Source organism: Bufo gargarizans, chromosome 4 (assembly GCF_014858855.1).
Source record: "Bufo gargarizans isolate SCDJY-AF-19 chromosome 4, ASM1485885v1, whole genome shotgun sequence".
In the NCBI taxonomy this organism is placed as follows: domain Eukaryota; kingdom Metazoa; phylum Chordata; class Amphibia; order Anura; family Bufonidae; genus Bufo; species Bufo gargarizans.
The window spans coordinates 337,331,165-337,403,253 of NC_058083.1; the positions used below are offsets into that span (position 1 = coordinate 337,331,165).

General features: G+C 42.9%; 1 protein-coding gene across 1 annotated transcript; it reads left to right on the forward strand.

The window, feature by feature from the left end:
- Positions 1-32,865: 32,865 nt before the first annotated feature.
- Positions 32,866-35,022, forward strand: LOC122935417 (tigger transposable element-derived protein 1-like). Its single transcript, XM_044291186.1, has 2 exons — positions 32,866-32,938; positions 33,236-35,022. Exons 1-2 carry the CDS (start codon positions 32,866-32,868, stop codon positions 35,020-35,022), a joined length of 1,860 nt encoding a protein of 619 aa, XP_044147121.1.
- The last annotated feature ends 37,067 nt before the right edge of the window (positions 35,023-72,089 follow it).

Sequence of the window (72,089 nt, forward strand, 5' to 3'; positions counted from 1 at the left end):
TATACCTGCGGTATCGCAGCAGAACCATACACAACTGCTTCACAATACAAATGCACTATAATATACTTTATATGTTAGAAAGTATATTTTAGGTATATCACACCCCTCAATCAGTTTTTTGGGGGGCAACAGGTCTATCACACTAGTTTCAATTAGTGATTCCAATAGCATTTGTCCCTCTATATAGCTGCAGTATCGATGCAGACCATACACAACTGCTGCACAATACAAATGCACTCTAATATACTTTCTATGTTAGAAAGTATAAGTATATCACACCCCTCAGTATATCACACCTATCGATAGCACACCTATACCAGTCCTTAAAAGGACTTTTGTGGCCCTATTAGCTAGCGTATGGTGTCCCTAACAGTGTGTCCCTGCTCCACAAAGCAACCTCTCTCTACACTGGCAAAACACAGAATGTAAAATGGCTGCCAGATCGGGTTCTGTTATAGGGTGGGGGTGTGTCCATGTGCTGAATCGTCTCACTTGGCTGTCCTGTCCCACCTGATGGATGTGTCATGGGTCAAAGTTCGGCACAATGCAAAAGAATATGGTGCATGCTAAACGTCCACTGGGCGAACCGCAAGGCCATTTCTAGCAGCTGACCCTGGGCATTGTTGCCCTAGTGGGCATAAATTCTGCATTGGAGCCCAGTAGCTTCAAGTTACGTCTCTGCCTATAGACCAGCTTCTAATGTGTAATTTCTGCTGTCTGGTTGTAAGATAACTTGCTGCAGAAGGAACTTGCTTTGCTTTGTCTACAATAGGACACAAATTTCAAACACCTTTTGGCTAAATCCCACCTGATTTATCAATGACATTGTAAGGAGGTAACAAGCACGGAAGTATGTTTAGGTTTATTCTTATTTATCTATGGTTAGTGTGACAGACTTGTAGCAAAATCTGAAAATCTACTTTATAGCTGAACTTTACACTCTTTCAGTGGACAACTAGGCAGTGCAGTGTATAGGCTACCAGACAGCTGGACGTTGTCTAACCGGGTAGGTAATAACTTAATAATGATTAATGTGTTAAGCATATGCCTATGCAAAACGCAATCTGGTCAGTTTTTTTGAATAACAAAACCAGTCAGAAAGCTCAGTAGATGCAGAAGACCGATTTCCTCAAATAATGAAATCATATGAAAATAACCATAAGAAAATGATAATGTCAAATGAGATTGAAAATATTAGGTTTTATGAATTGCTAAATGTTTAAAGTATAACTGTCCTTTTTGGTTTAATTTTGATACAGTGTATGGATGTTAAACCTTTTTGTAATGTACCTAATTAGGGGAATATGTTTCTTTCTACTGGAAAACAGGGTGTAAAGAATGTTCTCAGTGAAGCTCTAAAAGCTTTGCTAAGGACAATCTGTCTTCAGTCTACTGAAGATGCCAGTGTGTAACATACAGAGGCTTCCAGGCTGCCTCTTGTCACTACCCCAGTCCCTGACTATGTGCACTATCACTGTCCATCACCCTGCCTACAGGCATCTTTTTTGCTCAGTAAAATGCTGAAGATAGACTGTCCTTGGTAATGCTCAGTTACAGCTTTTATAGAAGACTCTTTAACCCCCTTCCCGACCAGCGCTGTAATAGTACGGCACTAGCCGGGTCTTTAAAGATGGCGCCAGCTCCTGAGCGGAGCAGGTGCCATAGCTGCCAGTAGCCTGCTGTATCTTATAGCAGACACCTGTGGCTAAGGTCCACAACCGGCAGGAAGGCCAATCACGCACATTTAACCCCCCAGATGCCGTGGTCAATCCTGACCATGGCATCTGAACGCATGAAACACCAGTAGTGCGCGCTTCTGGTGATGCTCCGGCTCCCCCGTGTGGCGATCAGAGAACCCGGAGCTTGTGTGCAGCAGCCCTGTCTTTTTGAATGACAGGAGGCTGTTGCAAAGTATTTCCTATGGAGCCCTTGTCTGTAATAGGGCCCCATAGGAAACTAGCAATTTTCTCATAGACTCCAATGCTAGTGCATTGGGGTCTATGAGAATAGCAATCTAATGAATGCTTGTTATAGTTCACTATCGGAACTATTAAAAAATAGTGCAAAAAAATAAAGTTTTAAAAAAAACCATAAAAATTCAAATCACCCTCCGTTTCCCAAAATAAAAATTTAAGAATTAAAATAAAAATACACATCAAGGAAGGAAGCTGGATTTTGTTTCTATTTTTGGTATATATCCTGCGCTTGGTTCCCAGCGCTTTCTGTGCTTTCTTTGTCATTATAGCCAGGTGAGCGCAGCTATTCCTTTTTTGTTTATTAACCACTTCAGCCCCGCTAGGTGAAACCCCCTTCATGACCAGAGCACTTTTTACACTTCGGCACTACACTCCTTTCACCGTTTATTGCTCGGTCATGCAACTTACCATACAAATGAATTTTACCTCCTTTTCTTCTCACTAATAGAGCTTTCATTTGGTGGTATTTCATTGCTGCTGGCATTTTTGCAAAAAAATGCCATTTTTCACTTTCAGCTGTAAAATTTTGCAAAAAAAACGACATCCATATATACATTTTTTGCCAAATTTATTGTTCTACATGTCTTTGATTAAAAAAAATGTTTGGGCAAAAAAAAAAATGGTTTGGGAAAAAGTTATAGCATTTACAAACTATGGTACAAAAATGTGAATTTCCGCTTTTTGAAACAGCTCTGACTTTCTGAGCACCTGTCATGATTCCTGAGGTTCTACAATGCCCAAACAGTAGAAAACCCCCACAAATGACCCCATTTCGGAAAGTAGACACCCTAAGGTATTCGCTGATGGGCATAGTGAGTTTATAGAACTTTTTATTTTTTGTCACAAGTTAGCGGAAAATGATGATGATTTTATTTTTTTTATTTTTTCTTACAAAGTCTCATATTCCACTAACTTGCGACAAAAAATAAAAAATTCTAGGAACTCACCATGCCCCTCACAGAATACCTTGGGGTGTCTTCTTTCCAAAATGGGGTCACTTGTGGCGTAGTTATACTGCCCTGGCAATTTAGGGGCCCAAATGTGTGAGAAGAACTTTGCAATCAAAATGTGTAAAAAATGACCGGTGAAATCCAAAAGGTGCACTTTGGAATATGTGCCCCTTTGCCCACCTTGGCAGCAAAAAAGTGTGACACATCTGGTATCGCCGTACTCAGGAGAAGTTGGGGAATGTGTTTTGGGGTGTCATTTTACATATACCCATGCTGGGTGAGAAAAATATCTTGGTCAAATGCCAACTTTGTATAAAAAAATGGGAAAAGTTGTCTTTTGCCAAGATATTTCTCTCACCCAGCATGGGTATATGTAAAATGACACCCCAAAACACATTCCCCAACTTCTCCTGAGTACGGCGATACCAGATGTGTCACACTTTTTTGCTGCCAAGGTGGGCAAAGGGGCACATATTCCAAAGTGCACCTTTCAGATTTTGCAGGCCATTTTTTACACATTTTGATTGCAAGGTACTTCTCACACATTTGGGCCCCTAAATTGCCAGGGCAGTATAACTACGCCACAAGTGACCCCATTTTGGAAAGAAGACACCCCAAGGTATTCCGTGAGGGGCATGGCGAGTTCCTAGAATTTTTTATTTTTTGTCACAAGTTAGCGGAAAATGATGATTTTTTTTTCTTCTCTTTTTTCCTTACAAAGTCTCATATTCCACTAACTTGCGACAAAAAATAAAAAATTCTAGGAACTCGCCATGCCCCTCACGGAATACCTTGGGGTGTCTTCTTTCCAAAATGGGGTCACTTGTGGTGTAGTTATACTGCCCTGGCAATTTAGGGGCCCATATGTGTGAGAAGTACTTTGCAATCAAAATCTGTAAAAAATGACCGGTGAAATCCGAAAGGTGCACTTTGGAATATGTGCCCCTTTGCCCACCTTGGCATCAAAAAAGTGTCACACATCTGGTATCGCCGTACTCAGGAGAAGTTGGGGAATGTGTTTTGGGGTGTCATTTTACATATACCCATGCTGGGTGAGAGAAATATCTTGGAAAAAGACAACTTTTCTCATTTTTTTATACAAAGTTGGCATTTGACCAAGATATTTTTCTCACCCAGCATGGGTATATGTAAAATGACACCCCGAAACACATTCCCCAACTTCTCCTGAGTACGGCGATACCAGATGTGTCGCACTTTTTTGCTGCCAAGGTGGGCAAAGGGGCACATATTCCAAAGTGCACCTTTCGGATTTTGCAGGCCATTTTTTACACATTTTGATTGCAAGGTACTTCTCACACATATGGGCCCCTAAATTGCCAGGGCAGTATAACTACGCCACAAGTGACCCCATTTTGGAAAGAAGACACCCCAAGGTATTCCGTGAGGGGCACTGCGAGTTCCTAGAATTTTATTTTTTTTGTCACAAGTTAGCGGAAAATGATGATTTTTTTTTTTTTCTCTTTTTTCCTTACAAAGTCTCATATTCCACTAACTTGCGACAAAAAATAAAAAATTCTAGGAACTCGCCATGCCCCTCACGGTATACCTTGGGGTGTCTTCTTTCCAAAATGGGGTCACTTGTGGGGTAGTTATACTGCCCTGGCAATTTAGGGGCCCAAATGTGTGAGAAGTACTTTGCAATCAAAATGTGTAAAAAATGGCCTGCGAAATCCGAAAGGTGCACTTTGGAATATGTGCCCCTTTGCCCACCTTGTCTGCAAAAAAGTGTCACACATCTGGTATCGCCGTACTCAGGAGAAGTTGGGGAATGTGTTTTGGGGTGTCATTTTACATATACCCATGTTGGGTGAGAGAAATATCCTGGCAAAAGACAACTTTTCCAATTTTTTTATACAAAGTTGGCATTTGATCAAGATGTTTATCTCACCCAGCATGGGTATATGTAAAATGACACCCCAAAACACATTGCCCAACTTCTCCTGAGTACGGCGATACCAGATGTGTGACACTTTTTTGCAGCCTAGATGCGCAAAGGGGCCCAAATTCCTTTTAGGAGGGCATTTTTAGACATTTGGATCCCAGACTTCTTCTCATGCTTTAGGGCCCCTAAAAAGCCAGGGCAGTATAAATACCCCACATGTGACCCCACTTTGGAAAGAAGACACCCCAAGGTATCCAATGAGGGGCCTGGCAAGTTCATAGAATTTTTTTTTTTTTGCATAAGTTAGCGGAAATTGATTTTTTTTTTTTTTTTCTCACAAAGTCTCACTTTCCGCTAACTTAGGACAAAAATTTAAATCTTTCATGGACTCAATATGCCCCTCAGCAAATACCTTGGGGTGTCTTCTTTCCAAAATGGGGTCAGTTGTGGGGTGTTTGTACTGCCCTGGCATTTGAGAGTCTCCGCAATCATTACATGTATGGCCAGCATTAGGAGTTTCTGCTATTCTCCTTATTTTGAGCATACAGGTAATGAGATTTTTTTTTCCGTTCAGCCTCTGGGCTGAAAGAAAAAAATTAACGGCACAGATTTCTTCATTCGCATCGATCAATGTGGATGAAAAAATCTCTGCCAAAAAAAAAAAATGGAGGGGAAAGGCGTCTGCCAGGACATAGGAGCTCCGCCCTACATCCATACCCACTTAGCTCGTATGCCCTGGCAAACCAGATTTCTCCATTCACATCAATCGATGTGGATGAATAAATCATTGCCGGGATTTTTTTTTATTTTTTTTTATATATATATACAAAGTGTTTGCCAAAGCATAGGAACGCCGCCTCCTCCTCAGCTCGTATGCCTTGGCAAACGTATCTGTCACTGCAGAGGAGAAAATCCCGTCTTGCAGCGCCGCATACACCGACTTGCGTGTAATCTGACAGCAGCGCAATGCTTCTGTCAGAATGCACATCGGTGCTGCAGCTGGTCGATCGGTTGGTCCACCTGGAAGGAAAAAAAAATGAAAAAAAAATGAAAAAACCAGGCCGCAACGCAATAATTTTATTAACTTTGCAACAGAACATATAAACTTTAACTTTTTTAACTGAACATTAACGTGTTTGCTTACTGGTGTGTTTTATTTTTATTTTTATTTTTTTTACCTTTATAGAACAAACCTCTCCTTCCCCATGGATCAATGTGCAAAGCGCAAATCGCCCAAAGATGTGGCGAAGTGCGTTATGCACTTTGTCCCATGTGAGTGAATGGGCCCTAATAGCCCTGTGTGCCTGTCCTGGTGAGATGATCCCTATGCTAATAGTGTACCTGTGAGTGGTACTTCCGGAAACACTCTCCAAAGCATAGGGCAGGGTGGTCCGGACAGTCAGGACAGAAATAGCGGGTGTCACGCCTTATTCCACTCCTGCTACAGACACGACATCTTTTTCGGGGTGACTGTTGGGTTGAGGTACCAGGAACGACATTGGGGAAATGTCGCTCGTGTAGACGGCTAACTACACTGGTGGTTGGGGCCACGGAACCTCCTGGATACAGGAGGTTCTCGATGATCTCTTCCTGAAATTTGAGGAAGGATCCAGTTCTCCCAGCCTTACTGTAGAGAACAAAACTATTGTACAGAGCCAATTGAATTAAATATACAGACACCTTCTTATACCAGCGTCTGGTGCGTCGGGAAACTAAATACGGAGACAACATCTGGTCATTGAAGTCCACCCCTCCCATGTGGAGGTTATAGTCGTGGACTGAGAGGGGCTTTTCAATGACACGGGTTGCTCGCTCAATTTGTATTGTCGTGTCTGCGTGAATGGAGGAGAGCATGTAAACGTCACGCTTGTCTCTCCATTTCACCGCGAGCAGTTCTTCATTACACAGTGCGGCCCTCTGCCCCCTTGCAAGACGGGTGGTAACGAGCCGTTGGGGGAAGCCCGCGCGACTAGTTCGCGCGGTACCACAGGCGCCAATCCGTTCTAGAAACAAATGCCTAAAGAGGGCCACACTTGTGTAGAAATTGTCCACATAAAGATGGTACCCCTTGCCGAATAAGGGTGACACCAAGTCCCAAACTGTCTTCCCACTGCTCCCCAGGTAGTCAGGGCAACCGACCGGCTCCAGGGTCTGATCTTTTCCCTCATAGACACGAAATTTGTGGGTATAGCCTGTGTCCCTTTCACAGAGCTTATACAATTTGACCCCATACCGGGCGCGCTTGCTTGGGATGTATTGTTTGAAGCCAAGGCGCCCGGTAAAATGTATCAGGGACTCGTCTATGCAGATGTTTTGCTCTGGGGTATAAATATCTGCAAATTTCTGGTTGAAATGGTCTATGAGGGGCCGAATTTTGTGGAGCCGGTCAAAAGCAGGGTGGCCCCTGGGACGGGAGGCGGTGTTGTCACTAAAGTGCAGGAACCGCAGAATGGCCTCAAAACGTGCCCTGGACATGGCAGCAGAGAACATGGGCATGTGATGAATCGGGTTCGTGGACCAATATGACCGCAATTCATGCTTTTTTGTCAGGCCCATGTTGAGGAGGAGGCCCAGAAAAGTTTTAAGTTCGGAAACTTGGACTGGTTTCCACCGGAAAGGCTGGGCATAAAAGCTTCCCGGGTTAGCGGTGATAAATTGTGTGGCATACCTGTTTGTTTCGGCCACAACTATGTCTAAAAGCTCCGCAGTCAAGAACAGCTCAAAAAATCCCAGGGCCGAACCGATCTGAGCTGTCTCAACCCGAACTCCAGACTGGGCAGTGAAAGGGAAAACTACAGGTGCGGCTGAAGTTGGGGACTGCCAATCAGGGTTTGCCAGCACCTCTGGGATTCTAGGGGCTCTACGGGCACGTCTTTGCGGTGGCTGCGACGGGGTCACTACTGCACGTGCCACCGTACCAGCTTCAACTGCCCTTCTGGTGCTTGCTACTTCACCAGGTTGTACGGCAGTGCTGGTACTAGGTCCAGGGAGGGCTGGGCTGCTGGTGTATGCCTCACCACGTAATCCGACAGCACCAGCCCCACTCTGCTGCTCTTGAAGCGGATCCTGCGCAACCTGCGGTCTAGCGACACGGGGCCGGGTACGCCTGGTGGTATCAGGGACCTCAGCCTCCTCGTCCGAACTTTGGGTCAGAGAGCCACTGCTTTCTACAGGTTCGTATTCTGACCCGCTGGATTCATCAGATGAGGGTTCCCACTCCTCATCCGACTGGGTCAGAAGCCTGTAGGCCTCTTCAGAAGAATACCCCCTGTTAGACATGTGGGCAACTAAATTTAGGGGTATTCCCTGAGACTACCCAAGAAAAAAAAAGCAAGCCTGTCTTACAAAGGGGAGGCTAGCGAAGTACCGGAGGCCGCTGCGGTTGATAAAAATATCAACTGATTTTTTTATCGCCGCAGTGCGTGTAAAGTGAATGTGCAGTGATCCAAAAAAAAATTTTTTTTGTCACTGCGGTGGGGTGGGTGTGGGCGACCGATCAGGCCTGATCGGGCAAACACTGCGTTTTGGGTGGAGGGCGAACTAAAGTGACACTAGTACTATTATAGATCTGACCGTGATCAGTTTTGATCACTTCCAGATACTATAAAAGTACAAATGCTGATTAGCGATACGCTAATCAGCGAATAACGGACTGCGGTGCGGTGGGCTGGGCGCTAACTGATCGCTAACTACCTAACCAAGGGACCTAAACTATACCTAAAACCTAATGGTCAATAACAGTGGAAAAAAAAAAGTGACAGTTTGCACTGATCACTTTTTTATTTTCACTTGTGATTGACAGGGGTGATCAAAGGGGTGATCAAAGGGTTAATTGGGGTTCAGGGGGGTGATCAGGGGCTAAAGTGTAGTGTTTGGTGTACTCACTGTGAAGCCTGCTCCTCTGCTGGATCCAACCGACGAAAAGAACCAGCAGAGGAGCAGGCAGCCATATATCAGATCATATTTACTAATATGATCTGATATCTGGCACTTTGATTGGATTTTTTAAAAATCAGCAACCTGCCAGCCACGATCATTGGCTGGCAGGTTGCTGACGAAATACTGCTGTGCGAAATGCCGGCGCGAACTGCGCATGCGCGCGCGCATATTCGCGTCATCTCGCGTCTCGCGAGATGACGCATATATGCGTGACTGTGCGCAGCGCTGCCACCTCCGGACCGCACATCTGCGTTAGGCGGTCCGGAGGTGGTTAAAGGGATACTACCATTACATTTTTATCACTTAGCCTATACAGTCAGGTCCATAAATATTGGGACATCAACATAATTCTAACATGTTTGGCTCTATACACCACCACAATGGATTTTAAATGAAACTAACAAGATGTGCTTTAACTGCAGACTGTCAGCTTTAATTTGAGGTTATTTACATCCAAATCAGGTGAACGGTGTAGGAATTACAACAGTTTGCATATGTGCCTCCAACTTTTTATGGGACCAAAAGTAATGGGACAGAATCATAATCATAAATCAAACTTTCACTTTTTAATACTTAGTTGCAAATCCTTTGCAGTCAATTACAACCTGAAGTCTGGAATGCATAGACATCACCAGATGCTGGGTTTCATCCCTGGTGATGCTCTGCCAGGCCTCAACTGCAACTGTCTTCAGTTCCTGCTTGTTCTTGGGGTATTTTCCCTTCAGTTTTGTCTTCAGCAAGTAAAATGCATGCTCAATAAGATTCAGGTCAGGTGATTGACTTGGCCATTGCATAACATTCCACTTCTTTCCCTTAAAAAACTCTTTGGTTGCTTTTGCAGTATGCTTTGGGTCATTTTCCTTCTGCATTGCGAAGCACCGTCCAATGAGTTCTGAAGCATTTGGCTGAATATGAGCAGATAATATTTCCTGAAACACTTTAGAATTCATCCTGCTGCTTTTGTCAGCAGTCACATCATCAATAAATACAAGAGAACCAGTTCCATTGGCAGCCCTACATGCCCACGCCATGACACTACCACCACAATGCTACACTGATGAAGTCGTATGCTTAGGATCATGAGCGGTTCCTTTCTTTCTCCATACTCTTCTCTTCCCATCACTCTGGAACAAGTTGATCTTGGTCTCATCTGTCTATAGGATGTTGTTCCAGAACTGTGAAGGTTTTTTTAGATGTAGTTTGGCAAACTCTAATCTTGCCTTCCTGTTTTTGAGGCTCACCAATGGTTTACGTCTTGTAGTGAACCCTCTGTATTTACTCTGGTGAAGTCTTCTCTTGATTGTTGACTTTGACACACATACACCTACCTCCTGGAAAGTGTTCTTGATCTGGCCAACTGTTGTGAAGGGTGTTTTCTTTACCAGGGATATAATTCTTCGGTCATCCATCACAGTTGTTTTCTCTGGTCTTTTGGTGTTGCTGAGCTCACAACTGGGCCAACAACTACATCAGCGTATGGGTCGTTGATCCAGGAAGTTATTCTGATTGCCTGATTGGAGTCGGGAAGCAATTTTTTTCCCCTTAAGTGGGGAAAACTTGCAGGATGACAGGCCAAACTGGATGGACAGATATCTTTTTTCGGCCTTATGTACTATGTTACTATGTTACTAACAGAAAACATCTTTCCCTTTCTAGGTATACTGACTGCTACAAAAGGATAATATGTAGTATTTAACTTTAAATGGCATAATACTGCTGAAATTAATAGGAAAAGCAGCCAAAATTATTTTTAAAATGTTGAACTAAAAAAAATATCCCTTTATCCCTTTAAACTTGGGGAGGGTTATCTAGTAAAGTTTCACTTAAATATCTGCTTTATTTTGCAGGAGGCATTTTTTGTTTCCTATATAATATGCAGATAAATAAGACAAGCATCAATAAAATAGATAATGCTATCAACATAGCTTAAAACTGAACACAAGCAATTTGTCATATATGCACTGATAAGTACCAATCTATTTATCATAGCAAACTAACAAGTTTACTGGCGCTCTTACTTAAAAATGTTGTGAGTATGCTGCAAGCAAGGTCAGTGCCTCAATGACAAATTCAAGAAGTAAAAGAAGAATTACTGTCTGACTGCACCTAAGTACCAACGACTAGAAGCCGAGTTCTAACATGTCTGCTGTCCTCTAAGTTATAATTAGTATCTATATGTGACACCATCCAGCCTACCTTTCCTAGAGGAGAGTACGCGATATGGATGTGTAGTGGTGAATACTTGATAGTTGTGCCGATCTTCCAGCACAGGGGAAGCGGTCAGGCTGTGAAGTTGGAAACGTGCCCTGGTCGGCAGCACGTTTCCTATTCAAAAAAGCTTGCACTCCAAATCGGAGCGCACAGGAGGTCCACAACAGCTCCTGTAGCTGTAAGCTAGCGTGACGTCACCAGCGCTCCGATTTGAAGTGCAAGCTTTTCTGAAAAGTAAACGTGCTGCGGCCAGGGCACATTTTCCAATTACACAGCCTGACTGCATCCCCCGGACTGGAGGATCGGGACAACTATTAAGTATTCACCACTACACATCAGCATCGCGGACTGTCCTCTACAAGTACATTGTGTCACATATAGATACTAATTATAACTTAGAGGACAGCAGACGTTGTAGACCCCGTTTCTAGTCACTGGTACTTAGGTGCAGTCAGAGAGTAAGTGCAAGAATTAAATATATATATCTATAAATATATATATATATATATATATATATATATAGCGAAAAATGGGCAGCACTCCGGTCTTGTGGTGAAATATTGGTGATGTTTATTCACACCCAAAAGCAATGCATTTCAGCTCTAATAATGGAGCCTTTGTCAAGCTAGTGAACACAGTGCTCTCAACATATTTAAATAGGTGAATCTCATCAGAATAATATGATTGCTCATTAGGAATACATTTGACAAATATAAATATAAAACATGAATATAAAAACTATTACAGTGCGTCTATGCATGTGAATCACCATAGTGTCTACATAGTGTACACATAGGTATTACATACATAATTAATGCTAATTGTCACATAAAGTGCAGCTGTGCCAAAAATATAAATCAATTACAGAAATTAAAAGAGGGACAAACCCACGCTATGTAATCCCATGGTGCGATCCGATATTGGCGTCCCCTGGCATGTACTGTGCAGGCACCAGTATACGTCAGCGAGGCGTGAGAGCAGGCAACATCCCGCGCATGCGCATAGAATACATATTTCGCGTCAGAAAAATAGTGCAGGGGAGGAGGAGATTGTGGATAGGCTCAACACTATGGGCAAAAAATGTATTGAGAGAGGGTACCCCAAGAAATTAGTAGAACAACACACGGTGAAGGCTATACAACAGTCCAGGAAAACCCTATTAGATAAAGAGTCAAACACGACAAGGGACATTAAACGCATTCCCTTCATTACACGGTTCTCAACCCTGAGTGACAAAATCGGTGAAGGGACACTGGACCATTTTGGGCAGCAACTTCAAACGTATTCCCGAATTTGCCAATCCCCCAATGATGTCGTATAGACGCACACGTAATATCAAAGACCAGCTTGTGCGGGCAGACATCGGTACTAGTAAAGTCTCATTTCATTCAGCACGTATTTTGGTGCATCCAGAAAAGGTTGCTTCCCCTGCCACGGATGTGTGAATTGCCCGCTTATGTTAAGGGGGGCTTCTTTCACGCATCCTCAGACAGGAGAAGAGTACATGATTAAACACCACATGACCTGTGACTCCTCCTATGTAGTGTGCTTCCTGGAATGTCCCTGTCGTCTCTTCTATGTGGGGGAGACTACATCGGACGTTAAAACAAGATTAAATCACCACAGATACACCATTAGGAAAAAGAAACTACCAGTGTCCAAACACTTTACAGAAGCTGGACACACTGAGAAGGACCTGCGCTTCAGGGTCATTGACCAGGTCGCCATGCCATGACGGGGTGGTGACAGGTCGTTGACACTGAAGCAGCAGGAACTATACTGGATTTTTCAATTACAACCTTTGAAACCCCGTGGACTTAATGTTGACTTTAGAGTGACATAGTCATGTACTGGTGGGATTCTTGACACTTCTCTGAGAGTGTGTAAGCTAAGATTGTACTCTCCATTCATTCTTTTTTTTCTCCTTTATTTCAGATTACCTTGATGGAGATTATTGTCTTAATCGAGAGCACATCGCCCGACATGAAATCTGTATGCGATCTATATATATGTTTTTTTGTGTTTACAATTTTTATCTTGTAGATTTCTCCTTATATCCATATCCATGATGGAATATGATCAGGGGATCCGAGAAAACATGTCTATTAATGTTTAGTTTAAGAACGCTGCGTTGTTTATAAATGGGGCAGAGGGGGCTATGGAGGTGTTGGGTGGGAGAGCAGAGGACACTTGTTCCGCACAGGCCGTTGCATTCAGAGATGGTTGCAGGGGCCAGTGTGTAACACCCGCATCCACACTGTCCCCATTAATAATCATGGGAAGCGGGGGTGCAGTGACTGAGACTAGGGCTTTGATTGGCCTGAGTTTCTGGTCACAATGGAGATCAAGCATTGGATTTACCCACTGTGCTGGTATCTCTATAGGCATTACCCGTTTTTCATGTGATTACTGTTCCTTCTATACCACGTATCAGCACGGTTACCATGGTCACGTTGTGACAACATTGGTTCCCGATCTCCTGGTCATGCGCAGTGGCTCACTGCCACTGAAATAGATATACCTACTACGGGCACACGGTGTGTGTGTGCGGGATATGGGGAGAATTTGCAAGTTTTGGAAGCATCCCGGCATTGGCGTAGTATGTATTCTATGCGCATGCGCGGGATGTTGCGGGCTCTCGCGCCCCGCTGACGTATACTGGCGCCTGCGCAGTACATGCCAGGGGACGCCAATATCGGATCGCAGCATAGGATTTCATAGCGTGGGTTTGTCCCTCTTTTAATTTCTGTAATTGATTTATATTTTTGGCACAGCTACACCTTATGTGACAATTAGCATTAATTATGTATGTAATACCAATGTGGACTTGTGATTTATAGCTTCCCTGCATATATGTACACTATGTAGACACTATGGTGATTCACATGCATAGATGCACTGTAATAGTTTTTATAATCATGTTTTATATTCATATTTGTCAAATGTATTCCTAATGAGCAATCATGTTATTCTGATGAGATTCACCTATTTAAATATGTTGAGAGCACTGTGTTCACTAGCTTGACAAAGGCTCCATTGAGAGAGCTGAAATGCTGCATTGCTTTTGGGTGTGAATAAGCATCACCAGTATTTCACCACAAGACCGGAGTGCTGCCCATATTTCACTATCTCTACTACATTGCTCCTTGTCCAGGAACGTTTGGGATTTGCACCTGGCATACCTACAGAGTGCTGCTGATCATCTTTTTCTTATATACATTTATATATATATATATATATATATATATACACAGTACAGACCAAAAGTTTGGACACACCTTCTCATTCAATGAGTTTTCTTTATTTTCATGACTATGAAAATTGTAGATTCACACTGAAGGCATCAAAACTATGAATTGACACATGTGGAATTATATACATAACAAACAAGTGTGAAACAACTGAAAATATGTCATATTCTAGGTTCTTCAAAGTAGCCACCTTTTGCTTTGATTACTGCTTTGCACACTCTTGGCATTCTCTTGATGAGCTTCAAGAGGTAGTCACCTGAAATGGTTTTCACTTCACAGGTGTGCCCTGTCAGGTTTAATAAGTGGGATTTCTTTCCTTATAAATGGGGTTGGGACCATCAGTTGCGTTGTGGAGAAGTCAGGTGGATACACAGCTGATAGTCCTACTGAATAGACTGTTAGAATGTGTATTATGGCAAGAAAAAAGCAGCTAAGTAAATAAAAACGAGTGGACATCATTACTTTAAGAAATGAAGGTCAATCAGTCAGCCGAAAAATTGGGAAAACTTTGAAAGTAAGGGCTATTTGACCATGAAGGAGAGTGATGGGGTGCTGCGCCAGATGACCTGGCCTCCACAGTCACCAGACCTGAACCCAATCGAGATGGTTTGGGGTGAGCTGGACCACAGAGTGAAGGCAAAAGGGCCAACAAGTGCTAAGCATCTCTGGGAACTCCTTCAAGACTGTTGGAAGACCATTTCAGGTGACTACCTCTTGAAGCTCATCAAGAGAATGCCAAGAGTGTGCAAAGCAGTAATCAAAGCAAAAGGTGGCTACTTTGAAGAACCTAGAATATGACAAATTTTCAGTTGTTTCACACTTATTTGTTATGTATATAATTCCACATGTGTTAATTCATAGTTTTGATGCCTTCATAGTCATGAAAATAAAGAAAGGTGTGTCCAAACTTTTGGTCTGTGCTATATATATATATATATATATATATATATACACACACACACACCTTAAAAGTTAGAGTACCTAAATAATATTTTTTCTGATGGATATTATTCATAATCATAGCCTATACAAATATGAAAAATGTTACAACTAGAAAGAGCCAAATATGATATAAATCTGTATATTCAAAATTTAGCAGTTGTTTATGTGTACCAGGTTTTCTGGTCATTTCCCTTCAGAAATTATTAAGCCAGTACTCAGATACAAAAAAGAAAATCTACCAGTCCATAATACTTAAGATTATTTTTATGGTTGCTGGTACTCGGAAAAAGCTATGCTCTAAAAATATTACATTTTAATTTATTCCTTAATCCCGGTATGTGAAAAACACTGGTAAGAGACTGAGGTTTTTCTCAACGGTTGTACACTGTTGTACAGAGCTGTAATTCAGTTTGTCCTGTTATAGCCTTAGCAATACATGTGAGAACAGTTGGCCTGAAAAAATCTCTTTATGCAGCCTTTTCAGCCACAAAGAATTGACCTTTTGTAAAACAAATTCCTATGGATAAAAAAGGACAGTTGGTACTTGTGCAAATGCCTTGAAACAAACAGAACTGTTCTTTGGATTAAAAAGCCAAATGATATTGGAATAAATAAGTACATTGAAGACATGGGACTAAATTCTCTCTGCTTCTAAAATTAAACATTTTCTGAAGGTCCATCCCCAGCTATCCAATACATATGAGCATCTAGTTTTAATTGTATTGCAAACCTTGCTTTTATTATTGTGCAAACTGGATATACAATCAATAAAGTAAAAAAAAATAGATATTAATGATAAGTGACCATCTCTGTAGTCAGTTCTAAATAGGGTTTTCTTCTGCTGGAGATCTGGTACCCTGGTTGGCCAGTCCAACCCTAGTAGAACATACTGCAAAAGTTGGAATGCAATGTAATTTTTTGTGGTGTGGTAAATATGAATAGTATTACAAACTATAGTTGACAGTTCTTGTTGTCTAGTTAAAATTTAAAAACATAATAACATACATATTCATACAGTATGCACATATATCTCACTTCCACGTCACACTACATCAATATTTATAATTCATGGTGGCAATGCATTTTGCATAGGCATCACATGCCTGCGGACCGTTCACCACATTAATAAATTTAAACAGTACTTAATCAAATTAAGTTCTTTTTATTATTATTTTCATCCCTGGAAATCCATCACTGCCTTGCCAAGGGGGGCAGTTACCTGGGAAGCTTAACCCTGACACTGTTTTATATTTATATTAGTCCTAAGAGTAGATTTGAACATTATTATTATTTATTATTAAAGCGCCATTCATTCCATTGCGCTGTACATATGATAAGGGATGCACATACATAATACAGACAATTGCACTAATCATAAACAAAATGAGTTACAAACTGGTAAAGAAGGAGAGAGGGCCCTGCCCGTGAGGGCTTACAATCTACATGGTATGGGAGAAGGACACAACATGCGATCCTTTGCTTACAAAATGGACTGAACTACTTATGTAGTGCAGGGTATTAGGACTGCCTGACAGTAATCTATTGATAATTAGGTTCCAGCAGGGTCTAGTAGGATGTCATAAACACCTTTGGAGTTTGATTTGGAAATCCCAGAATATAACTATCTGCTGGCACTATACATAACACCATCCACCTCGAAAGGGATTTGTGGAGAAGCAAATAGTACTGTGTAATTGCTAGCAGTGATATACAAACACACTGATCTTCAAAACCATGAGGTAAAAAGTAGGAGAGATGTCTACTATATTCCAGAGCACAGACTGGGCATCAGCATCTCTTCAGCAAGATTTAATATTCCACCAGAGAATTAAGACGTAACACAAAACAGAAAGCAGCAGTGGAAATAGCAGTGACATCCTAATATCACACTTGTATGTCTGGTCTGATAACAAGCTTGCCAAGCTTGGACAACAAATCCCAGCACAATGATAAGATCCAATAAAATGTCCACTTTATTGTCCAAAGTTAAAAAGGTTTCAGTATGAATCACGGCATGAGTGGCAGATAGCTACTAGGCATGCTATGATTAATGCTGGAATCTTTTTAACTTTGAACAATTAAGTGGACATATTTTATTGTATCCAAGGAAAATACTTTTAAAGTGTAAGTGAGCTGGACTTTTCATTGCATTTCGGATAACAAGCTATATTATTGAAAAACCAAAGCTTCCAACAGCATCACCACCCACACTTAAAATTTTGACCGTTAAATTATGAAACATTATGTATTTTATCAACTTTTCAAGCCAAGTAATCATAACAGATATATAAATCATAGTGTTGTAATACCAACCACTAATTGGGGACATTTCAACAACCATCATCTATTTTTGTAGTAAAATCTGCAAGTGCCCTGCAATGTGTGCAGCCTCCTGGATTGATACGGTACTTAATGGATAATATCATAGTGCTATTTAATAATGATTGTAATTTTTCTGTAGAAATTTTTATTTTATTTTTAGCATACTTACATGAATTATGTTTTTTTATGCACTGTATGTTTTTATATGATAGGTTTACCCTTTATTTGTATACTAAATATCTATATTGATTCCAATTTGTGTGAAATATTGTGGAGTCTAAAGTGCCAAATGGTATCTATATGATGCCACATTTCACAATTTTTATATCTGGAGTTGCCATAGTAACTATCAGCACCTCACAGAGGGGGCCTCCTCCTTCTGTCTAACAACTTGCATGCATCAATTGCTATTAACTTTGGCATCCAACTCTGATCTCGGCTGTGGCAGGAAGAGCCTGCCTGTATTTTATGATTGAATATTGTTGCCAATGGAACAAGCACATCTGCTGTACCTGCATCATTCATGTGGCGTAACCAGTGGTGTGCCAAGGGGGTGGGGGGCTTTCCGCCCTGGGTCCTAGCTGTCAGGGGGAAGCCGAATACAATGAGCGTTTCCATCAATACAAATGGAAGCACTCATTGCTAGAGTTCTGGGGAGCTGGCGGTTCTTTGACTTACTGACCGCTCGGCACCACACGCTCCTTCCCTCCTCCAGGCCAGCACACTGAATAGTATGGCAGGGAGTCATCTGCTTCCTACTTCACCATTCAGCTCTGGAGGCACTGATTGCACTGCCCACCTGTGTAGGAGGAGCCCGGAAATCTGCCTGTGCACTTTCCACACAGAGCTGCAGCGCAATCTAATCATCAGGAACCAGACAAGATGAGTAGTTACAGAGTTTTTTTTATTTTATTAACACTGAGGGGCATAAAAAGGGCACTACTACTGTGAAGGGGGCATAAAGAAGGCGTTACTACTGTGAAGGGAGCACAGAGAATGCATTACTATTGTGAAGGGGGCACAGAGAGGGCATTACTACTGTGAAGGAGGCACAGAGAGGGCATTACTACTGTGAAGGAGGCACAGAGAGGGCATTACTATTGTAAAGGGGGCACAAAGAGGGCATTATTACTGTGAAGGGGCATAGCAGCTTTCTATGGGGACACAGAGAGGGAATATCTTCTGTGAGAAGTGGCACAGTGATGATATAACTACTCTGAAGGGGGCACGGATAGGGCATAACTACCGTGAGGAGGGCACAAAGAGGGCATAACTAATCTGAGGGGGGTACAATTAGGTCATAACTACTCTGAGAGTGGGCACAATGAGGGCATAACTACTGTGAGGGGGGGAACAATGAGGGCATTACTACTGTGAAGAGGGCACAGTGACAGCATAGCTACTCTGAATGGGGTGAAGAGGGGGCATAAATACTGTGAATGAGGGCACAATGAGGGCATAAATTCTGTGAAGGAGCACTAAAAGAGCATAACCACTATGAGGTGGTGTGCACAATGAGGGAATAACTACTGTGAGAAGGGCACAATGAGGGCATAATTACTGTGAAGGGAGCACAATGTAAGGATAACTACTATGTTAGGGGCACAATGTGGCCATAACTTTTGTGAAGGGGCATAGAGAGGGCATTAAGACTGTGAGGGGCACAATGAGGGCATAACTTCTATGAAAGGGCACAGAGAGGGCATAACTACTGTGAAGCTGGCACAATGAGGGCATAACTACTGTGAGGTGGCACAATGAGGGCATAACTACTGTGAAGGGGCTCAGAGAGGGAATAACTACTGTGAAGGGGCACAATGAGGGCATAACTACTATGAGGGGGGCACAGAGAGGGCATAACTACTGTGAAGGGGGCACTAAGAGCATAACAACTGTCAGGCGGGCACAATGAGGGCCCAACTACTTTGAAGGGAGTACAGTGAAGGGATAACTACTGTAAAGGAAGCACAATGTGGCCATAACTATTGTGAAGGGGCACAGAAAGGGCATTACTACTGTGAGGGGGCACAATGAGGGCATAACTACTGTGGAAAGGCACAGAGAGGGCATACATACTGTGAAGGGGGCATAATGAGGGAATAACTACCATGAGTGGGCACAATAAGTGCATAACTACTGTGAAGGGGCACAGAGAGGGCATAACTACTGTGAGGGGCACAATGAGGGCATTACTACTGTGAAGAGGGCATGGCGATAGCATAACTACTCTGAATGGGGCATAGAGAGGGCATAACTATAGTAAAGGGGGCACTAAGAGCATAACTATTGTGAGGGGGACACAATGAGGGCATAACTACTTTGAAAGGAGCACAGTGAAGGGATAACCACTGTGAATGGGCACAATGTGGCCATAACTATTGTGAAGGGGCACAAAGAGGGTATTACTACTGTGAAGGGGCACAATAAGGGCATAACTACTGTGAAAGGGTACAGAGAGGGCATAAATACTGTGAATGAGCACAATGAGGGCATAACTACTGTGAGGGGCATAATGAGGGCATAACTACTGGGAGGGGGCACAGAGAGGGCATTACTACTGTGAAAAGGGCACAATGACAGCATAACTACTCTGAATGGGGCACAGAGAGGGCATAACTACTTTGAAGGGAGCACAGTGAATGGATAACTACCATGAAGAGGGCATAATGTTGCCATAGCTATTGTGAAGGGGCAAAGAGAGGGCATAACTACTGTGAGGGGGCACAATAAGGGCATAACTACTGTAAAAGGGCACTGTCACAGATGGTGTTGCAGAAAGCTGGAACATATAAATAAACATCCGACTGGCTTGATACCAAACTAAGGAGCATATGGGTGAGCCCTATAAAACCCCTAGAGCTCTCCCTGACTGCTATGCCCATGCAAAGATCTTTATGGTAGACAAATGCATGTCCTCGTACCTTATACTATGTGACACCTGAAAACCCTACAATAGTGAGGGGACACAACCACCGACTCCCTGCACTTAATATGGATGGAGTCAGGGTCACCTACAATCAAGCCAGCAAGAAAACATAAATAAAGGAAACAGACTTATCTGAGGAATCAGGGGAAGCAGAATATAAAGGGAGACAATCAGTGCAAATAGGAGACAGCTGAGAGAAGGAAAGGAGATAGAAAGTGAAACCAAAACAAAGAACATCATACAACAGGTAGAGAAGAACGTCTGAAAGATCTTCTCACAGAGCTGGCGGTGACAGGCACAGAGAGGGAATAACTACTGTGAAGGAGGCACAATGAAAGGATAACTACTGTGAGGGGGCACAATAAGGGCATAACTACTGTAAAAGGGCACAGAGAGGGCATAACTACTGTGAAGGGGGCACCATGAAAGGATAACTACTGTGAGGGGGCACAGTGTGTGCATAACTACTGTGAAGGAGCTCAATAAGGACATACTTTCCAATGAGGGGCAAAGTGTGGGCAAAACTACCATAAGGGGGCACAATGTGGGCATAACTACTATGAGGGGGCACAGTGTGGGCATAACTACTGTGAGCGGACACAGTGTGGACTTTACTACTGTAAGGGGGCACAATGTTTTAAAGTATGGGGGTGTGCCAGAGAAAGGACCCTCCCCGTGTATAAATACCTTAGGCACGCCACTGGGCGTAACTGTATGTCGAGGTGCAGGAAGTTAACCCTCACCTCAATGTACCGTGGTGAGGGAAGGGGTTACTGGTAGTGGCAGTTTAGGTATTTTCTACACAAAATCATGGGTACCTCATGACAATGCTTCTAAAGCACTGTTCACATCATGTTTCATCATGTTGGTGGTATACAGTACAGACCAAAAGTTTTGAAAACACCTTCTCATTCAAAGAGTTTTTTTTATTTAAATGACTATGAAGGCATCAAAACTATGAATTAACACATGTGGAATTGTATACATAACAAACAAGTGTGAAACAACTTAACATATGTCATATTCTAGGTTCTTCAAAGTAGCCACCTTTTGCTTTGATTACTGCTTTGCACACTCTTGGCATTCTCTTGATGAGCTTCAAGAGGTAGTCACCTGAAATGGTCTTCCAACAGTCTTGAAGGAGTTCCCAGAGATACTTAGCACTTGTTGGCCCTTTTGCCTTCACTCTGCGGTCCAGCTCACCCCAAACCATCTCGATTGGGTTCAGGTCCAGTGACTGTGGAGGCCAGGTCATCTGGCGCAGCACCCCTTCACTCTTCTTCATGGTCAAATAGCCCTTACTTTCAAAGTTTTCCCAATTTTTCAGTTGACTGACTGACCTTCATTTCTTAAAGTAATGATGGCCACTCGTTTTTCTTCACTTAGCTGCTTTTTTCTTGCCATAATACAAATTCTAAGAGTCTATTCAGTAGGACTTTCAGCTGTGTATCCACCTGACTTCTTCTCAATGCAACTGATGGTCCCAACCCCATTTATAAGGCAAGAAATCCCACTTATTAAACCTGACAGGGCACACCTGTGAAGTGAAAACCATTTCAGGTGACTACCTCTTGAAGCTCATCAAGAGAATGCCAAGAGTGTGCAAAGTAGTAATCAAAGCAAAAGGTGGCTACTTTGAAGAACCTAGAATATGACATATTTTCAGTTGTTTCACACTTGTTTGTTATGTATATAATTCCACATGTGTTAATTCATAGTTTTGATGCCTTCAGTGTGAATCTACAATTTTCATAGTCATGAAAATAAAGAAAACTCTTTGAATGATAAGGTGTGTCCAAACTTTTGGTCTGTACTCTATGTTGAGAGTAATTCCCAAAATATACCTCCAACAGTAATCTTGGAGGTGTGCCAGCATGTAGGGCACTGCTGGAGCGGAATACATTAGTTGTAAACCATTATGGGATTGTTTTTTTTTTTACTGGATGGATCTTTAACAAGTAAAATGAATGATCATTAACAATTATTGTGACAAAACCAACCTCGCCACTGGGTTTTGGAGGGGGCTGTTTGCCAGCCTCTTGCCTCAGGATTATGGCCCATACTAACTTTAAAGGAGAAGACAGACCGGCCGCACAGCTTAAATCTGTCTTTGGAATTGTATTTTATGTTATTATGCGTTCGGTTAAATTGTATGTTATGTGAGGGTACCCAGATAGCTAATATTATTGTATTTGTGTATTCTGAGTGCCATTCACCTAATGATATGCACTCAGACTTGAGCTATCTGGGGATATGTTAAATGTCTGTGTTTGCTGTGGGGGTGTGACATTGTGTGTTTGGGTGGTGATTCCTGTCCTGTTGTCTCCACATGTGTATTGGCGATTTCCCTTTGTCCTGAGAGATAATTGGATTGCTCCTCGGGTGTCGCCAGGGCAGAGAGGAGGAAACCATGATGCATTGTGGGGATGTGTTGTGTCTGTGTATCCTGAATTGCTGCATATCTGTCCTGTGTCACAGTCTCTCTTCTGGTCCCCTAAGGGGCGTGGCGCCAGATGGGGACCTGCATAAATAAGGGCGAGTAGCCCTCAATAAAGGGTTCCTGTTTTATCCTTCATCATGTTGAGACTGGTGTTTGGATAACTGATCAAAACTGGGGGAATTATCAAATATAAATTGTGTGTTCCCGTGGCATTGTTAAGGATCTAAATAAAATGTTACGCAAATACCAATATAATTACCATATAACAGTAGATAAAAGTTCTACACAGGTGGTCTCTAGATCAAATACGTGAATATAGTACAGTTAAAGGGGTCATCCAACCCCTGAAATGTTCCCGCATATGCCTGGGCCCCTCACATATATTGTACTTACCTGGCTCTCCGGCACCCACGTCGCTTCTGACGTCTGCACGGCTGACACTGCATCTCCCTGTCGCACAGATGAAAACCTATAGCAGGCTGTAACAGGAACGAGCCTCCCTAGTGTCACCCACGATGGCCAAAGGGTTTGGATAACCCCTTTAAATGCAGTGACTCTCAGGTGACATCTTCTCCAATTAGAGTCAGACCTCTATGACAACTTCTCCTAATAATTGCAGAGTTTGCTGTAAAACATCTTTGGCCTGTCAATTCTGTAGCTTACCCCATGCTCTATTGCTTCACAAAACCCCAAATCTTTTGCCATTCTGCTAAGTCCTCATGCACACGACTGTTGTTCTGGTCCGCATCCGAGCTGCAGTTTTTGCAGCTCAGATGCAGACCCATTTACTTCAATGGGGCTGCAAAAGATGCGGACAGCATTCCGTGTGCTGTCCACATCCGTTGCTCCATTCCGTGGCCCCGCGAAAAAAATATAACATGTCCTATTCTTGTCCGTACTGCGGACAAGAATAGGCATGTCTACAATGGGCCGCCTGTTCCGTTCCGCAAATTGCAGAAGGCACACGGGCGGCTTCAGTGTTTCGCGGATTCACAATTTGCAGACCGCAAAAAACGGAACGGTTGTGTGCATGAGGCCTAAACTAAGAATACAGTTACAGTACTGCTACCCCGGCCATTACTGGACTTAGAGTACTGCCTAATGCTCCCAAATACTATACTATTAAAATAATAGCATCTGTGCACATAGATACAGTAGAAAACAGGGCCAGAACTAGAAAATGCTGGGCCCCATAGCAAACTTTTAGAGCCCATATTAATTCAGACCCCAGATGTGACCCCTAAATGAATCACTTCTTAGAATAGACAAACACTAAAATTAGCCTAGAAATCAGAGCAAACCCCTGGATTAACTAAAACACAAGATCATTAAATAAATTCCAGGCTCATGAAAAAGCCAGACTCAGTCTGGCAGTGTATGACTATTTTCTGGTGCACACTGCCAACATTAACATTAGCAACTTTACGTTAGCAGGTAAGTGACAGACTGCTGATTTCACTGTATCTGACACTACTTTATGCTGCACTCTGTGTAAGAAACTATGCAGATTGTGTGATACTGCACCACACAGAGAGATAGCAGTGGTGATAACTGGTGATGAGCGGCAGGGGCAATATTAAATTTTTTGATATTTCACTAATATTTTGTAGAATATTCATCATATATTCGAGAATTCAGGATTATATTCTTGAATGCGAAAATTAGCAATGTAATATTCGCGTAATGCACGCAAAATACAGGCATGGGTCACTTATGCTACATTTTTCAAGATGGTATAAGTTTCCTGAGACTGGAGAAAATGGTTGGCACGGCAGAAAATGAGAATAGCTTTATATGCAGATAGAGTGCTCCAATATATTTGCGCTCGCGAATTTTCGGCAATTATAGAGCAATCTAACCTACACTGACTATCTCCACCTAACTATCTGAATTATATATATAAGTTAACTGTCTAATGTAATACAACAAAGCACAGAGCACAGCAATGACACTGCTGTCTCTTTCATAACCGCAATAAACTTTAGAAAATAGCTGCTGGGGAGGTTCTTATATAGCAAGGGGTAGGCAACGTTCCTATTGGTTGCTAGAGATGTTTCTAAGCTGTGACAAATCCATCTCATTAGCCCACAAGCTACAAGAAGGGAGGGATGATCACCGAATGTGTACTGTGTTTAAAAAAAACTAACAAACAAAAAACAAATATTCGTCATTACGAATATATAGCACTATATTCTAAATATTCGCGAATTCTTGAAGTGCCGATATTCACGATAAAAATTCGTAATACGAATATTTGCGCTCAACAATAGTGATAACTGCATCATCCCCTGGTGCTGGCTGTTGTGATCTGCACGACGGGAGATGCAGTGGCGGAATGCATGCATTGGGGACCAAGTATGTTCTGTATGAGGGACCCGGGCATTTCGTGGGAGTCTACAGGATGGGATAACCACTTTAACCACCTCAGCTCCCCTAGCTTAAACCCCCGTAATGACCAGACCACTTTTTACAATTTTGCACTTTACTACTTTCACGGTTTATTGCTCGGTCAAACAACTTACCACCCAAATGAATTTTACCTCCTTTTCTTCTCACTAATAGAGCTTTCATTTGGTGGTATTTCATTGCTGCTAACACTTTTACATTTTTTGTTATTAATCGAAATTTAACGAATTTTTTGCCCAAAAATGACATTTCACTTTCAGTTGTAAAATTTTTCCAATAAAACTACATTTCTATATAAATTTTTCTCTAAATTTATTGTTCTACATCTCTTTGATAAAAAAAATTCAATAAGTGTATATTTATTGGTTTGTGCAAAAGTTATAGCGTTTACAAACTATGGTACAAAAATGAATTTCCGCATTTTGAAGCAGCTCTGACTTTCTGAGCACCTGTCATGTTTCCTCAGGTTCTACAATGCCCAAACAGTAGAAACACCCCACAAATGACCCCATTTCGGAAAGTAGACACCCTAAGGTATTCGCTGATGGGCATAGTGAGTTTTTATTTTTTATCACAAGTTAGCGGAAAATGATGATTATTATTTTTTTTTTTCCCTTACAAAATTTTTTTATACAAAGTTTTATAAAAAGACACCCCAAAAAACATTGCCCAACTTCTCCTGAGTACGGCGATACCACATGTGTGACACTTTTTTGCAGCCTAGGTGGGCAAAGGGGCCCAAATTCCTTTTAGGAGGGCATTCTTAGACATTTGGATTCCAGACTTCTTCTCATGCTTTAGGGCCCATAAAATGCCAGGGCAGTATAAATACCTCACATGTGACCCCATTTTGGAAAGAAGACACCCCAAGGTATTCCATGAGGGGCATGGCGAGTTCATAGAAGATTTTTTTTTTTTGGGCACAAGTTAGCAGAAATTGTTTTTTTTTGTTTTTTCTCACAAAATCTCCCTTTCCACTAACTTGGGACAAAAAGTTCAATCTTTCATGGACTCACTATGCCCCTCAGCGAATACCTTGGGGTGTCTTCTTTCCAAAATGGGGTCATTTGTGGGGTGTTTGTACTGCCCTGGCATTTGAGGGTCTCCGCAATCATTACATGTATGGCCAGCATTAGGAGTTTCTGTTAATCTCCTTATATTGAGCATACGGGTAATGAGATTGTTTTTTTCCGTTCAGCCTCTGGGCTGAAAGAAAATATGACTGGCACAGATTTCTTCATTCGCATCGATCAATGTGCATGAAAAAATCTCTGCCAAAAAAAAAAAGGACAGGAAAGGCGTCTGCCAGGACATAGGAGCTCCGCCCAACATCCAAACCCACTCAGCTCGTATGCCCTGGCAAACCCGATTTCTCCATTCACATCAATCGATGTGGATGAATAAATCATTGCCAGGATTTTTTTTTTTTTTATTGAAATACAAAGTGTTTGCCAAAGCATATGAACACCGCCCCTCAGCTCATAAGCCTCGGCAAACATATCTTTTTTACTGCAGAGGAGAAATCTCGTCTTGCAGCGCCGCATACACCGACTTTTGTGTAATCTGACAGCAGCGCAATGCTTCTGTCAGAATGCACATCAGTGCTGCAGCTGGTTAATCGGTTGGTCCAACTAGAAGGTAAAAAAAAAAAAAAACAGGCCGCAACGCAATAAATTTATTAACATTAACTTTATAATAAGATTTGAACAGAACATTAACTTTTATAAACTTTATTGAACTTTTGGAACAGAACATTAACTTTTTTGCATACCGGTGATTTTTATTTAGATTTTTTTACCTTTATAGGACAAACCTCTCTTTCCCCATGGGACAATGTGCAAAGCGCAAATCACCCAGAGATGTGGCGAAGGACATTATGCGCTTTGTCCCAGGTGAAAGGAGAGGTTTGCAGCAGCTGTGAGTGAAATGGCCCTAAGAGCCCTGTGTGCCTGTCCTGTGTGATGCAATCCCTATGCTACCTGTGTGTGGTACTTCCAGAAACACTCCCCTAAGCATAGGGCAGGGTGGTCAGGGCAGTCAGGACAGAAATAGCGGGTGTCATGCCTTATTCCACTCCTGCTACAGACACAACATTTTTTTAGGGGTGGCGGTTGGTTTAAGGTACCAGCAACGGCATTCTGGAAATTTTGCTCGCGTAGAGGGCTCACTACACTGGTGGTTGGGGCCACGGAACCTCCTGGATACAGGAGGTTCTCGATGATCTCTTCCTGAAATTTGAGGAAGGATCTTGTTCTCCCAGCCTTACTGTAGAGAACAAAACTATTATACAGAGCCAATTGAATTAAATATACAGACACCTTCTTATACCAGCATCTGGTTCTGTGGGAAAGTATATAGGGAGCCAACATCTGGTCATTAAAGTCCACCCCTCCCATGAGAAAATTATAGTCGTGGACCAAGAGGGGCTTTTCCATGACTCCAGTTGCTCGTTCAATTTGAATTGTCGTGTCTGCGTCAATTTGACCCCATACCGGGCGCGCTTGCTTGGGATGTATTGTTTGAAGCCAAGGCGCCCGGTAAAATGTATAAGGGACTCGCCTATGCAGATGTTTTGCTCAGGGGTATACAAATCTGCAAATTTGGTGTTAAAGTGGTCTATGAGGGGCCGACTTTTGTGGAGCCGGGTGGCCTCTGGGATGAGAGTTGCTGTTGTCACTAAAGTGCAGGAAACGCAGTATGGTCTAAAATCGTGTCCTGGACATGGCAGCAGAGAAACATGGGCATGTGATGAATTGGGTTCGTGGACCAATATGACCGCAATTCATGCTTTTTTGTTAGGCCCATGTTGAGGAGAAGGCCCAGAAAAGTTTTAAATTCGGAAACTTGGACGTGTTTCCACCAGAAAGACTGGGCATAAAAGCTTCCCGGGTTGGCGGCTTTAAATTGAGTGGCATACCAGTTTGTTTCTGCCACGACTAAGTCCAAGAGCTCCGCAGTCAAGAACAGCTCAAAAAAAACCAGTGCCGATCCGATCTGAGCTGTCTCAACCCGAACGCCAGACTGGGTGGTGAAAGGAGGAACTACTGGTGTGGCTGAAGTTGGGGGCTGCCAATCAGGGTTTGCCAGCACCTCAGGGACTCTAGGGGCTTTACGGGCCTGTCTGTGCAGTGGCTGCGACGGAGGAACTAATGCACGTGCCACCGTACCAGCTTCAACTGCCCTTCTGGTGCTCGCCACTTCACCATGTTGTACGGCAGTGCTGGTACTAGGTCCAGGATGGGCTGCGCTGCTGGTGTATGCCTCACCATGTAATCTGACAGCGCCAGCCCCACTCTGTTGCCCTTGAAGCGAATCCTGCGCAACCTGTGGTCTAGCAACACGGGGCCGGGTACGCCTGGTGGTATCAGGGACCTCAACCTCCTCATCCGAACTTTGGGTAAGACTGCCACTGCTTTCTACAGGTTTGTATTCTGACCCGCTGGATTCGTCAGATGAGGGTTCCCATTCCTCATCCGACTGGGTCAGAAGCCTGTAGGCTTTTCAGAAGAATACCCCTTACTTGCCATTTGGTCAACTAAATTTAGGGGGTATACCCTGAAACTACCCAAGAAAAAAGGAAACCTGTCTTACAAATGGGAGGCTAGCGAAGTAACGGAAGACTCTGCGATTGATAAAAAATATCAAAACTGATTTTTTTTTATCGCCGCAGCGCTTGTAAAGTGATTGTGCAGTGATCAAAAAATAATAATTTTTTGTCACTGCAGTGGGGCGGGCGTGGGTGAACGCACGTGTGGGCGACCAATCAGGCCTGATCGGGCAAACACTGCATTTTGGGTGAAGGGTGAACTAAGGTGACACTAATACTATTATAGATCTGACTGTGATCAGTTCTGATCACTTACAGATACTATAAAAGTACCAATGCTGATTAGCGATACGCTAATCAGCGAATCAGTGACTGAGGTGCGGTGGGCTGGGTGCTAACTGACGCTAACTACCTAACAAGGGGGCCTAAACTATCCTAAAACCTAACAGTCAATACTACTGAAAAAAAAAGTGACAGTTTACAGTGATCACTTTTTTCCCTTTCACTAGTGATTGACAGGGGTGATCAAGGGGTTAATTAGGGTGATGGGGGGTGATCTGGGGCTAAATGTGTGGTGTTTGTGTACTCACTGTGATGTGTGCTCCTCTGCTGGGACCAACCGACAAAAAGGACCAGCAGAGGAGCACAGAAGCCATTTAACACCTTATATTTATAAATATAATGTGTTATATGGCTTCTGATTCGATTTTTTAAAAGTCACCAACCTGCCAGCAATGATCATTGGCTGGCAGGCTGGTGACGAAATACTCCTGTAACGATTCTCGGCCCGCACTGCGCATGTGCGGGCCGGCTCTGCCCGAAATCTCGCGTCTCGCGAGAGGACGCGCTGGCGCATCCAGGAGGAATAACAGGGCCGCCGCCAGGACGCAATCCTGTGTGCGGCGATTAAGTACCGTAATACCTGTGTGTGACTTTCTTTCTGGCCTCTGTGGGGATTCGCTCTGGTAGTTAGGACTAGCGGATGCAGTATAGAGGCAAAGTACAGTTTTTCAGTGTTTATTCACACATTGGTGTATAAGAAAATGCAGATAAGCTGTATCACAAGACGCAGCTGGCTTGGCGTTTGTTCACACACAAGGAAAGTCCATATAATCAATAAAAGTCACCTTTTCTCCCGGGTGTTAATTCACACCCTGTTAGCAGTTTAGCCTCATCAAGTCCATAGGCGGCCTGTTCGCCTTTTAGAGGGGCCTGGCTCAAACCTCAAATTCCAGCACAGCCCTCAGTTCACAGCACACAGACTCCTGAGCTCCACTGTCAGAGGGAGGTAAATCCACACACCTGGCAGTGCTGGCTGGTTTTTATGCCTGGCAAAACCCGGCCTGGAACATGGGGAGTAGTTACCCACCCAGCACTTTGACTACTCCCAGTAAGAGCTGACCCGGATCAGCTATGACAGCCATGCTAACTCTCAATGCGTCAATTAGCAATAGCTGCTGCTGACACATAAAATACCGGCTTTTACTTCACCAAGGCCAGGAACCTTGTGACACATACCTTCCATCCACGATGATTCCAGGTGCCTATTTACACCTCCTAAAGTGGGGAGGCCCGTATACTATACTATTTAGGGCATACAAGATTCTTTCTGTAAGGTTGTGCCTGTGGCTCCCTGTTTTTTTCTACCATCTTAGTGAGAGTAGAAAAAAACTCTGACAAACTCTTTCATAATCACTTCTTGGAGTTTGTCAGAATTAGTGGGTTTTTCTTTGTCCATCCGCCTCTTGAGGATTGACCACAAGTTCTCAATGGGATTAAGATCTGGGGAGTTTCCAGGCCATGGACCCAAAATGTCAACGTTTTGGTCCCCGAGCCACTTAGTTATCACATTTGCCTTATGGCACGGTGCTCCATCGTGCTGGAAAATGCATTGTTCTTCACCAAACTGTTGTTGGATTGTTGGAAGAAGTTGCTGTTGGAGTGTGTTTTGGTACCATTCTTTATTCATGGCTGTGTTTTGGGGCAAAATTGTGAGTGAGCCCACGCCCTTGGATGAGAAGCAACCCCACACATGAATGGTCTCAGGATGCTTTACTGTTGGCATGACACAGGACTGATGGTAGCGCTCACCTCTTCTTCTCCGGGCAAGCCTTTTTCCTGATGCCCCAAATAATCGGAAAGAGGCTTCATCGGAGAATATGACTTTGCCCCAGTCCTCAGCAGTTCATTCACCATATTTTCTGCAGGAGATCAATCTGTCCCTGATGTTTTTTTTGGAGAGAAGTGGCTTCTTTGCTGCCCTTCTTGACACCAGGCCATCTTCCAAAAGTCTTCGCCTCACTGTGCGTGCAGATGCGCTCACACCTGCCTGCTGCCATTCCTGAGCAAGCTCTGCACTGGTGGCACTCCGATCCCACAGCTGAATCCTCTTTAGGAGACGATCCTGGCACTTGCTGGACTTTCTTGGACGCCCTGAAGCTTTCTTAACAATAATTGAACCTCTTTCCTTGAAGTTCTTGATGATCCTATAAATTGTTGATCGAGGTGCAATCTTAGTAGCCACAATATCCTTGCCTGTGAAGCCATTTTTATGCAACGCAATGATGGCTGCATGCATTTCTTTGCAGGTTACCATGGTTAACAATGGAAGAACAATGATTTCAAGCATCACCCTCCTTTTAACAGGTCAAGTCTGCCATTTTAACCCAATCAGCCTGACATAATGATCTCCAGCCATGGGCTCGTCAACATTCTTACCTGAGTTAACAAGACAATTACTGAAATGATCTCAGCAGGTCATTTAATGACAGCAATGAAATGCAGTGGAAAGTTTTTTGGGGGATTAAGTTAATTTTCATGGCAAAGCAGGACTATGCAATTCATCTGATCACTGTTCATAACATTCTGGAGTATATGTAAATTGCTATTATAAAAACTTAAGCAGCAACTTTTCCAATTTCCAATATTTATGTAATTCTCAAAACTTTTGGCCACGACTGTATACTTGTTACCACTAATGGTCAGGGACTTGAGCAAAGTATTTTACCTATGGATCGCCATAGTGTAGACTTTTATGCCCTTTACCAATATGGCTATGGAATGTAACTGATTTGGCATGAGCAACCAGACCTAGCGCTGTTCACTACAAACTACGGATTAACGCCAAATTTTGTCATCCTGCTCTTACTATCCTGGGATTGCTTGATTAGTGTCATGACATCTCCGTTCAGTCAAATGATTTAGGGGCTCTTGGACTACTAGAGATTCTAGTTCATGCGCTGTATTCTGTACAGGATGCTGCATATGATCTCACTATGATTAAAGGGGCCCAGGCATATGGGGTGGCATTTCCGGGATTGGATAACCCCTTTAATATGAAGTACAACATAGTGATGAGTTCCTTTAGAACAGCTGTAAACCTAAATTATGTTCTATACTTATAATGAAATTGTAATTAAAGAGGCTCTGTCACCCGGATCAAGCCTATTAAACCAGGCATACTCACAGGTAGGGCTCATCATGCTGATTAAAACAATAGCTGTCTTTTGTCTGCATGATAAACAGCTACAGCGATATCAGCGTTTTTGTTCATATGCAAAAGGAGAATTTCGAGTACCAAGATGTGGGGCTGAATCCTTTTAGCACTGCTCTGTAACCATCCCTGTTCTCTGCACAGTCCCCCTCCCCTTGATTGACAGGGCTAGACATGCTGAGGGCAGAGCTGTGTCCTAGCATGTACAAATCATTAACACTATGTACTATAGCTTCACCACATTGAGATCTGCTCAGAAAGCTAATATACATATTACAGTGATACCTCGGTTCACGAACGCTTCTGTTCGCGAACAACTCGGTTCACGAACAGAAAAGTTCATAAAAATATGCTCCAGTTCACGAACTCCGCCTCGGTTCACGAACAGGAGCCGCGGCCATTTTAATGCATGTCACATGGTCGTGACTTCCTGTAGGAAGACCGTGGAGAGAAGAAGAGACACAGAAAGAAGTACTGTGAGTACTCTGCAAACATTTTAAGTGCTTTTTGGTGTGCTTTTTAGCACATACAGTACTGTACAGTTCACTGGACACCCAATATGGCTCCCAAGAAGCATAGTGGAAAAAAGAAAGTGCGGAGCAGCAATGAAGGTGACAAGAACAGAAATGCAGGTGACAATGTGCAAAGTGGAAATGCAAGTGACAATGTGCAAAGTGGAAATGCAGGTGACAATGTGCAAAGTGGAAATGCAGGTGACAATGTGCAAAGTGGAAATGCAGGTGACAATGTGCAAAGTGGAAATGCAGGTGACAATGTGCAAAGTGGAAATGCAGGTGACAATGTGCAAAGTGGAAATGCAGGTGACAATGTGCAAAGTGGAAATGCAAGTGACAATGTGCAAAGTGGAAATGCAGGTGACAATGTGCAAAGTGGAAATGCAGGTGACAATGTGCAAAGTGGAAATGCAGGTGACAAGAATGTGCAGTGCAAGCATGGTGGCAAAAAGAAAGTGCAGAGCAGTAGTAAAGGTGACAGCAAGGTTGTGAAGAAAATAACCATTGAGCTGAAGAAGGAAATTATAGAAAAGCATGACCGTGGTATTCGTGTGACTGATCTGGCCTCGGAGTACAAGATGGCAAAGTCAACAATCTCGACTATTCTGAAAAACAAAGCCGCCATCAAAGGAGCTGATGTTGCAAAAGGAGTGACAATGTTAACCAAGCAGAGGACGCAAGTTCTGGAAGAGGTGGAAAAACTTTTGTTGGTGTGGTTGAATGAGAAACAGCTGGCAGGTGATAGCGTTAGTGAAGCTATGATCTGTGAGAAAGCCAGGAAATTGCACAGTGATTTACTGCAAAGAAGCCCCTCTACAAGTGCAGCAAGTGACGAATTTAAAGCCAGTAGGGGGTGGTTTGAAAAATTCCGCAGGAGAAGTGGCATCCACAGTGTGATTAGACATGGTGAGGCTTCCAGTTCTGACAAGGCCGCAGCAGAAGCCTACAAGTTAGACTTTGCGGAATTCATGAAGACAGAAGGATACGTCCCTCAACAAGTGTTCAACTGTGATGAAACAGGGCTCTTCTGGAAAAAAATGCCGAACAGAACCTATATCACGCAGGAGGAAAAGGCACTACCAGGGCACAAGCCCATGAAGGACAGATTGACCCTTTTGCTGTGTGCCAACGCAAGTGCCGATCTAAAAATTAAACCACTACTGGTGTACCATTCTCAGACCCCTCGTGCATTTAGGGAACAAAATGTGAACAAGGCCAGACTGCCCGTCATGTGGAGAGCCAATGCCAAAGCTTGGGTCACAAGGCAATTGTTTATGGAATGGCTGCACGAGGTGTTTGCACCCACCGTCAGAAAATATCTTTCTGATAACCAGCTGCCTGAAAGGTGCCTTCTTCTGATGGACAATGCCCCGGCACACCCTCCAGCCTTGGTGGATGATATGGATGCAGAGTATGACTTCATCAAGGTAAAGTTCCTCCCCCCCAACACAACACCACTTCTGCAGCCCATGGACCAGCAAGTCATCTGCAACTTCAAGAAGCTGTACACAAAGGCGCTCTTCACTAGGTGTTTTAATGTCACTGAAGAGACGTCCTTGACTTTGAAAGAATTCTGGAAGAAACATTTCAATGTTGTCCACTGCATTAACCTCATTGACAAAGCCTGGGAAGAGGTCACTCCCCGAACCCTAAATTCAGCCTGGAGGAAACTGTGGCCAGAATGTGTCGCTGAACGTGAACATGACTTTGACGGGTCTGATGCAGAGGTAGTGCAGGTAATTGTGTCCATGGGCAAGAGTATGGGTCTGGACGTTGATGGTGCTGATGTGGAAGAGCTTGTTGAGGAACATAGGGAGGAGCTGACCACGGAAGAACTTTCTGAACTCCACGGTGAGCAGCAGAGGGCACTTCTTGAGGAGCATTCCACTGAGGAAGAAGAAGAAAGGGAGGAGGTTAGCAGTGATGCCATAAAATCCATTATGCAAAAATGGAATGAGTGCCATGATTTTTTTGAAAAGCACCACCCCAACATAACTGTCGTGAACAGAGTGCTAAATCTCATGAATGATAATGTGGTCTCTCATTTTCGGAGGGTTATGCAGCGCAGGAAGAGACAAGTGACATTGGACAGATTTTTCAGACAAACTGAGCCTGCAGCTAGGAGACAAAGGAGAGAGGAAACCCCTGAAGGAGATCCCCCTGATGTCCTTATGGAGGGGGACTCTCCCTCCAAACAATAACTGCCTCCTACCTGCCTTCCTCCATGCCAGAAGTCATCTCAAGCAAGGTTAGTGTCCTCTCTTTATACATTACTATACTGTACTAATGTGTATTGTAATTTGTTTCATATTTTTGTGCTTCAAAAAACCCCCAAAAAAGGTCAGCACGGATTAACCGGATTTACATTGAACCCTATGGGAAAATGTGCCTCGGTTCGCGACCAATTCGGTTCGCGACCAGAGTCAGTTCATGAATTAAGTTTGTGAACCGAGGTATCACTGTACTTAGAGATGAGCGAATTTCTAAAAAGTTTGATTCGGACGGTTTTTCAAAACAATTTTGTTCGATCTGAATTTATTTGTGGTGAATCGCATAAAAAAAATGGTTATTTCCTGCCTGCAGGGAGCCTAGAAAGTGGTGTAGAACACTGTGCCTTGCAGCAACACGCATAGGGAGTCTGCTGTGGTAGAGAAACAATGCTGTGAGTCAGTATGACATGCAGATGACAGGCGTCTCTCTTAGAATCACTGCACACTTCACTTATTTGGGCAGTTACGGGGCCAAAACTGACCAAATAACTTAAGTGTGAACTCAGCCCTACACGTCAATGTTAGCGTCAAGAAGAAGCGCACTCCTTTTACACTGTCGGGCGCTTATTCCACATAAATGTCTACAGAACCTGTTCTATTAAACACATAGAAGTAGAGCCCCTCTGACAGAGTGGAGAGGGTGTGAGCAGTAAGTTTGTGTTGACGTCACTGATTATTTTGCCCCTCCTCTGATCCGTCAGAACAATAACCCCCAAAAAATGGATCCTGTCTGTGGAGCATCCGCCTTCACTCGGTCAGCAATTAGTATTGCTAAAACCCCCCCAAAAAAACAGGAGTGGATCCAAAACAGAGATGACATATGAATGGAATATTTGCATGTCTCCTGTGTTTTGTACCCTCTCCTGCATTTGGCTACCAAATAGGGACCATGTCATGCAGGCCTTACAGCTGTTACATAGACAGGATCTGTTGTGCGTCTAATTTTTCCGTCCTTCTGACAGATCAGAAGGGTCAAATAAATAATTATGCCAGCCAGGCCGAAAGGCAAAATAGTGGCCCAGTCAAAAAGTGGGGGTGGGTGGCAGTATGAGAAGTCCACAGAGTGGCCCTATGACATAGTGGTGAGGTGGAAGCAGCATGAGGAGACCACAGAGTGGCCCAATGACAGCATGTAGAGGTGGCGGCAGCAGCAACATCAGGAGGAGGCTACAGGGTGGCACAATGACAGTGTGGAGGTCGCAGCAGCATAAGGAGACCGCAGAGTGGCACAATGACATAGTGTGGAGGTGGCAGCAGCATTAAGAGGAGGCGCCACAGGGTGGCATAATGACAGAGTGTGGAGGTGGCAGCAGCAGCATCAGGAGGAGGCCACAGGGTGGCACAATGACTGTGGAGGTGGCAGCATCAGTATCAGGAGGCCACAAAGTGGCAAGGTGACATAGTGTTGAGGTAGCAGAAGCATCAGGAGACCACAGAGTGGTAAGGTGACATAGTGTGGAGCTTGCAGCAGCATCAAGAGACCAAAGAGTGACAAGGTGACATAGTGTGGAGGTGGCAGCAGCATCAGGAGATCACAGAGTGGCAAGATGACATATTGTGGAGGTGGCAGCAGCATTAGGAGACCACAGAAAGGCAAGGTGACATAGTGTGGAGCTTGCAGCAGCATCAGGAGACCAAAGAGTGACAAGATGACATAGTGTGGAGGTGGCAGCAGCATCAGGAGAACACTGAGTGGCAAGATGACATTGTGGAGGTGGCAGCAGCATTAGGAGACCACAGAGTGGCAAGGTGACACAGTGTGGAGGTGGCAGCAGCATCAGGAGACCACAGAGTGACCCGATGACAGAGTGGGGAGATGGGTGGCAATACCAGTACCATCTGAAGATGGTGGGTGAAAGAAGGAGCTCTTGGCATCAGATGTGTGGCATCAGGCGGGTGGCAGCATCAGAATAGTAGCTGAGGCAGGTAGCCAGTAGAAACCGGTCTCTTTTGTCAAAGTGTTGACAAATGGATGATCTAGTCTGATGCATCAGGCATTGTTGGGTGGAAATCCTGGCTGATCCACACCTGATTCATCTTGACAAAGATCAATCTCTCCACATTTTGGGCGGACAAGCGGGTTCTTCTTGGGGTAACTATTGGCCCCGCCGCACTAAACACCTGCTCTGATGCCACACTACTGGCCGGGCAGGACAGCTTTTCCAGGGCAAACCCTGCCAGTTGCGGCCACAAATCCAGTTTGGCTGCACTGTAGTCCATTGGATCTTCAATGTGGAGTGGCAGGGTGCTGTCCAAGTTTTCCACCACCTGCTGGTTCAGGTTCTGCTCCAGGTCTAGCTGCTGCTGCTGCTGGTGAGTAGTTTCTTCACTAGGCGGGTGAAGAAAGCTTTTCATTAGTGACTCTAGACTCAAGTTTCTGCTGATGGAGCTGGAACTGCTCAAGCCGAGCCTGCCACAGCAGCAATGGCAGAGAGTCACACTTTGGTGTGGGAGGGAAACCCACACCAAACATAGGAGGGAAAAGGGGTGAGAGGAAAAGGCCTGGACACTAGGGAAAGGAGCAGGTCACCTCCTAGAGAAACCCTAATCAAAGCCCTGACACTGCAAGTAGGAACTGACCCCAAAGGTAGGTGAGTTCATACACAGGAACCTAAAGTCCTAACTCACCCTTTAGGACCCTGGTTCTTATGTCAGGACAAGAGACAACCTGTTCCTCCAAACGGTAGGAAGAACAGGAGTCTCCCTCAGGCCTAAATACCAATGGCAGGGAAAAGAGCAACACAAGAAAACCCCAACAATAAACAACAGGGGAAGGAGACACTTAACTTCAAATGGCTTTGGAAGCACAGGAACCCAGATGAGATCCAAACACCAACAATACACAACAAGCCACAGCATGGTGGAAGAAGCCACAATAAATAGGGAAGGTAAAATGACTACATAAGCAACACCTGAGGCAAGGGGTGTGGCCATTACCAGAAACTACACAGACACGAATTGATCCAAGGAACCTGTCAGATCAAACCATGTGTTGCCAGTCTCACTGATCTCCTGGCACCTGGCACAGAAATGTCCGTGACAATAGGAACGGGAGCGTGGAGTTATCCCCCCGGTCAGACCTGCGAGAGGATGTACGATGGCGCAGATAGGTAGTGGCCAACTGACTACATAGGATGTCTCTATAGTAGTTCAGTTTGTCCTTCCTCTCGGCGGGTGTAAAAAAGGCCCCCATTTTGGACCGGTAGCGAGGGTCCAACAAGGTGGAGAGCCAGAAGTCATTCCTCTTCCGAATGGTGAGAATTCGGCTGTCACTACGCAAGCAAGTGAGCATGCATCGGACTATTTGTGCAAGTGACTCGGAGGGACTCCCTGCCTCCATCTTCACTGCATACTGACACGGTGTGTCCCTGTAGCTCCTGTTGCTGCTCCTGCTCCTCCTCTCTTGTCACCTGTGTAGAAAAAACACCCATTTCACTACACATTGCTTGTGCTCCAATGTCCTCCTCCTCCAATTCAGCCTCCACAGGGCTCATGTGGCCGTGAGATCTAGGCGCCACATCTCCAGTCCCCTGACCAGCCAGATTTACTAGTATCTGTTCCAGGACATGATGCAGTGGACTGACGTTGTTCATCCCATAGTCCTGGCAACTGACAAATAACATGGCCTCCTCAAAGGGCCTAAGCAAACGGCAGGTGTCACGCATGAGCTGCTACTGGCTGACATCGAAGTTACACGGGGTACTTCTGTCCGCTTGGATCATCAAGAAATCGTTTATGACCTTTCTCTGTTCCTATAGTGGGTCCAACATATGGAGAGCGGAATTCCGCTGCAGCTCAAGGAGGGTGTACTTTGCTGTGTACGAGTGGCTGAAGTGCATGGAAAGTTTCCTGGCCATTTTTTGAGGCTGTCTTGCAGATGGGTGGAAGACTTCAGGAGCAGCTTGACAACCAGATTGAACATGTGTGCCATGCAGGGCGCATGGTTCAGCCCTCCTTGACTCAGTGCCGACACCATGTTCTTCCCGTTGTCGGTCACCATGGTTCCGATTTTGAGCTGTCACGAAGAAAGCCAGGATTCTATTTCTTGATGAATGATACGGAGCAGTTCCTCCCCTGTGTGACTCAGTTCGCCCAGGCAAACGAAGGTGCAGAACAGCGTGACACCACCGTGCCCTGCACATATTGTGTGCTGGAGGGGCACTGTGAATTGTCCCTGCAGTGTAGGCTGAGGACGAGGTGGCAGAGGCAGACATTGTCGCAGGACCAATGACGTGAGAACATGGAGGCGGAAGCAGCATCACCTGGCCAAGTTGCTGGTGTGGCTGTGAAGGAGCCACATTCACCCAGTGGGCCGTAAAGGACATGTATTGTCCCTGACCGTAGTTACAGCACCACATGTCGGCGCTGCCGTGCACTTTGGCAAACAGGCTCAAGGACTGGCCCACCTACATACGTGTGCAGGGCTGGTACTGCCTTTTTGGCAAAGGAATGACGGCTTGGGACTCTCCACCTCGGCTCAGCACAGCGAGTCCACCACTTGGAAAGGGAGGGACTGCAGCACCAGCAACTTGGCCAGGAGTACATTCAGCTTCTGCGCTGTTGGATTAGTGCAATCATACTGTTGTCTCTTGGCAATCGCTTCGGTGATCGATTGCTGACGAAATGACTGACGAGGAGTAGGAGGAGGAGCAGGAGCATCAGGACCAGCAGATGATGGGAAGGACAGACAGCTTTCTTCGGCTGAGGTGATGGAGCCTTGACTGCCTGAAATCGGGTGCGTGCCACTGAGTGATGCAGTGGTTGCTGTGGCAGGCTGGACCACCACATCAGAGCCACGGTTCTCCCAGGCCACTTTATGGTGACGCTGTATATGTTTACACAGGGCTGTGGTGCCGACACCCTGGCCATCTTCACCTTCTGCCCACAGATTCTACAAATGGCCAAGTTCACCTCCTCTGGAAGCTTAACCAAAAATGACCACACTGCCGAGTAGGTGATTTTACCCCCAACACTCCGCACTGACTGACTGCTACCGCTGCTGCTTCCAAGAACCCCTGCATCACTACTTTCCAGGCAGGTAGGCTCCTGCGAAGTGGGTGGTCTACCCCGGGCACATTTGGCTCCCGACCTCCCACTGCTGCTACCCTGCTGACTCCCGGCCACACTAGTGGCTTGCTGGCTCTGCCGCTGCCTCACGGACAAGCTGCCAACCTTTTCTCCCGATGATGATGAAGCCCCTAATTCGCCCGGCTCCCAAGTGCAATCAGCTACATCATCATAATCGAGTACTGTCTGCACGGCACTGATGTCCTCCTCAACGGTCTCTGGGTCAGTAGCCTGACCGCTCGCAACACCAGCTCCCACGCTACTCTCCTCATCACTACTTGCCCACCGACCGGAGGCAGCGGCGGAAGTCTCCTCCACATCTTGGCTGGCCAGTAGCTGCTGACTGTCCTCTAGTAGCTCGTCCTTGCTGTATAGTGGAGCTGAGCCCACAGCATATAAATCTTCACTGACTGAGGGAACAACTAACAACTATGCCAACTAAGGGTTGTGTCTGATGAACCCACCGACTCTTGGCTGGGGGTGTCTAATTTCACTTGGGATGAAGTGGGTGACCGAGTCAACCATTAAAGAACCGCTGGCTTGCTGGTCAAGACACGGCCTCTAGATGACACTGGGAGCTCAGGCCTCTCGATGCGACTCTTGCTGCCACGCCCCCTTACTCTGCTGCGACCTGTGCCTGCACCAGAAACATTTAGGCCTCTGCCACTCCCCTGTGCAGGGCCTGGCACTTCTCTGTCTGACATACTGTTAGATCAAATAACAATATTAAAAGAAAATTAAAACACCCCAAAAAAGTCTGTAATTTTCTCACTTCATCACATGACAGCTAATAATCCCCTTTTTCCCCCACTAATACACGCCAAAAAGGGCTTTAAAGCATATAACTGCACCGCTGAACGGCAAATATATATTTTTTTGCCACTAATACACGCCAAAAAGGGCTTTAGAACATATAACTGCACCGCTTAACAGCAAATAGGCCCTTATTGTATTCCACTTATACACGCCACAAAAGGCTTTAGAACATATAATTACACCGCTGAACGGCAAATAAGATATATTTTTTTGCCATTAATAGACGCCAAAAAGGGCCTCTAGAACATATAACTGCACCGCTGAACGGCAAATAATACATATTTTTTTGCCACTAATACACGCCAAAAAGGGCTTTAGAACATATAACTGCACCACTGAACGACAAATAATATATATTTTTGTGCCACTAATGCATGCCAAAAAGGGCTGTAATTTTCTCACTTCACCACACAAAAAAGGCTAAGTCCTTTTTTTCCCACTAACACAATAAAATAAAAGTTTTAAAGGTCTTTTCTACCACTGTCCCTAGCACCTTCTGACGTCTCTCCCTGCACTAGGTACACTGGAAAATGGCTGAATCCAAGATGGCTGAGGCTATTTATAGGGCTGTGACATCACAGGGCTGGCTGGTTGCTGATTGGCTGCATGCATGGCATTGTGGGTGATCTCTCGTTCCCAGAGTTCCTTGCTCCATGTCCTAACACGTACAGCAGCCATTTTAGGAAAAAATGTGATTTGTTACCACAAAGCATGAGGAAATACGGATTCGGTGCAAATCAAATTTTTTTCTGCAATTCGGATTGAATTCCACTTTGTCAACTTCGATTCTCTCATCTCTTATATTACTGCTTTATTCCCACACAATATATGATTATAAAGACACCAGTTCTGAGTGTTAGCTTATTTTTTTAAAAAAAAGCTAATAAAACCACTGTTCTCAATATAGCAAGGCCTTATTATTATCATGAATATATAATTATATATTATTTATTATAGTATAGTCTTTTAATATGGTTTTAAATAAGAGAGATTAAAAAAAATAACTGAGAGAAAATGTACAATTCTCCTAGGACTTGAACCTAGGGTCTCTACATGCATGGTGATACCACTAAGCTATAGCACCCCTACATAGATATGAATTTTTTTTCTATGCTTATAAACTAAACACATATTACTGGTGTCTTCATGATCATATATTGTGCCTGTGAATAAAGCAAAAAACCCACTGAAAAAAGTGGCCTAAACGGGTGAAAATACTCCAAACCCAGACACAGTTCCTTTGCATGCGGTCCGCAGACAACGGCAATCCCCAGCAAAAAATGCGTACAATGGAGGATGCCGGGGCGGACTGCATGCACCACAAGAACATCTTACACAAAATGATAAATTGTGCAGATGAAAAAATATCCATACAATGGTTGGTTTCTAGCACATCCATACAATGGTTGGTTTGTAGCACGGATTCAGACCCTGTTCATACACCACAGGCAGTTGAGTGGTAGGACCCCATGCGTGCACAGACACCGTGACATGGTGCATGAGAGGCTCCGATATGTTCCTGACTGGAAGATATTGGTAAAGTTCTCAGCTTTTAACATCGGCATGAGGAATTAGCTAGTATTGTCAGTTGCGTATCACTTTGGTGCATTTTTTTGCTGTGATTTCTGTGACTAAAGCAGTAATATGTAGATTAGCTTTCTGAGCAGATCTCAGTGTGGTGAAGCTATAGTATATAGTGATATGATATCGCTAGCACACAGCTGTTGGACAAGGCTCTGCCCTCAGTATGCTTTCTAACCCTGTTAATGAAAGGGAGGTGGGCGTGTACAAAGCACAGGGGGCGTTACAAAGCAGTGATCAAATGATTCAGCCCAGCCTCCTGGTGTTACAATTGCTCATTTGCATATGGAAAAAAATAATTATATCTCTGCAGCTATTTAGTGTATATGTAACCCTCTTTTCCTTACACCATCTGCGACACCTCCAGCTTTCGCACTCACTCGGTCACCAGCTCCTCCAGGCATTAACTTTATGTGGACTCTAAGGGATGACACTCAGGTCTTCTATGGTTTAAAGCTTTATTGAGGTGGAGTGCACTTGGCTGGGGCCTCCTTCACAGCAAATGTCTGTAATAAAACAGGGAAACACTGCCACTATCTGGTATAGAGCCAGGTCACCAGCCCACCTCCTTCACAGCAAATGTCTGCACTCAAAATATATTATAAAACAGTGATCGTATAGTGGATCTTACATTGAACAAGTATATGAGGATAACAGCAACATACCTGTAATACAACAGGGAAACACTGCCACTATCTGGTATACAGCCAGGTCACCAGCCCACCTATATCATAACAGGCAGTCATTATATTACATTCCCACATACGTGTTACAGGATATAACAAAGCATACAGAGAAATGAACAAGAGAAAATTATTTACAAAGATATTGCAACAGGGTGACCTGGAATACAGCATGTCTTACAGCCATTTTAGGAAGAGCACATGGCTCTCTAACCCTACATCATCTACTCAGCATAGCATGTGTCGTGGGACATAAAGGCTGCTGAAAAAACATACAGTCACCTCTTTACATTCTATAGAACTATTATGGGTATATATCATAACTTTTTACAACAGATAAATTAACTTTAGCTTTAGAGAACTTAGACAGAGATCCTACCTCCTTCACAGCAAATGTCTGCACTGAGGAGACTAAACCAAGTAGCAGAATACACAGGGGACTTCCTGGAAGAGTCCACTGTAAAGACTCTGTCTGTTAAAACTTTCCTCAGTTATCTAATAGCACATTTGAAGAGATTTATTTAGCATGTCCTGACTCTCTGTTAACAGCTTATGAATATATGGAACTACATTTAACAAGTGCTTATTGCTGCGGCTCCTGTGTATTGGTATGACTATTGCAAACCTGCAGACTGGATATTTGGTGAAACTTCATGTGCTCCATATCAACTGTACTACATTTTATCCCTCCTCAATTTCACCAAATATATAACACTAAACAGTACAATATAACGTGATAGAAAACTCCAATGAGAACAAAATTGTATACTTCAGTTTGGACATTCTAAGGTATGTGAGCATATGTCTATACAGGATAACTGTTTCTTGGACTCTCTCTTGAAGGACCACTTAAGGACTACTTGGAGGGTTTGCACTCCCCTCGCGTAGTAAGTATTACAAAGTGCCTATCTACACAATGCCTAATGCAAGAAATATTACTGAATCCCCTTTGTTAAGATATACAACCTTGTGCTCCTCAACTCAGCACCTACAGATCACAAAACATGATGTGTTTTGTTTTTTCTGTGATATCTTCTTTAAATGTCTACATTTATCTATTAAGTTATAAGGAACTACAGTACTACTACTTCTAGTAACTCTCCTTCTAGGCACCTAGATATCCTAGTATTCACAGAGCAGATCAGTCTGTTTACTGGCCTAACAGTTCTCCCAACTCTTGTTTGAGTTCCCCTGTTTGAATCAGACTGGCTTAGATTGGTCTGCTTCTTCTCATATGATGGTTTAGAATTCCAAGTTTGAGCAGTTTGACCCACGGACAAAGATAATGTCTTGAATAAGTCACCTTTTTGACTGGTTTGTAAGTCTTGCTCATCATGGCAAGGATCAAAGTCTGATGGACCATCTCTTAGAATGTCCTCTGGTAGGGATTTCCCAGTGTCTTTGGCATCTTGCAAAAGCTCTTCATTAGAACCAAATAATACTGAACTACATACTTCAGTTCCTGTTATCTGGTCAAGAATTCTCTCTGTATTTCCATTGTGATTATTACTGAAGGAATCTATTTGCTCTTCATCAATCTGTTCTTCTACCTCATAATCCGATAAAGCGGAAGCCACCACAGACAATTCTTCTTCTCCCAAATCAATGGGTAAAAAGTTAACTGGTAAGATCCAGTTGCAATGAACTACCTGGACTTCTCCAGTCTTTAAGTTATGTATCTGGAAGATATGCGTCTTTGGGTTGGTGTTAACAACTCTGTAAACAGTTGACTCCCAAATAGCAAGTTTACGTTTTCCTCTTTCTTTCTTATTCACAAGAAGAACGTGGTCTCCAATACTAATTGGTAAACCCTTGATCCTTTGGTTATATCCTCTGGTCTGTTTGTTTTGCTCTCTACTCGAATGTTTCTGCGCTATTTCAATTGCTTCCTTCAAGTCTTTCCCTAGAGCAGCAACAAATTCATCATAGTCCTTGACCGTTTCATCTCTTAACACGTTCCTAAACATTATGTCAACAGACAGTCTAGGAGTTCTTCCAAACATGAGGAAAAAAGGTGGATAACCCGTGGTTTCATGTACAGTACAGTTATATGCAAAGGTTAGCGTTGGAATCATCTGTGGCCACTTATTCTTTGATCTTGGCGGTAGAGATCGCAGCATGCTTCCTAGTGTACAGTTGAAACGCTCTACTTGACCGTTTCCCATAGGATGGTATGGTGTTGTGTGCGATTTCTCAATAACAGCAATCTGTAAAAGTTCACTAATTAGTTCACTTTCAAAATTAGCTCCTCTATCAGAATGCAATCTTTCTGGGAATCTATAGATGCAGAAGAAATTGTCTCAAAGTTTGCGTGCCACTTGCTTTGCAGTTTGGTTCTGACATTGGAATGCATGAGATAGTTTTGTAAAGTGGTTTGTAACCACTAACACATCAACACTTTCATTTCTGCTGTTCTCCGCGGACCAAAAATCAATGCATCAAGTTCTAATGGATGATTTGTAACTATGGATTCAAGAGGGGCTCTCCCTTCTGGTTCTGGAGTCTTACTCACTACGCATCTCTTGCACTGTCTCACATAGCTTTCGATGTCTGCTTCCATATGAATCCCAAAAAATTGCTCTCGGGCCAAAGAGATCGTTCTGTCCAACGTCATCATGAATACCCTTGAGAACATTACTCCTAACTGAATAAGGGACAACAAATTGATACATTTTGCTTCCTAATCTATGTTTTGAAATCCTATAAAGAATTCCATTATTTAACTTCAATTTATCCCAGTGCTTCAACAACCGCAAAGTGTTTTGAGATTCAAAACGGCGTTCTCTTCTGGATGGTCTTCTTCTCCTCTGAACAAAATATATGGCCCTTGCCAGTTCATCATCTTCATTTTGCTTCCTCTGAAGGTTTTCCAACGAAAATTTGGAGAGTGGGACAATTCCCTTATTCAGCACAGCATTGACATGTTGTCTTAGCAGGACTGTATATGGTCTGGTAACATCTCCTGGTCGCAAATGATTTTCAAACATAGCTTTAACTTGATTGTTTGTAATTGAAACTCCCTGATGGTTCACAGATAGCTTAAATGATTCCTGAACAGAGTCCTTCTCAACAGTTGTACACAACTTCAGTAAATCTTGGTATGGTTCACTTCCTAGCTTGCTGTTGATACTTTGACAAATGGCTCTTGACTCAGTAGATCAGCTGGAATATTCTGTGTTCCTGGCACATATTTTAAATCAAAGTCGAAAGGTGCAAGCTTGGCAACCCATCTTTGTTCGCAAGCATCCAACTTTGGCTTGGTCATAATGTAGGTTAGAGGATTGTTGTCTGTCCATGCTGTGAATCTGTGTCCTTTTAACCAGTGGCTAAATTTGTCACAAACTGCCAATTTTAAAGCTAAAAATTCTAGTGTAGAGTACTGCTCCAAGTCCGCCCATAGAGGCATCAGTAGCCAAAATAAAGGGCTTGTTAAAGTCTGGATGCTTCAATGTCACTGTCTTTTGAAAAGCATCCTTCAAATTTTTAAACGCATTCTGACATTCTTCATCCCAACTTTCCGGACTCAGCTTTCCTGTCATCGACTGCTTTCGCTTGAACCGTTTTGACTTTCCTTCTCCTTGTGTTGGCTCTGATGTTAGGTTGTACAGTGGTTTTGCTATTCTTGAAAATCCTGGTATGAAGTGAGAATAATAATTCGCCAATCCCAGAAATTATCTGATCTTCTTCACCGATGGTGTTTTGCCATCTTCTTCCATCAGGTCTTTCGCAGCAACGCTTGTTATCGCTGAAACCTTATCTGGATCTGTGGCCCTTCTGGTCTTATGATATGGCCCCAAAACTTCACAGTGCTTCTTAAAAATTTGCATTTCTTTGGTGCCAACTTTAAATTGTATTTATGTAATCGGCTGAAGACCATCTGGATTCTCTCAAGAGCTTCTTGTTCATTCTTGCCAAACATCAGCAAATCATCTAGATAGCATAACAACCCCAGATAGTTTTGGTCACCAAAAACTGACATCATCATTCGAGCAAAAGTTGCAGGACTGTTGCATAACCCCTGTGCCCTACCGTTGTACTCAAATAGCCCAACAGGGGTGATACAAGCTGTGTACTTTTTATCATCCTCATGGATTGGAATGTTGTAAAAACCCGATGTTAAGCCCATTGTATTGAACCAACAGTTTCCACTAAGGGATGCCAGAGCATCAGCCTGGTTTGGTAAAGGATAGGCATCATTAATTGTTCTTGCATTCAGCCATCGGAAATCTGTACAGATTCTGGGTTCTCCTGATGGTTTCCATGCCAATACAAGTGGTGATGCCCATTCACTGCTAGACTTACGAATAATTTGCTTTTCTTCCATTTCATTCAGAACTTCACGCATTTTCTGAAAGTGTGCCGGAGGGACTCTTCTATAAGGGAGATGAAAGGGTCTGTCGTCAGTTAGACGTATTCGATGACAAAAGCCCTCGGCTTCTCCACAATCCAGCCTTCCTCTAGAAAAGATCTGTTCATTAGAAACAGAATCAGCTCACCTAACTTTTGCTTCCAGTATTCTGACACTTCACAGGAGTCTATATTCACTTCCTCTAATCCAAGATTTTTCAGCATTGTTCTTATATTTTTACATTCAGAACCATCTAATGTAGAACGCTTATTTTTCCTTCTTGTGCTGTCAAGAGTATCTTCTTGTGCTAAGCATTGCTGTGATAGCAGTACTTCTTCATTGCCACAAAGATCAAGATCTTCTAAAGCTATACAAGGGTGTACATCGGCTATCTTTGCATTTCTTCTAATTGTGATTTGCCTGTTGGTCGTAGTAATCAATTTTACAGGGATCCATCTGTCGCCCCATAGTGGTGTGACTGTACGCCCTATCAGGACATTTCTTGGACATGTCTTGGTTTGTAGTGGGCTCCACAATAACTGTACTACCAACTGAGAACGTTGCCTTCTTTTCAAGCTTTCCCCACACTAAATGCTCTTGAAAAGGTTGCATAGTAATGCAGGAATTAAGCTTTACAGTGCCCACTTTCTCTGGGATCCTATCACCTATCCATCGGGTCACACTGGCTAGTAAATTCATGAAAGAACTCGGCCTGTCTTCACTGCCCTCTTCAGGAGTAGCTAACATTGCCAAAAAACTCTCATCTTTCTTAAACTGGTGGGTAATATGCCTAATCACATTTGTTCCAATAATTATATCATCTACTTGTCCTGGTACTACTAGCATTGGAACAATCATTTTACAGTCAAACATTTCTAGGTGTATGTCATAAATGGACTTTGGCTTTACTCTAATACCACCACAACCCACAAGTACAATATAATTTAGTATAGCAAAGCATGGTTTCAGCAATTTGGACTGTATAAGTTGCTGCTCAGTTTGCTCACTGATGCTACACACCATGGAGCCACTGTCAATCATAGCAGTTAACTTACACTTTTCTTGAACCGTAACAGTAGTATGAAACAAGTTGTCATAGGGAGCAATTTTCTGCAAGTGTTGAAATATCACCTGTGTTCCTTTTGGCCTTTCCTGAACACACTGATTATATAACACTTCCATATCTCCAGATTCATCAATAGATGGGGTCTGGGAACATGGGCCTACACCATACCCCTCTAGGTGCAGGCTTTTTAGTTTAACTGTTGCAACCTTTTCATTGGACATGCCTGCCTCTGGTGGCCAGGTTGCCAGCAGAGGAAGCACAGGTTGTTCATCATACAATGCGCCTTGGTAGAGTGGTTACTGTTTTTACAGATGTGATAAGCAGCAGGCCTTTTCCCAGGAACTGAAAAACCTGCTGCTGGTGCCCCTGGATGTTGGAAAGTATATTGAACTGGTACAACCTTTTCAAGCAATGGAATCAATTTGTTAATATTTGAATCTTCTTCCCCCTTATTGCATAAGGGGAGTATGTTCTTTACCTTGGGTTCTGTAGGGGTTAAGTCTTCAGAAATTTCAATTTTTTTTGTTACAAGACTCTGGGTCATCTTATTCTCAGCCCTCAACCTATTGTCTCTGTGGTAACTATCCATCATTTCCTGTACCGCACTGACTGTCCATCTCTCGGCAGGTTTACACCTAAGCATGCTTTGCAATTCTGATTCAGGACAGTGTCGGATAAACATAATTGCTACCTCATGCCCTGGGTCCTCCACATACTTTCCCCACCCTTTTAGACATTCATTAACAAGATCAATGACACGGTTTAAACGAATCCAGTAATCTATGCTACTCTCACCAGGTTTAGGCAGTGTGGAATAAAAGTCTGCCAAGGGAGTCACGGTGGAGATAACTTCCCCAAAATATTATTTCAGTATACTGTAAATAGCACTTGGGTCCTTCTTTATATCAATAGTTGGATTATTCCTTACCCCAATTTTCACAAGTTTTTTTGCACGGCCCATCAATTTATCCATTATCTCTTTACCACACTCAACAGTTTGGTAACCTTTCTTATAGAGAAAAGACTGCATCATCTCCTCCCACTCATACACACTACACTTATTACTCTCATCTCCCCGAAATATTGGCAGTTCTTTTACATTTGCTTTCAGTACAAAATTTAATTTAGCCCAATCCTGAGTTTGCTGGTAACTCTCTGGTGGGAAGGAATCCTGTTTGCTATTATGAGCTGACAGACCTTCTATTATAGAGTGGCTGATCTGCTGCCCAACCTCCCTTATTACATCTGACAGAACCTGCGAATTCTGAAATGTGTTCTGCATATCGCTGGATGTACGTCTATTATGGGAGTCAGTAACATGGCTCATGTTTTCTACATATGTCCTGTTCTGGTCTGTCACTTCTGGTACACCATAATCATTAGATGCAAATAACTTAGACCTTGTAAATAAGCTTCCAGTCTGGTCTACCGTTGTGGAAAAACCTGCATTCACATCATGGCTATCCAATGCATTCATATTCTGTGACTGTTTATATCATGGAGAACCCCTCTCTAGTACCAAGGGGGTGGAGTAGTAATGTCCTGGGGGAGGTCTGCGGTGTTCTGATATATTTTTCATTTAAGAAAGTTCCAGAAGAACGCAGTCTCTTAGTCAAACCTTTCAGATACTGTCCGCTTATTACACGTGTCCACTTATCTGGATCGCTGCTGGTGACTTTAGGTATCTTCACTGGTCACTTTGAGCAGAATGATGACATCCGAGTCACGGCACCAAATGTAACCCTCTTTTCCTTACACCATCTGCAACACCTCCAGCTTTCGCACTCACTAGGTCACCAGCTCCTCCAGGCATTAACTCTATGTGGACTCTAAGGGACGACACTCAGGTCTTCTGTGGTTTAAAGCTTTATTATGGTGGAGTGCACTTGGCGGGAGCCTGTAATACAACAGGGAACACTGCCACTATCTGGTATACAGCCAGGTCGCCAGCCCACCTCCTTCACAGAAAATGTCTGCACTCAAAATATATTATAAAACAGTGATCGTATAGTGGATCTTACATTGAATAAGTATATGAGGATAACAGCAACATACCTGTAATACAACAGGGAAACACTGCCACTATCTGGTATACAGCCAGGTCACCAGTCCACCTATATCATAACAGGCAGTCATTATATTACATTCCCACATACGTGTTACAGGATATAACAAAGCATACAGAGAAATGAACAAGAGAAAATTAGAGAAGACTAAACCAAGTAGCAGAATACACAGGGGACTTCCTGGAAGAGTCCACTGTAAAGACTCTGTGTGTTAAAACTTTCCTCAGTTATCTAATAGCACATTTGAAGAGATTTATTTAGCATGTCCTGACTCTCTGTTAACAGCTTATGAATATATGGAACTACATTTAACAAGTGCTCATTGCTGCGGCTCCTGTGTATTGGTATGACCCTATTGCAAACCTACAGACTGGATATTTGGCGCATATAGGAAAAAACACCAAGTATAATTCTAGATTATGACAAAGATAGTAATGTGGAATGTAAAAGGTCTGAAATCACCGCATAAGCGGTTGATGATACTGAGACACCTCAAGCTCTTGAAAACAGATATTGCGCTACTCCAGGAAATTCATCTGTCTAGAGCAGATTTTACTTGCATGTAAAGAATGTGGGTAGGGCTGGTTTTAGGTTTGCCAGTTTGCGGCTCTAAGGGTGGGGTGCTACTGTTGATCCATAAGAATTTGCAGCATAAAGTAATCTCCACCTCTGAAGATCAAGAGGGTAGATTACTACATGTACATCAAACAAAACGTTGAGTATATTTAATGTTTATGGCCAGAATGACAACAATTCAGAATTCTTCAATAACTTGAGGAATAAAATACTTCAGAACACGGCCCATCTTCAGATAATAGCGGGAGATTTTAATACAGTGATGTCACATGACGAGGATAGGCATAGTTCATCGACTAAACTAGTAAAACCTAGACATAGAGACACCATTTTAAAACAAATAACTTTGGAGGTGGGATTACATGATGCTTGGCATAGTTTTTACCCAGAAGACAGGGAGTTCACTTATTTCTCATCAGTGCATGATTCCTGGTCAAGCATTGACTATGTTTTAGTTTCTGACATTATTCTCCAATAAACCTTGGGAGTGGAGATTTCAGACATGGTTATCTCGGACCACTGCCCAGTGAGCATATAAATTGCTGACACTATTCCAAAGGGGACTGACTTTCTGTGGAAATTCCCCTCTGATCCAGCGATTCACAATTGGTATGGAGGGCAGGTAAGGCTGTTATGAAGGGGGTAAAATATTCGCTTACACGAAAGGACCTAAAAAATTTTAAACTAAAAGAATTAACGGATCTCCTTAGGCAATCATACACTAACTATCTGTTTCACCGCTCGAATAGTACCAAATCTAAATGGCAGGTAGATGGGTCAGGAACAAAGAAGAACTGACTGGAAAAAAGAGGGAAGGGAAGCTCTTCAAGTATGGGAATAAATCGGGGAGGCTTCTAGTCTCTTTGGCAAAAGGGATGATATATCCCACACAGATATCTACCTTGAAAAATTCACAGGGCACTTTGGTTCATCGGCCATCAGAAATAGTGGATGTCCTGAGAGAATATTATGTTAATCTTTATTCACATTCAAACAATGTACCCACGCGAGGAAAAGAGTGGTTAAAATCCCTTTCCATGCCCCAGATTTCACAGGCCGATTTGTCAATAGTGAATAAATCTATCACAGAAGATGAGGTCCAGAAAGCTATACGCCAATAAAAAAATGGCAAAGTGCCAGGCCCTGACGGGTTCACGAACGAGTTTTATAAATTGGTGGCACTGAGATTGTCTAAAATCCTTGCATCCCTATATAACCAAATATTACAGGACCAAAATTTGCCATTGGATATGAACATGGCATATATTAAAGTGCTGCCTAAAGATATCATATCGTTCAATACCCCTCACAGACAATGACCTCAAATTTTGGTCAAAGATATTGGCAGATAGGTTAGCTCCCTTTATGCCCAAACTTATAACGACTCTTCAAGTAGGATTTATTCAAAATAGGTCAGCTGTATATAACATTCGGAAGGTGTTGGCAGTACTTGATGTGATCAAAATGAATCCACATGTTCATCCATCTCCAGCTCTATTGACTATAGATGCAGAAAAGGCTTTTGATAATGTGAGCTGGAGATGGCTGACCGAAGTACTCGACACTATGGGCTTTACGGGTCCATTTAGGACATATATCTCAGCATTGTATTGTTCCTCCCTAGCGAGGGTTTCCATTCCAGGTGTCTTGTCAAGGCCTTTTTACTTACAAAAGGGCACTAGGCAGGGGTGCCCATTATCTCCTTTGCTGTTTAATTTGGCATTGGAGCCGCTGTCTAGGGCAATATCCAATAATGATAAAGGCATAGCTGTGGGTCAGAAAATACTTAAACATGCCCCATTTGCCGACAATTTATTGATGTTTCTGGCACAACCGCAAGCAGATATACCAATCTTGTTTGATCTCCTCAAACAATTTGGTCATATGTCAGGCTTTAAGGTAAATATGTCCAAGTGTGAGTTATTGGATCTATCACCACCTCAGAATGTAAATGTGAAGTTGTTACAAAATCTCCCAATCACAATAACAACTCAGTTTATTAAATATTTGGGTATTAAAATAGGTAAAACACCAGAATCATTAAATGCCTTAAATTATCCTCCTTTATTTAAAAAGATCATTTCGGAACTAAAATCCTGGGTGACATTACCCATCTCTTTTTTAGGTCGCTGCCATCTATTAAAGATGATGAGTTTCAGCAAACTTTTATATCTCATGCAAACACTGCCACTCCTCATAAAGCACACAGATATTCAAGCCCTGTTAAAAGCTTTCCGCTCTTTTATTTGGCAGTCCCACAGGAGTAGAATATCTTTACGCACACTCGCTAGACATAAAACAAGAGGAGGGGTGAGCTTTCCAGATATCAGAAAATAGAACTTGGCCAGCTTGATGAGACATAGTTTAGATTGGATGAATGACATCCCACAATTCGGTGTCATATATAGACTAAACCCTGGAATCGAAACACTTTTTTACACACAAAATGTGCGATGCTACGTACTCAGATAAAGCACAGTGTCTTGATACGCGACACGATAGGAGCCTGGAAGGCGGTTAGAAAGCTATTTAATTTGCCGTTCTTAAAATCCAAAAATATGAGATTATGGAATCATACAGAATTTAGGGCACTGTCGGCAAATAAACTGTCCCTACAGTGGATGAGTGTGGGCATACTGGAGGTCCGTCATCTATGGAATCACAATGAGCGCAGGTTTTATACTTTTCAGGAGCTGCTAAATTTGTACCACATACCCAAGAACCACTTTTTAACATATCACCAGATAATGTCGTTTTTAAGGCACAGGGTTGTTGATTTGTCTAGGGAATTCACTAGCAATCCTTTTGATACCTTCTTAAACTCCTCAGGCACTAGGAAAGACCTTTTGACAATATACAATGTAATGAGAGAAACAGAATCCAAGCAGGGTGATGCTTCGCTATTCAAAACATGGCTTAAAGATTTTCCCAATCTGACTCTTCCAGATCAACTATTAGAGGGGTGGACTCTGATTAGGAAAATAGTATGTAGTGAGATATGAAGAGAGTAGTATTTTAAAATAATGCATAGAGCTATCTATGGCTTTTATTTATTTATCTAGAAAACCTGTCAAACTCATAGCGGACAGAATAACACACTGTCCAAAGTGTAATTTACCCAACACAGATATCACTCATGGTTTGTGGTCATGTACAAAGTCTCAGTCTTTTATCAGTCTTTTATATCCATGATCAATACCAAATTTCGCGCACAGATCCAAATTGATCCGGAGCTTTTATTATTCCATGTAGGAGGGGGAAAATAACCGTCCCAAGGTCAAGAATGCAATTCATGTGATGTTACTGGCTGCCAAAAGGTGTCTTCTAAAACATTGGCTTAAACCGGATACGCCAGTTATGAAAGAAGTAATTCAACATTCGATAAATTTTTTGACTTTGGAGCGAATAGAGGCTGAAGGGTGTAGATCCAAAAAACTGCTCCTTTTTCGGGAAATGGAGATCATTTAGGAATGCATTCTTTACTAATCAGGAGATAGTAGAAACAATCTCCCCGTTCGCTTATACAGAATGGTTTGCCAAATTGGGGCTTTCAGACCCATGGTACCAATTGTTTCTGAAACAGACAACAACAAAAGCTAGAAAACAAATGTCTTGAAAAGGCTCATTTCATTTCTCAGGGCGTTTTTAGATATGTCATAATTCTTGGGAGGATGTGTCATATTAAATCCATGATGCCAAATGAATAAAGAGCCATGACTCTGAGATGATGCAGGGTTGGGTGGGGGGAGAAGGAAAGGTTTTATATCTTCATTGTTTGTAAAGATTTCACATATTTCTGTCAAAAGATGATATGACTGATGTGTGGAAAATTCTAAATAAAAACATGTTTAAAAAAAAAAAAAAACTTTTTCAGTAGCATTAACCGATTCACACACTTGTTCTACTCCATAAACATTGAACTATTCCTGGAAAACCACATTTGCACAATTATGAATCTTACTGTAGATAAATGTAGCACTAGATCAATATCCGGAAAGGTAGGCAACTAATCTCTTTCCCCATGGCCATCAAAATTGGATTCATAGGAATAGATCCACCAGTAATTATAATTATCTGGTCCCCTATTCAAGTACAGCATCTACCGTAAAAAACTTTTGGACAGGAGATGTCTGTTTGACAGAAAAAAAATATGTAAAAATAAGGACAAGAGAAGGTGGTATGGTAAAATCTGTGAGCACACCTTGCATATACTGTAATACAAAATAATCGTTTATTAAATCACAAAAAAAAAAATCATGTACAAAGACAAAGAGTTAATAACAAACTTGACACACAGAAGGGCTGCCATGTAAGGCATTCATCCACACACCATCCTCCGAGTCAAAGAAGGATGACACCCCCAGGTAACCACAGTAAAATACCATAAGCTGAATAAGCTCATGAAAATACCATGCAAAAGGCAAATGGCTCTAATAAACCTGCAATGCAAAACCTCTGTGACCTGGGCTGGGGGATGGGTAGATCACCCATATCGCCAGTTATCCTGGCTTCATCAGGGATGTGTGTCCATAAAGCAATGAGAACCTTTTATACATGATGGCTAAATTAATCAAATTCACATGATTAGAAGCAATACTAAGCTAAACTAAAATATATTGACCAAAAGACAAATTTACATCAGTGTATTTCATATTCCTGCTTCCTGTAAGTGTGGGTAAAGACAGTTATTTTAGTTGACACAAGAACCTTTTTTTGAGAACTGAAAATGCAACTACCATATCAGCACAACCAGCCTATACACCCATCAGAATATAGGCAGACTGTAACAACATGTACAAGCAGGTTATTCTAAGTTTAGTTAAAGCCTTACAGCAGATTATCTTGTATTCATTTCTAAGTCACAAGCATTGTTATTATCCGCACCACAATTGCTCAATATAAAAGAATGAAATAATTAAGTATATATTTTTCAGTAAAATGAATTGCTAATGCATACAGGGACGTGTAAGAGGGTTTGAAATAAGCAAGGTATCAAGTATCAAGAAGAAAGGTATCCTTTTTAGCTAGAACTGCTGCTGTGGTAGGGTACCTGTTCAGTAGGTGTTCTAATGTACTAGTCCCTGCTAAGGTGTTCTGTTCAGTTTGTCTACCGTGTACCAACCTTTGACCAATTCCTGACTCTCTGCTGCCCTGACCTGTACTGTATTGACCCATCACTAACAGAAGAAAAGTTCCATACGACCACTTTATCCATTAAAACTTTGATCTTTATTTCAATCCATTAAAATATGAAGTATAACATGTGAGGTACAGACTGGATTACTATAGCTGAAGCAGCCTGAATCGAACATAGTCCAACTTGGAGGCAAGAAATGTTCATAGTCTCTGTTTCTGGAGGGGCTGCTCAGCTCATCTCATGTCCACTCATGTCCACGCATGTCCACTCTTTCATGTGTGAAGTCCTTCCTCTGTTTGTCGTGATGAGCCCAAGAGAGAGAGCACCCCATTGTCCTGGCTTTGGCTAATATTAGCCCATAGCAGCCCACCTCCCCCTTCCTCAACCTAAGACACAGGGAAATGACATCATCCTGTGCGTGTGAGGGAATGCATGCACTCAGACTGTAACAGATAACTGCTAATTGGCCCCCTGAGGCTCACTCAGAATCTGTACAGACAAAAGTACAATAGAATTCCTGTCCAATGTGTAAATGAGACCACCCCCCAGATACACCATGGTACCACACACAGCAATGTCATAAGCAATCCCTAAACAGAAGGCGGGAAGAGCATAATAACTAGGCTGGTGTATACAGTACAGACCAAAAGTTTGGACACACCTTCTCGTTCAAAGAGTTTTCTTTATTTTCATGACTATGAAGGCATCAAAACTATGGAATTATATACATAACAAACAAGTGTGAAACAACTGAAAATATGTCATATTCTAGGTTCTTCAAAGTTTGCTTTGATTACTGCTTTGCACACTCTTTGCATTCTCTTGATGAGCTTCAAGAGGTAGTCACCAGAAATGGTCTTCCAACAGTCTTGAAGGAGTTCCCAGAGATGCTTAGCACTTGTTGGCCCTTTTGCCTTCCTCTGCGCTCCAGCTCATCCCAAACCATCTCGATTGGGTTCAGGTCCGGTGACTGTGAAGGCCAGGTCATCTGGCGCAGCACCCCATCACTCTCCTTCATGGTCAAATAGCCCTTACTTTCAAATTTTTCCCAATTTTTCGGCTGACTGACTGACCTTCATTTCTTAAAGTAATGATGGCCACTCGTTTTTCTTTACTTAGAATTTGTATTATGGCAAGAAAAAAGCAGCTAACAGTCTATTCAGTAGGACTATCAGCTGTGTATCCACCTGACTTCTCCTCAACGCAACTTATGGTCCCAACCCCATTTATAAGGCAAGAAATCCCACTTATTAAACCTGGCAGGGCACACCTGTGAAGTGAAAACCATTTCAGGTGACTACCTCTTGAAGCTCATCAAGAGAATGCCAAGAGTATGCAAAGCAGTAATCAAAGCAAAAGGTGGCTACTTTGAAGAACCTAGAATATGACATATTTTCAGTTGTTTCACACTTGTTTGTTATGTATATAATTCCACATGTGTTAATTCATAGTTTTGATACCTTCAGTGTGAATCTACAATTTTCATAGTCATGAAAATAAAGAAAACTCTTTGAATGAGAAGGTGTGTCCAAACTTTTGGTCTGTACTGTAAATATATATATATACACATACATACATACTGAAGTAAAAGTAGCAGGGCAGCACTCCGGTCTTCCAGTGAAACAAAGCGGATCTTTATTACACCCAATAGCAATGCAACGTTTCAGTTCTCTCAATGGAGCCTTTGTCTAGCAGTGAACACAGTGCTCTGAACACACATTTAAATAAGGCTGTGCATTAAGATTTACATGATTGTATTCAATTGGTGCATAAACATGATTCCATTAAAAATTAACCGTGATTAAAAATCGAAATATATTTCAAATAGATATTTCATAGTTAAATCCAATGTATTACATGATTATATATATACAGTATCAAGTGTCCCATAACAGTATAAATAAGTATGGAATATCTATATGAAATTTATTTATATTTTTAATCACAGTTGTTTTTTAATGGAATCATGTTTATGTACCAATTGAATACAATCATGTAAATCTTAATGCATAGCCTTATTTAAATGTGTGTTCAGAGCACTGTGTTCACTGCTAGACAAAGGCTCCATTGAGAGAACTGAAACGTTGCATTGCTATTGGGTGTAATAAAGATCCGCTTTGTTTCACTGGAAGACCGGAGTGCTGCCCTGCTACTTTTACTTCAGTATGTATGTATGTGTATATATATATATTTACAGTACAGACCAAAAGTTTGGACACACCTTCTCATTCAAAGAGTTTTCTTTATTTTCATGACTATGAAAATTGTAGATTCACACTGAAGGCATCAAAACTATGAATTAACACATGTGGAATTATTTACATAACAAAAAAGTGTGAAACAACTGAAAATATGTCATATTCTAGGTTCTTCAAAGTAGCCACCTTTTGCTTTGATTACTGCTTTGCACACTCTTGGCATTCTCTTGATGAGCTTCAAGCGGTAGTCACCTGAAATGGTTTTCACTTCACAGGTGTGCCCTGTCAGGTTTAATAAGTGGGATTTCTTGCCTTATAAATGGGGTTGGGACCATCAGTTGCATTGTGGAGAAGTCAGGTGGATACACAGCTGATAGTCCTACTGAATAGACTGTTAGAATTTGTATTATGGCAAGAAAAAAGCAGCTAAGTAAAGAAAAACGAGTGGCCATCATTACTAAGAAATTAAGGTCAGTCAGTCCGAAAAAATGGGAAAACTTTGAAAGTGTCCCCAAGTGCAGTCACAAAAACCATCAAGCGCTACAAAGAAACTGGCTCACATGCGGACCGCCCCAGGAAAGGAAGACCAAGAGTCACCTCTGCTGCGGAGGATAAGTTAATCTGAGTAACCAGCCTCAGAAATCGCAGGTTAACAGCAGCTCAGATCAGAGACCAGGTCAATGCCACACAGAGTTCTAGCAGCAGACATATCTCGAGAACAACTGCTAAGAGGAGACTGTGTGAATCGGGCCTTCATGGTAGAATATCTGCTAGGAAACCACTGCTAAGGACAGGCAACAAGCAGAAGAGACTTGTTTGGGCTAAAGAACACAAGGAATGGACATTAGACCAGTGGAAATCTGTGCATTGGTCTGATGAGTCCACATTTGAGATCTTTGGCAGAAAAGGTGAACGGATGGACTCTACGTGCCTGGTTTCCACCGTGAAGCATTGAGGAGGAGGTGTGATGGTGTGAGGGTGCTTTGCTGGTGACACTGTTGGGCATTTATTCAAAATTGAAGGCATACTGAACCAGCATGGCTACCACAGCATCTTGCAGCGACATGCTATTCCATCCGGTTTGCATTTAGTTGGACCATCATTTATTTTTCAACAGGACAATGACCCCAAACACACCTCCAGGCTGTGTAAGGGCTATTTGACCATGAAGGAGAGTGATGGGGTGTTGCGCGAGATGACCTGGCCTCCACAGTCACATGACCTGAACCCAATCAAGATGGTTTGGGGTGAGCTGGACCGCAAAGTGAAGGCAAAAGGGCTAACAAGTGCTAAGCATCTCTGGGAACTCCTTCAAGACTGCTGGAAGACCATTTCAGGTGACTACCTCTTGAAGCTCATCAAGAGAATGCCAAGAGTGTGCAAAGCAGTAATCAAATCAAAAGGTGGCTACTTTGAAAAACCTAGAATATGACATATTTTCAGTTGTTTCACACTTTTTTGTTATATATACATATATATATATCCAATATCTTCACTTCCCTCTACAACTGGTGTCCCCCCCCCTCCCCCCCCCCCCCCCCCAATGGCACAGCAGCCAAACATACAGATAATATTATAATATGTAGTGGCCTGGCAAGTTCCCTGCAGTGAAGACCAGATACCTGTAATATCAGGGCATGATAACACTCTTAGGTTTAGCCCCAAGTCAAATATATTGGCTGGCACAGTGGATCGATTCCTACTGATCATTATGTATAGGAATATGGCTTAAATGAGTCAGCTGTAAGGAGTTTAGAGATGAAGGCTACAGATCGAAGGCTACAGAATCTATCAGAGCAGCTCCCTGACAGATTCACTATAAAGCAGCAAGAAATTCTCTGGAGGTACACTGAAAGTGCAAATACAGTGCAGATGAACAGGATATATATCACAACAAACACATAAAGTAAAATGTTGATGACTTTGCATAGGGGAAATAGGGGCACACATTTCTAGACTTCAAAGTAACCCTGCTCCAGGGTTTCTATACTTGCACTACCTAACACAAACACCTTTAAATAACTAGAAACCTGTGGAAAAGACAGGTTGAGACCATAAAGACCAGCCTGCCTGCCACAGTGTAAATTACAGTTGTGTGTATTGCGAGGAAGAGGAATACAGCAGCCTGTTAGAGACAGGATACAGATTGTGCAGAACTGCGCTACAAAGTGATATGCCTACAGATCCAGCCATGTTCATTACTGTCACTCTTAGGCTAGTTTCACATCTGCGGTAAGAGATGTGGCAGGCTGTTCCAGCAGGGAACAACCTGCCAGAGCTCTCTGGGTCCGGCATTGCTGGACGGTATATTAGTTATTATGGGGTTCAGCAGTGATCTGGCCGCAACCTGGCAAATATGACCAATTGTGGTGGTTTCTGTTGGATAATAAGCTGTTGGGTATACTGTACTGCACGCAACATTTTTTGTCCGGCCAGTTCTCAGCATATTTGCCGGCATGCGGCCAGATCTCCTCCGGTCCCAATTATAGTTAATGGGGCCGGTGGGAATTCAGGTACCGTCCTGCAATGCTGGACCCAGAGAGCTTCAGCAGGTCCTCGGTGATTTCAGTGAGAGACTCTGAAGTCGCCAAGCTAATTGCATGACTGTAACCACTAAGCCTGTTTCCCCACGTGAGACCAGCAAAAGTGCCTTGGTTAAGTTATGCCATACGTACTGTACTACTTAGGGCTAAAAAGAGCCTGTCTGTAAGGTTTAAACCCTTTACAGGCTTACAGAAAAATCACACAGCCCATAGTAGAAGTCCCAAAGGGCCCCTGAAAAAGAAAATGCTGCTGTATACAAAGCTGAAATAAAGCAGTGAAATCTCCTAAATTTCAGCCAAAAAATTTAAACCAGATAATTTTATGTTTTGGAATTTTTAAATTGTAGAATGCCCCAAAATCTATTTTTTAACTATATAAATAGGGTTTTGAGAACAGCTTTTAATTTTACCTCTTTAAGGCCAGCTTATTTTGGACCTTCAGGACAAAACAATTTTTTGCAGTTAAAGTAATAGAGGGATCCCTAAGGTGACCCCAGCACCAATGGGGAAAAATATAATAATAATCAATAAGTATTCTGGTGCTCTTCTTAGGATTCATAGTCTATTTTCCAATATCCAGGCATGTCATGATTATACAGGCTACAGAGTAATAATATCATTGGATGCAGTGAAAATCTTTGACTCCGTGGAATGATTATATCTAGTGTAAAAGTGGACTTCGATTCGAATTTCAGGGAAGAGCCGAATGGCTGTGAAGCCGAATTTCCTTATGCTTCATGGTAATGAATCATTTTTTTTCATGAATGGCAGTAAAAAACAAAAAGATCTCACACGAAATCCCGTGCATTGTGACGTATGACGTCACCACGCCAGCCGACATGATGACACCATCATGGGCAGCGCGAGATTTCACGCTAGATTTTCAATGAAGATGGCGGAGGCCAGCTTGTCGCAATCAAATGGATGAGGTAAGTATGCTTTATTTATTTTTTTATCTTACACTGTTTTATTACTCTCTCTATGAACATGGCACCTGAAGGGTACAATCATGGGGAACGGCACAATCGCCGTTCCCTTTTATTGCACTCACTGCTTACAAAGAAATGTGTTCATGATGAAGTAATTCTTCACAAAGCTAATTCTTTTGTAAAATTTGGCGAAGTGGCAAAATCAAATTTTTTAATACTTTGCTCATCTCTAGCTATATTGATTGGTAGCCCTTGAGGCTTTTGGTTTTGGTCCTGTCTTTATTTCATGGGTACTGCCTTCTATACCACACTCCAGTCCCTCTTGTTTGTGTTAACAGCTGGTTGTGTGATTCCTTTCCATTGGGTCGTGGCACTAGACAAGGGTGCCCCTTGTTCCCCTTCTATATGCTATCTCAGTGGAGCCCCTTGCAGAATGGCTGTGTGAAGACCCATATATTTATGGCTTACATAAAGCTGGGCTGAGGATCGTGTGGGTCTTTATGCAGACGATACGGTATTATATCTCACAGACATGAGCCAATCATTGCAAAGAGCGTTAGTTATAATTGAATAGTTTAACCTTTACTCTGGAATTTGAAATCAACAGGGATAAATCCTTAATTATGCTCTTGGATTATTTCCCCAGGACAGCTGAACAGGCCGCTTTACCACTGCAATGATGTAGCTCCCTCACATATCTGGGAGTTTGGGTTGTAAGTTTATACCAGATTTTATATACCAAGACTAGGATTGGTTGCCTCTGTCAGTAGTGGACCGAGATAACCTAGTTTACAATGATTCTCCTGCCCAACAAGTCTGGGCTCGTATGTAATTTCATTATGGAAACTTTTCACATAATGTCTATACTTTGGTTTAATACTCAATTGCAAGAATTGCTTATCTTCCAGATCATGGTCTGTGGCTTGGCTTTGGTATACTGCACCTTGCCCAAATCGTAGCTAATGGTGGACTTAAAGGGAACCTGTCACCAGTTGTATGGTGTCCTAACTAAGGGCAACATAAATAAGTGACTGATTCTCTTAGCAAAATGCTGGGTCACTTTCATTAATTGACCCAGTCAATCTGCCAACATCTTATATTGAAAAGCTCCAGCTGATAATGATGAGTCATGAATATTCATGAGCTTCTGACTCTCCCCACCCACCTGCTGCTGAATGACAGTTTTTTTCCATATGAATCAGCAGCAGGTGGGCAGGGGAGTGGCTATAGCTCTGAATTAAATATATGCTGGACTCAATGACATCACGCTGGACTCAAATCAGCTCATTAGCATGCGGCATGCGGCATCTTTTTGTGCATATTATGAGGTAACCATCTGTCACACCAGTAAGTGAATACATCTAAGGCACTTTTTAGTAGGTAATGATTGTATATAATTAGTTAGATTATAATTAAATATCCACATGACAGGTTCCCTTTAAAGAGGACCTTTCACCACTCCTGACATGTCTGTTTTAATAGCTACATGCATTTCCCATGTATTAACAATTCTGGAGCATCTATTCTTATGTCTGTATGTTGTGTCATTCCTTTATTATTTCTACTAGAAGTTATGAATTATTGCTATTAGCCTTCAGTAAGGGTACAGAAGGGTGGTGACAAGTTGCGGATGTGTCCCTCCACAATCTGACTCTATCCAATCAGTGCTGCCATTGTCAGACTGGGCAGGTACACCCCCAACTGGTTACCTCCCTTCTGTACCCTTACTGCAGACGGCTAGCAATTATTCATAACTTGTAGAAATATTAGGGAAATAGGACAACATAGAGTTTGGGAGCTTGCAAGTGTGTTTTGTCTTATGTGTGTGATATCACATTCCCTAATTTTTCTATACCATTATCACATTAAAGGGTAACCTAAAAGGGAGCATCTCTGTGACTTAAGCCTCATGCAGAGGTCCGTGAGATACCGGACTGGCATCCTGCTTAGTGCAGTAGCGCACGGCGTCTTTGGTTGCTATGACGCCGTGCGCTTTGTGCCGCCGCAGTACAGTAATACACTCGTATGATCTATAGCATAATTTAGTACAGCTAGCGGGTAAACAAGAAATGTTTTTCTAGGCTTGGAAACCAATTGTCAAACACTGGATGAATGATGTTATACCAACCTGCACTCATTGGATTAGAGTTGTAAATAGCAACCTTTCATATAAACAACAGGTTTATCTAAACTGAGTTATCCTTGATACATTTCACAGTATATGGTCCTTATGGATCACCTCACCTTCTAATCAAGTTGACTAACATCAATCTTACATTATCATGTAGCTATACGCTCAAATCATGAATAGACCAAATTGGATTTTTATATATGCAAATAAAATTCCCAACCCTACCAAAACATAGTGTTGGCTAGCTTAATACTGATACTTATTTTCTCAAAGCCCCTGGGTGACAGATTGGTGTCAAGATCACTTTGTTTGATGTTCTTGTTATTGAGAGGGGAGTGTGCAGAGCACAGAGGTGTTACAAAATCAGTGCTTCAAGGATTCAGCCCTGCCCCCTGGTGCTCTAATATTCTCATTTCCATATGAATAAAAACACAGTTATGTCTGCAACTGTTTATAACATACAGAAAAAAGAAAGTTATTGTTTAATCAGCATGATCAACCCTACCAGGTAGTATTCCTAGTTTATTCCCTGGTTAAGTCTGCTCTATGATATCCCTTGCTGGTAGAAAAAAAACTGCATAAAAGCAGGTGTGTTGTTGAAAAAAACCACAGGTGTTTCTTTGATATGATTTTTTGCCACATTCAAAACACAGCACATCCTTGACAAGTGGCAGCATCCTCAGTGTGTTTCATAATAAGGATAAGAGAATAGATCATTAGATTAATTATAATAAATAGATTGATTTTAGAGAGAGATGGGAGTCAGACAAACTCAGTCAGTCAGTGTGTTAGTAAGGTAGGCACAGGCAGGAAGGCAGCCATTTCCGTGAGTGAATGTGAATCACCCTAATTTTCAGTACATCATTCACAATCACAATCTTCTACAATAATATATTACCCCTGATGCTGATAGTGTGCCACTGAGTGCTGATACAGATGTGAGTGACGTCATGCCATTCATTATTTTGCATATTATCTAACAGTGTATAGCACCACCAAAACTTGCCATATTTTTCTGTGTCCCTTTGAAACCAGAGGAATAATCTGATTATTGTGTTGCAGCTGAGCGAGAAAAAGCAGCTTTCAGAATACATCTACAAGGTGACACTTAGTCGCGTGACAGCTGGTGTGGCAAGGATTGAAGAGTAGCGGTGATCCCATAGAAATAAATGGGAATGCTGTGCAAGTAGCAATAAATCCAACACTGCTGGATTTCTGGTGGCTGGCACAGTGATCCTATTCATTTCGATTGGATCACCGTTACTCTGCGATCCTGGCCACGCCAGCTGTCACGCAACTGTGAAGCTGTACCCTAAAAGCTAACTGTAAAAGTGAGTTTGGGAGCTTGCAAGTGTGTTTGTCTTATTTGTGTGATTTAAGATTAAAGGGGTTATCCAAGACTATAAAATGCTCCCTCATATGCCGGGCCCCTCAGAATAAATATACTTACCTGAAGCCCCGCTCCCTGGACCGCTCCTGGTCCCCGCACCACCGCTGCTGCTTTTCCCCATGGGTGGATGAAAACATCCAGTGTTGGGGGGAGGGGGCAGCCAATGACAGGCTCGTCCCCGTATTCATTGTGAAGGGCCCGGGCATATGGGGGGCATTTTCTAGTCTTGGATAACACTTTAGGCTGCTTTCACACTAGCGTTCGCTGGTCCGTTCGTGAGATCCGTTTGAAGGGGCTCACGAGCGGACCCGAACGCAGCCGTCCAGCCCTGATGCAGGCTGAATGGAGCGGATCCGCTCAGACTGCATCAGTCTGGCGGCGTTCAGCCTCCGCTCCGCTCGCCTCCGCACGGACAGGCGGACAGCTGAACGCTGCTTGCAGCGTTCGGGTGTCCGCCTGGCCGTGCGGAGGCGTGCGGATCCGTGCGGATCCGTCCAGACTTACAATGTAAGCCAATGGGGACGGATCCGTTTGAAGATGTCACCCTGTGGCTCAATCTTCAGGCGGATCCGTCCCCCATTGACTTTACATTGAAAGTCTGGACGGATCCGTACGAGGCTATTTTCACACTTAGCTTTTTTTAGCTAATATAATGCAGACGGATCCGTTCTGAACGGAGCCTCCGTCTGCATTATTATGAGCGGATCCGTTCAGAACGGATCCGCCCGAACGCTAGTGTGAAAGTAGCCTTAAGTAACTTTAGATTCAGCTAATCAACTCCATTTATTCATATGTTTATCTTTTTAATTGGATTTGTATTTGTTGCTTTTTTTGTTTTTGTTTCTTGTGGAATCTAAAATAGTAAGACCTTAGTCCCACAGTCTTACTGTTTTTGGACAGTGAGTCAAAACTAAAACAATCTAGGGGTGCACCTAGCATTTCTGCTGCCTGAGGCAAAAACTGAAATGCCCCCCCCCCCCCCATGACAATTTCTAAACAGAACCCCTTCACTCCAGCCCTACTGTTAAAGACATATTTAGAAAACATTACATACAGCGCTACAGAACATACAGGGCAATACAGCGCCCCATACCTCTTACATCCAGTGACATGTCCTTTAATGTAGATATTTTCTTTCTTTATCTTCTCCATTCAGACCAGACCACGATGATTTAATTCAGCCATCTCTTGTCTCTGCACAGTTTGACAAACAGAAATCTTAGTTTCCTACTTTTCCATCCTCCTCCCCACCTTCTCAACACCACATCCTGTCACCTCTAATACTATGCCTACTGTGCTTCCCAATACTATACTGTAGAAACAGATAATCCCCCTGAAAATACTATTACCACACAGATAGTGCCCCCTTCAATTATTATTGGCTCACAGTGCCCTAAATAATGACTGTGCCCAGCAAATAGTATCCCTGAAACTTTTAGTGCCGTAAACCTAATGTCCCCTAAAAATAATTGTGCTAAGCTGATACTGTGCCAGGGTGCCTCCCAATGTAACACTGATGGGCGTCCGCAGGGGGGGCGAGTGCCCCCCCTGGAATCTGTGAACTGAGTTCTGCCTCTGCTCTGCAGCACTGGCAGATCCAGGGGGGGCAACGGGGCAATTGCCCCCCCGAGCTGTTCAGAAGTGGGGCAGCGGCGGCGGGGCACACGGAGATGAGTGCTTCGATTGTGGAAGCGTTCATCTCCATAGTCATCTGTATCGCCGTCCTGAGGACAGCGATACAGATGACTGTGCTGAGGCAAGGAAGGGAGAGGCGTGTCCCTTTCCCTTCCTCTGAAAGGCTGCAGGCACTAGGCTGGCAGCCTATCAGAGGCCGGCGCAGGTGGCGCAATCACGTCATTACACCGCCTGAGCCGTACAGCGCGGGACACAGGCTGGAAGAGACCTGCATTGCATCACTGCCAAGGAGGTAAGTATGAGTGTTTATTTTTATTTTTTGTGTACAATACTGGTGGCTACTGGCACATAATGGGGGGCTCTGGCTACTGGCACATAATGGGGGGCTCTGGCTACTGGCACATAATGGGGGGCTCTGGCTACTGGCACATAATGGGGGCTCTGGCTACTAGCACATAATGGGGGCTCTGGCTACTGGCACATAATGGGGGTCTGGCTACTGGCACATAATGGGGGTCTGTCATTACTGGCACATAATGGGGGGGCTGTCATTACTGGCACATAATGGGGGGCTGTTATTACTGGCACATGATGGGGGGCTGTTATTACTGGCACATGATGGGGGCTGTTATTACTGGCACATGATGGGAGGGCTGTTATTACTGGCACATGATGGGAGGGCTGTTATTACTGGCACATGATGGGGGGCTGTTATTACTGGAACTTTATTTGGGGCACTATAGGGGCATCTACTGAGGCCACAAAGAAGGGGTGTTTTATATGGGGGGCTCTGTACAGTAGAATTTTATACTGGGACACATTATGATGGGTACTATGAGGAGGGGGGAGAGGAGTACTATGGGGTCATCTACGGGGGGCACTAAGAAGGGGTATTTTATACTTGCAAATTATGGGGGACACTGAGGGCATCTACTTGGGCATTTTATACTGGTACGTTATGGGGGCACTAGGAGGAAGGGGGGAGAGGAGCACTATCGAGGCATTTACTGGGGGCACTATATAGGGGTATTTTATACTGGCACATTATGGGGGCACTATGGGGACATTATAAATCACAGAAAAAAATGCACCAAACGGATATGCCACTGACTATACTAGCTAATCATACAAGCAGATATTAAAAGCTGAGACTTTTGCCAATATATTCCTGTCAGGAACACATCGGAGCCCATCATGCACCATGTCACGGTCTCTCAGCATGGCAAGGGGTCCTAACACTGCGCTAACTATGGTGTGAACACGGTCTGAATGTGATGAAATCCAGCTCACAGCCAAGCTTCCACACAAGGGTAGCAGGACAACTAATGCAATGTGAATTAAGCAAGACTGTAAGCCACACCCATATCAGACCATGTGATGTAGGCTACCAGGTGCAAAAGAATGTTTAAATGCCTGGTAAAGGCACATTCAATACATATAAAACAAAGTGCAAGATGAGCTCTGATGTGTTCCTGACAGGAATATATTGGCAAAAGTCTCAGCTTTTAATATCTGCTTGTATGACTAACTAGTATAGTCAGTGGCATATCCGTTTGGTGCAATTTTTTCTGTGATTTATATAGTTATATTGTCATCCGCACAATGCTCCGTTTTGTGTAGGATGCCTTTGTGGTGCATGTGGACCGCGCTGGCATCCTCCATTGTACGCATTTTTTGCTGGGGATGGTCGTTTGCTGCGGTCCACATGCGGTGGGACTGCTCCCCCAATGAGAAACACGCTACAGTGTTTGGGGTTTGAGCAGTTCCCCCATATTTGCCACTATATTTCTGTGATTTTGTTCACTATGAGGACATTAGCTCAACTGGGGGCATTACAAGGGGGTATTTTTTGCACTGTCACATTATAAGGATAATTATTTCTACTGGGGGGCATTATGGAGGGCTTTATCACTCCTACATGGCATGACCCTAGTAGCAGCACCATCCTCTCCCTGCTCTGCTATTCCTCTGCCCCTTCTCCAAATACTTATTATGAAATCTTTCTCATTAGGATAAAACACAACATAACTCATGCGTTATTATACTTTGTGATAATGAATATGCCCCTCCCCTTCATTACATTCTCAGAAAAAAGCAGAGCATGGATGTCAATAAAATTGCCCCCCCCTTCCCTGGAAAAATTACTGCAGACGCCCATGGTAACACTCCTCCCAAAAGTCCCACCAATGGTAATAATTGTTGCCAGAGTGTACTATGTGGTAACAGTGGACCCAATAGTAATAATGTCCATCATTTTCCCCCCAGAAGTAATAAGGGCCTGTAGTGCCTCCAGTAGTAATAATTCCCCCTATAATGTGTGCCTGTACAACAGTACGAAAAATGACCCATATAATGCTAGCCAGTAAAATAATTCTCCCTTGCAATGCTCCCTTATAATGTGTGGCAGTACAAAAATACCACCTTATGTGTGCCAATACCAAAAATGCTTCCTTATAATGTGTGCTAGTAGAAAAAAAACTTTTAGTGCTCCCTGTAGAACAAATGCCCCCATGGGGAAACATCACTCCCATGCCCTGTCACAGCATTCAACCGTATTGCTGTACTAAGTACAGCGATGCAGTTGAATATGTAGAAATGAACGTTTCCACAATGGAAGAGCTCATTGCCTATGGCCTTTCCGCTGCCCCCTCTTGTCATTACCTGGTGATGCCTGAGGCAATTGCCTCACCTCGCCTCATTGGCAGTGCACCTCTGATCTTATCTCTGTGTAGCCTCAACTCCTGGTTTTCACTTAAAAACAGTAATAGAAATCACTGACCAAAACACTGATGTGAGCAAGGCATTAATATATGCTCAATGATTAACAATGCAGTCCATTGAACGTTTTGGTCAATGTATGCAGTCCCTCAACAGCTGTTTGAGGGTGCATATTGCTGTGCATGACATGTGTGCACATTGCACATTTGAAAGCTTGGATCTACAGGTGTAGCTCAATAAATTAGAATATCATTGAAAAGTTAACTTCTCAGTAATTCAATTCATAAATTGAAACATACAGTATATTATGTAGATTCATTACACATACAGTGATCTATTTCAAGCATTGATTTCTTTCAGTGTTTATGATTATGGCTTATAGCTAATAAAAACCCAAAAGTTAGTATCTCAGAAAATTTGACTATAAAAGACCAATTTAAAATAATGATTTTTAATACAGAAATGATGGCCTACTGAAAAGTATGTACAGTATATGCACTCAATACTTGTTCAGGGCTCCTTTTGCACAAATTACTGCATCAATAAAGCGTGGCATTCAGACGATCAGCCTGTGGCACAGCTGAGGTGTTATGGAAATCCAAGTTGCTTTGTATTCTTGGGTCTGTTGTCTATTATATTCCTCTTGACAATAGTTTAGGTCAGGCAAGTTTGCTAGCCAATTAACCACAGTGATACAGTGGTTATTAAACCAGGTATTGGTATTTTTGCCTGTGTGGGCAGGTGCCAAGTCCTGCTGGAAAATTGAATCAGCAGCTTGAAGCAGCAGCAGGAAAGCATAAAATACTCTAAAATTTCCCGATAGATGGCTGCGCTGACTTTGGACTTGATATAACAGTGGACCAACACCAGCAGATAACATGGCTTCCCAAACCATCACTGACTGGTTCACTCAAACAACTTGTATTGTGTGCCTCTCCACTCTTTCTCTAGACTCTGGGACCTGATTTCCAAATGAAATGCAAAATGTACTTTAATCTGAAAGCAGGACTTTGGACCACTGAGCAGCAGTCCAGTCCTTTTTATCCTTAGCCTATGTAAGAGGCTTCTGATGTTATTGTCTGTGTGTGGTAGCTCTTAAAGCACAGACTCCGGCTGCAGTCCACTCCTTGTCAATATCCCCCAAATTCTTGAATCGCCTTTTCTTGGCAATCCTTTCGAGGCTGCGGTTATCTCTGTTGCTTTTGCGCCTTCCACCACGCTTTTTCCTTACACTCCACATACGCTTTCCATTAATATGATTGGATACAGCACTCTGTAAACAGACAGCTTTTTTAGCAATTATCTTTTGTGTCAATGACTCAAATTATCTTTTGTGTCAATGTGGACAATTCTAAAGTCAACAGTCTTCCCCATGATTATGTAGCATACTGAACCAGACTAAGGAACCATTTAAAGGTTTAGGAAACCTTAGCAGGTGTTTTGTGTTGATTACTTTGATACGATATTGAACTTTTTAACAATATTCTAATTTACTGCTAAAGATACTGCTAAACAATAACCACCAACATTAAAATAAATAAACAATTTAAACAGATCACGGTGTGTGTAATAAACCTATGTAATATATGAGTTTCTGTTTTTCATTGAATTACTGAAATAAATTAACTTTTCAATGATATTCTAATTTATTGAGATGCACCTATAAATGAGCGAGTTACAACATTGAGATGCTTTGATCATATCGAAAGGAGTGCTTTCTGAGCAAATACTCTTTGGGTTAGATGAAAGGGAGGATGGTAGCAAGAAGTTACAGGAAACTGAGGCAGCTTGCTTGGTGACAGAAGGTGGGGTGGAGGAAAAAGTACCAGGGAGGCTAGTCCTGATTTGGCACACCCCAACAAGTCTGCCAATTGGCGAATGATAGCAGGTATAGCAAGACACTTCCTTTGCCAGCCAGAGGAATATCAGCTCCAGCAAGGAGGGGACTAGGAATGCAGGGAAGGCCAGACAGGTGCTGGTAGTGGGAGATAAAATAATTAGGAGTACAGATAGGCAATCTGTCACTGAGGGAGTGTTGCGTATTGCTGACCCTCAGGGTCAAAAGCTCAGGGCAAGCACCTCAAATGTAGTATTTTCTAAAATACTACCTGCAC

Bases quoted from the DNA above. Each gene is read 5' to 3' on its own strand.
- LOC122935417 (XM_044291186.1), top strand. From the start codon at position 32,866: ATGGCTCCCAAGAAGCATAGTGGAAAAAAGAAAGTGCGGAGCAGCAAT. The intron at 32,939-33,235 runs GTGACAATGTGC...GTGGAAATGCAG, and splicing joins TGACAAGAACAGAAATGCAG to GTGACAAGAATGTGCAGTGC.